The 52,276-nt window shown below is 41.2% G+C and overlaps 1 protein-coding gene across 1 annotated transcript; it reads right to left on the bottom strand.

Moving 5' to 3' along the window:
* Window positions 1-12,131: 12,131 nt before the first annotated feature.
* tcf4 (transcription factor 4) lies at window positions 12,132-51,515 on the bottom strand (the record flags this gene model as incomplete). The annotated part of the gene is made up of 9 exons (XM_008302101.1): window positions 12,132-16,081; window positions 18,141-18,288; window positions 19,428-19,657; window positions 22,709-22,871; window positions 27,207-27,360; window positions 43,347-43,556; window positions 45,862-45,941; window positions 51,243-51,321; window positions 51,445-51,515. Coding segments are annotated over 9 exons (1,184 nt in total), but the record flags the coding sequence as incomplete, so codon positions are not given.
* Window positions 51,516-52,276: the final 761 nt, after the last annotated feature.

Genomic DNA, 52,276 nt, shown 5'->3' with positions numbered 1-52,276 from the left:
TAAATGGAAAAAATAATCACGAAATAGTTCTGACTGATCTACACGACATCATTCCAGCCAACCAGCATAGACTTGATGCACAGGACAGTCCTATGAGTCCCTACACTTTGTCTGCAGGATGGGCAGAATTCAGAGGATGTTCTCATCTCAGGCTCCCCCTTATGTCTTGTTGAAGATGTTTGTTGTGCAACTGGGCTCTGCTTCTTTGCTCACAAACACAGACCGAGACACCGATAACGAATCCCCCACTGAGTAGATGGTGTCTCCAGCTGCCTCTCTGGTTCCCTCGGCTGGTAAAAACAATCTAAACAACCTTTTCTAGCTAGTTTTTACACCACCACCTGTTCTAGATGCTCTGTTTGTGAGCTCACGTGTCATTCGTTTTATAATAAAGCTTGTTTTGCGCTGTAAGGCTTCATAGTTTGTCTCTTGGTCTGCTAACCCAGTTATTAGTGGCGACGCTGTGGCGAGGTGCACCCATGAATTCGGGTGGCGAGGCTTCTGTAGAGAGAAGAGGTGTGCTTGTTTGGCTGCTGTTCAGATATTAAACTTTCTCAGGAATGGCTCCACCTTTAAGACTAAATGTCAAATTAATGTTGGTGCTGGAGGGAAAGTAAGTGAATCAAACACATCACATCCATGAATAGCTGCAGAAAAATATCAAAGAAACCCGTTGAATGACGGTTAACATTCCTTATCAAATAACGTGCAGGTTGTTTGACAATCATCTGATGGATGGCCTGTTTCAGCAATGAGGACATCTCTTATTTCCATTACAACTGGTTCTACTGGTTCAGTTTAATATTCTTGCTGTCCAGAAATAACATTTTGTGACAGATTACTGTCACAAATATTATGACACTGATGTTTAGGCCAAACAAGGCAACCAGGGGAACATACTGTAAGATGATCTATGATGACAACACTTCAGCACACTGGAAAGCGTCCATCTGCCACACCTGCTGATTTGTGACAGAACACCTTGTAACTGTGCCAGGTTTAGGTGGAAAAAAAAACATCTGAGTGAGAGGGAACAGGTCGAAAAATGTTCCAACAGTGATGGAAAAACCTACGAGATGAACAGCTGGACCAACGTGGTCAGGGTTTACGAGGGACACCAGGTTGGATCTTCACCCTGTACTGGGTTACTGGGATCTCTTTTCCATAGTGAAGGAAGATAAATGACGGCTTTACTATAAATTACAACACCCTAAAAGTCAAGTCAAAGCCTTCATAGCACAGAAATGACGAAACTTTAACTAAAGGGTAACTTGTATATTTTAAAAGCTCCAGTGTGTATTAGCAAAAAAAAACAACAAGGTAGCTTTAGTTGTAGTTTACCGTATTTCTTATAATTCGAAGTGCTTTACAACATTAATACATAAATAAAGTTTAAAATTAAACCATTTAAAAAAGCCAAACTGCAGAAATAAGATGCATAAATCAAACAGTTATAAGAAATTGACTTAAAGTTGGCCAGAGTCATCTACTGGGAGGTTATTCCAGGTCTGTGCTGCACAATAACAAATTGTTGCTTCACCACATTTGGTCCAACACTAAAGACAACCAGTAGGTCAGGAGTCCATAGAGTCCTAGAAGGCACGACATTAGACAAAGTACTAATGATTATGTTGCACTGCAGAACGAACAAACCAAACACTGGCTCTACGGAGGAACACAGTAGATCCTTCTTCACTCTTGCAAAGCGAAAGTTGATCTGTGTCTGTGTAGGTTCTCAGTCAGCCATGTCGCGGTAATCCCAGGAGCATCAGTGAAAAGCAACCGGCTGATGAGGAGTTTCAGATGCACATGGTTAACCACAGCTAACATGGCTAATGGCCCATTAGCAACAGGCGTCAAAGTGCGAACCCGTTGACCCAACAACAACAACAATACCGGAGACACAAGTTTACACAACAGCAGTCCACCTGCATCTGAAAGACAATAGACACTCACAAACCAGAGGCCGATGATGAACACGGGAAGAATTCAGGCAGGAAGTCCAGCAGGACCAACTGGTGGAGATCTAACTGGGAGACAAGACTCAGGTGAAATCAATCAAAAAAGGAGGGGAAAAAACAGACAAAGGAAGGAAGTAAAACAGCAAGAGACAGACAAGGACGGGGATCTTTTCAAAATAAAACTAGAAGCAACCTGAACAAAGCCCACGACCGTGACAGTCAGATTTACTACACTTCTGATTTACACCCCTGACTGACTTCTTCTCCTTCGCTATGGCAGCTGAGACTCGCAGTAAAACATGATATTGCAGCCTCAGGTGTTTCTGTAGGTGAGTTTCTCTCCTTCAGGCACTTTGCCTCAGGAAAACGAACAATAGCTGCTTTTTAACTGCAGGAACAGGGACCGAAATGAAGATCTGAGATGTTAGCTTTATGTCTTCTAGGAGTTTGTGAGGGTGGAGCTTAAACCTGGCATTTGCTGAAGCTGTCCTCCCATCAGCAGCAGCTCCAGAGTGCAAGCAGCTTGTTATGACCCAGAGTTACATTTGTGGAAGCGCCATCTAGTGGTTAGTTAGTAAAAAACAAGACAGAGGCAAAAGAAGAAGTCACGTGGCACTGTTACAGAGCCACAACTTCCTTTTAGGGAGGAGGTTGGGGTGGATGGATGGGTCGAGAAAACCCAGTATTTGTTTATCATATCAAACCAAAACTAAACATTGAGCTTAACCGTGACTGTTCCATAATCATCCTTCAATCTAAGTTGTTTCTGAGCATAAATCCAAACGAATGTCCGTTATGTTACATTATTATGGGTTGTATTTAAATGTCAGGAGCAAATTACTTATAGGTTCATTCAGGCTGTAGGATCGGAGGATTGTGCACCCACAAGACTCTTTTAATGATGTTTGCACCAACAACTAAATCCAGACGACATCCATAAAGAATTGAAGAGCTTCATGCCTCTGATATCTGTTTATCTTGAGCTAATTAATATTTCTGACAACCTGATGTCTTCCCTGTGGAAGTGCCAAAAACTGCAGTACCTTGAACTTCCACTTGAGGCACGTCAGCCCCCACAGACCCCCGTGTTAACGTGTCCAACTTTACAACAGGAAAAAAAACAAGTCGACAACCTGGTGCTGAAGCTATTTCAGTCTCTGTAGCTGATTTCCATCAAGACAACTGCACAGGCAGTGATTTTTTTATTTTTTTCAATTCTGCATTAATTCAGGGCGTCGCCGCTTTACATGACAGGTGAATGACATCATCGGACAGGTCACGGTCGAGGCATGTTTGCATGGCCATCCTTAGCTCCACTCACACTCCACCTCTTCATTCATTTTTGGATTAACCAAGAGTCAGGCGATGCCAAGATGACAAACCACCACGCTGAGCTTCAGAACCGCTGGTCGGGCCGACGTCATCGTGGGCTTGTCTGTCTCTACATACAGTCAGCGCTTTGGCACTTCTGTGGAAATGTGCTGAAGGAGCTTTTATTCCTGGAAATGTGTTCCTCTGTACAGAGAGAGTGACTTTTTAGTGGAAACATAGCTTGTGATGGAAATCACTGGAGGGAAATATGGAGAATACCATTGGAATGATTTTACAACCTCACAGAAACAATGAGTGGAGCTTTGTGCCAAACTGCTGCTGGTGAGAAAACATGTTCTGCTGGCAGGCTTTGGACAAAACTCTTCATAAAGTGGCTCTGATCTCTGATAGGCTTTGAGTGACTTATTTGATGACTTCTGTGTTGATTTGTGTTAAAACCACGACTGAAAAAACTACTTTTCATAATAAAAACAAAACTAAAACTCAAAAAAGTAGAATTTGAGGATAAAAGTATTTACATTTTTCACCAAAATGCAAAGATTTAATTTTGCATATTATGTACATTTACATAAAATAAGAACTAAATTAAAATGGAAGAATTAATCAACTGTTATTGAACGTTAAACAAGCTATGGTCACCATGCCTGTCAAAATAAACGTTTTTTCAAAATAAAAAATAAGTCCAACCTGAGACGCACATTATATATGATTTAATTTTGACCAGCCTTCCGCGACCCACCCAGAACAGGTCCGCCACCCACTTTTGGGTCGCAACCCACCAGTTGAGAACCCCTGCTCTAGACCTCGTATGATAAGGATTATGGGAACCGTGAAGAAGAGAGGACAGGTAGGGAGGCGTCCTGTACAGGTGTATGTAGTAAAGGCGTTTGGTTTGTAGTGTTCATGACTAAAACTAACAAAAATCAAAGGATTGAAATTTCACCTGAACCACATCGTCACCAAAAGACGCGATCAGGCCCCAAATCCGTCGCCGGCTGACTAACATCTGAACCACTTTCCCTTCAGCTTCGGCTACACTGACGTCAGCCCCTTGTCGCTTGTAGGCACCAACAGCTGAAACCACCTGAATGAGTCAAAACAAAAGCGTCATCCCGAAGCTGAAAAAGTCAGTTTACTGCCGCGGAGGCACCGTGAGCTCAGGAGCCGATCCCTTCGACTGAACAACCCGCTCCTTCGAAGTCATGACGTGATGTGGAATCCATGCGGGCTTGTTCCGACTGGCTGGCAGCATAAAGCCTGTAAACAGGAGGGATTAGTGTCAGACGGGGACCTCGTATAGTCTGTGAATTAAACAGCAGTCAAAAGGGGAAACGAATAAGTAGAGCAAGGTTGAGTCTGAGGTGTGTTGAGGTTAAAAATACTGACTGGAGATGAAAACGATGGTGTTAGAGGTCACCATCCATCAAAATCTGATTGTTGTCTTTCTCATGTGTTCATCAAGGCCTGTACATCCCAGAGTGCACTGGGTGGATTATACCTACCCATAAGCCCCAAATTATTTAGATTATATGTCATATATATTGGATTTTTATTTAATTGATAGGCTTCTTTTGGATGGAAATGTGGTAAACAAGTGACAAAGGATGGTTCTGAACTATTTCTACATTTTAAAACATTTATTTTTAACTAAAAATACCATCTACAAAATGATTATACCTCTAAACATTGCAGCAGACTTTGAAGAAACTGCAGCTTTTACACTATTTCAAATTTCTACTATAGTCTAGATGCACAGGAGTGTCTTCAGTTTGCATCTTTGGACTGGACCGGGACATCTATAGAGAACATGTGGAGCCCCAGAAGTTCTGACAGATGTTATTTTTAAACTTTATACATTTCTTTGCATGCAGGACTCGAGCTTCGCATAAAAACTGAAAGCAGGTAGAAACCCTGAAGCTCCCTGACTCATGCGCTGTATGTGGTTTATGAGCTATAGAGGTATGTATGTTTAAGTCGTGTTCATCCATCTCTAGGTGGAAGGATTATCTTGATACCAAGCCAAAAATAACCAGACATAAGACATATTACCATCCATCATGCAGTCGTGTTTACGGGAATTCGTCTAATCTGCTGCATTAACTCTGCATCGAGACTTTTGTTCCCTGGTTTCAGCCTTTAAGGCAGCGCCTCCTTCCAGACACCGTACCACCCTGGGCGGGTTTTCAGGATAAACTCAGGGAACAAAAGTCTTCTTGTCTCTTCTCTTGCTGTCATTCCAGTCATGTGTGCTTTGCGGAGAGGGTTATAAAATGGATAAACACAAAAAAAAAAAAAAGCTGCTACGACCTCCGATCTGAGGCTGAGAGCACATGAAAAGGGCAAAAAGGGTCTCATTATGAATATACCAACAAGAGTCAAGAGGCCATCCGGAGGAGGAGGAGAGGACTTAAAGTGGTGTTTTATGGTAAAGTTTATGACCTGAGACTCAAAAGTTCACAGTGAGAAAGAACGCAAACAAGTGACGTAAACAAACCTTTACATACAGTATTGAGTTTCCCATAAAGAACGAGTCTTTGTCACAAATAAAAATCGTGCGTTTTGGTTCTTACATCGATTTATTTCAGGTCGTCTGGAAATATGACAAAAGCTGCCGGGTCAAAAATGTACAAACAGCAACCCAACATGATCAGTTCTGCTGATTTATAAAGTTGTGTTAATCAAATATCCTTAGTTTCATGGCCTCTTAACTTCTTCTTCTGACTCCTCTGATCCAGTTTCAACAGAACCACCTGATCCACTCATTAGACTCAAACTCTACATGGGGAAAGTCTGAGGAGCTCAGCAAAGATCTAAAGAAGCACATAACTGACTTAAACAAGTCACTTGGAGCCATTTCAGAGCAGCTTCAGAACCAGAACCATGTGTGTCAGCATAAAGTTCATGGTCCAGTTGTGTTACTGCCACCATCAGGAAGGAAACACAAACTAGCAGCTGCTGCTGAGAGACGACTGGTCAGGATGGTCAAGAGTCAACCAGGAACCAGCAGGAAGCAGCTCTGGATGGACCAGAAGCTGCTGGAACACAGCTGTCAGTGTCCACAGGGTCTGACATCAACATGAGCTGAGAGGCTGATGGAGAAGGAAGTTCTTCCTCCAGAAGCAGAACCTTAAAGCTCCACTGAAGTCTGCTGCTGGTCACATGGACAAAGAAAAGACCTTCTGGAGGAAAGTTCTGGTCAGCTGGAACCAACACTGAGCAGAACCATGTCTGGAGGAGAGAAGGTGAGGCCTTTAACCCCAAGAACACCAAACCTACCATCAAGCATGGAGGTGGCAGCATCATGCTCTGGTTCTGTTCTGCTGCCAGTGGACCTGGAGCTTTACACAAAGTCAATGGAACAATGAAGAAGGAGGATCACCTCCACGTTCTTCAGTAAAACCTGAAACCATCAGCAGAAGGTTGGTCTTGGACACAGTTGGATGTTCCAACCAGACAATGAGCCCAAACACACATCAAAGTGGTGAAGAAATGGTTCAATTGGCTTTAATCAACTAAACAAAATATCAGAACTGCTGTATGTGTGTTTGTGATGCAACAGATTTTGTCACATGTCCAGAAGACTTGTATTAAATCTATGAAAGAACCAAAATGTTTCAATGATTCCATCTTAGAAACTTAACTGGTAAAGAAATCATTGGAAACTTCTGATGATCTAAATGCTCCTTTTAAGTGTGTAAAGTTTCTTAATGACTGTTTTTTTCTTTCATTCGCCAAATGCACGAGTTTCGCTTTTTGTGCCGCAAAGTGGGAAAAGAAAGAGGCATTCAAAGCGCTGCGTTATAAAAATGGCACATTTATTGCTACAGAACGGTCATGAACATGAACCTCATCGAATCACTACAAGATGAAAACCAACAGGCGGCGAACGGCCGGCTGCTGGGCTGGTACGAGGAAGAATAAAACCCTCAGCACAGAAAACCTGTTCCCCAAAATCTGCACTCATCTGGAATCAGAACAACGTGGAGTCAGAAGAACAGAAACCGCAAACGTAAGAAAAGAACACAGCGGTAACCACACAAGACCGAGGACACAGGAAAGAAAATGCAGTGAAAGAAAGATTGCAGGCACTCAGCCACTCACTGGAAAGAAACTGGAACTGCTGTTGTTTTTTTTAATTTAAATTTTGACTTCTACGGATGTTCTGTGTCACCATCTGCTGCCAGCCAGGATGTGAGGTCCACAAAGAAAACCTCTCAGGGTTGTCTCCAGGAACACACGCTTCAAACAAAACTTTGTCAAATAAAAAAAAAAGGATCATCGCTTCAAAAAAAAATAAAAAATCTGCTAAATATATTTGAAATTCTGATGAACTGAGTTGAAATGTTGCTTCTTGTTGAGGATGCTCAAAAAAATAAGACAAAAAAGCCTCACTGGGCTCATTCATCTTTATAATTTACTTTTACTTTTTTCGCTTCTTCAATGAATTGCACCATAAGGAACAAAAAGAAAGAAAAAAGGCCACAGTTTCATGTATATTCAGCTTCACGCAATGATTATAATACTGAAAAAATCAGGGAATGAGCGACGAGTTCAATTATATCAGTCGATTCCTTATTTGTGCTCATTGTTGGACCCAGTGTACTTTAACTTTAAGACGATTTTCTGATGCACCGCTCCTTTGTGTTTGTAACATGTGCTCTAAAACCAGTAATTTCCTACGAATGCTAGATTACTTCTTGGTCCCACATGTCTAAACAACACATTTCAGTCATTTCAATAGGTCTGTTTATGTGGTCGGACAACCAATCAGAGCTCTACAGGCTGGATTAGGAATGTTGTCATACTGTGGCAAGATTGTTAAAATTAGAACTTTATCTTAGTTAAAATCCAAAGAAAACTGGTTTACCAACATTAATCAGTGCATTAGTTAATAAGCCAGTGGTATAAAGTTGAAATTTAAGTGACCTCGCTAAGTGTAAAGTAGTAGCTAGAGCCAGAACCTGCTTAGATTAAGATCAACTGTGAAACAAGTCTGCACCAAGACGGATACATAAATCCAGAGTTTTTATCAGTTTTTCAGTCTCCACCCCCCCAATGTCCCTCATAAATGCCACCTAAATTCCAAATAAACATTTTTCCAAGCTAGTAGTGAAAGTACCCACTGTACATGCGTAGATATGTTCGTCCAACACCCAATGTTAACGGGAGAATTGCGTCACTGAAAGTCAGGATCAACTGCAGGTCGTATTTTGTATACTGAGCAGAAATAGAAAACTTAAAATAAGTCATTGGGGTTTTAGCAGGAGATAAATGTAGAATTTGACTCGCTGCTGGGTGTAGTGGCTACACGCAGTATCTCAGAAGTCCTGATCTTACAGTGGAGGCACCACATTCGAGTAACTCAACAAACCTCCTCTGACCACAGGATGGATCCAGATTCGCAACTTTAGAATCATTGGAAGGTTTTGTTTTCAGCTTTGATGGAGGCTAAAAGATGCTTCCAGTGTTTGTGCTAAGCTAGGCTAAATGTGTCCCCACGTTCTACAAACCAATTAACTGCTCAAAACTCCACCATTATCACATTTATGAGGACGATTTCGAACAGTTTCTGATAGATATCGAGATCAAGATGTTGATTTGTGTGTTTTTTTTTAAAGTCAATTGTGGAATAGATTTAAATCGTGAGATGGAGCATTGCCACATGAGATAGCATCAAAAAAGCGAGTGTTACACAAGGAGGAATGTGTAAAAACCTTGACCTGTATGCATGACCAGACCTCTCTGGTAAATTGAAGCCTTCAGGATTTGCTAGTTGCATTGTTTCAAACGGTTATTTTGACATTCATTAATTGTTCAGCCCTATTTAGCTCCAAAACTGTGGTTTTAGTGTGTCGGAATCGCAAACATCTGGATTTATAGTGTGTCTGCAGTTCAACAACTGCACGGGTCAGCAGTTATTCAGGCTGCAGGACACACGACGCATCGTGAGTCATCAAATGGTTCTAGGTGAGTATGTTGGTGAAGAGATTGAAGCAATTCCAAACAATACTTGGAACAAACTCTCTTTCACAATGAAAAGAGAAAATGATCACACATTTAGGGGCTTTTAGAGGATCTGATTGTACGCTAACAGCACATATAACCAGCTGAACTTCAGATATTACTTTAAAGATTGTCTCAGAAGTGAAAAAAAAATCTCCTGGTTGGAAGTTTTATACCATTTCTTTATGTGTTAATCTGCTCGTGGGCCCCTTTTTGAGCTGCTGAACAACCTGTAAATAATTTTTTAACCAAACTCTTTCAGCACAACCTTAAAAAAAATACTCTGTTGGTTTAGTGAGCAAAGGAATCCAGGCTAAAGAAGAGGAAATAGAGTTTTAGATGTTTTTTTCTGGCAGTGGACATTTGTGTGAAGAAAAGTGTCCGATGTGTGGCGCTCTAAAACCTTTAAACAGCCTCATCTTATTGTTCACTTGTTATTTTCTTTCACATGAGTTATAGCCAACAAAGAAAACGTTTATAAAATGTTTTTTTAATTGTATTAAGTGGGTGAAAAAAACTATAAATAATATTTTGCGTTATATAAATGCACCAAATCTCAGATTGGTTGTGCTCCTGATGTTGGCTAGCGCTCGTCTCCGGAGTGTGTCTGAATGTTGATTTAAGTTCGTAGAAGTAAGAAAGAGTTGCTGCGAGAAAACTGGAAACGTCTCTAATGTCACTGGGAAAACAAAGGACAGGAGTGGCCATTTTGAATTCAACTCATTATTGCAGTAAAACTGGTACAGAGTAACAGATTACAAAGCTCATGGCACAGTCACTGAAAAAGAGAAATGAGGTGTGTATGTACAACAAGGAGGAAAAAGAAAAAAAAAAAGTTAACATTTTGGCTAATAGAAACACCAGGGGTAACATAAAAATGGAGATACTGTAATTCGGGAGATGACTTGATTATACAACAAAGAGAAAATATGAAATGAAGCATTGCAAAAAAAAAAAAAAAAATAGAATAATAACATTACTTAAAAAATACATTTAGCACTTACACCGACAGATTCAATCCTAGTGTTTGACCTAGGTCCGAGTCAAAGCAGCTTTTTCCTTTTGACAAAAAAAAGCTCAGTTTTTAATGGCAAACACTAAAAAAAAACAAAAAAAAACAACAAACGACTGAAACTGCCTTGCACGCGATCGGATTTCTTTTTGGGGAAATAGCTGAAGAGATTGTTTGCTGACGACCTGCTTCTTTACATTAGCGACTTTCTCCAATCTGTTTTTCAAAATTTTCATATATTATTCTTGAATCAGGTGCTGAGGGTCTTTCATTTAACATTCACATCAACATTTACAACCCGCCTCGAAGAAAAACAAAATGCACAGGAGTCAGAGCCGGCCCATAGCCACCAGGGGGCGCCAAAGTGAGACACTCTTTGGGTAAATCAGTTGCGATTTTGTCATAATTTATGACCCTATAACCCTATTATTATCATTATTATCATCATTATTATTATCACCAGAAATTCTTAATTTTCTATTATTGCAAAAAAAAAAAAAACTTGGAGTCTTTTTTTTTTTTTTTTGAAAATCTAAGTAAATTCTTCACATGGCGCAAAAACAAAAAACTTTTTAAAAACGGCTCCCGTCGGCTCTGATACGAGCGATACTTGGTGCAAGCGAAGACAACAGTTTGACTTACACTCCAGATGGTCGGCAACCAAAACCACAAACAGTACTTGAGCACCACCGATCAAAACTGAAAAAGAAAGTTGGCACCTGGCTACTGTAACCGGACGAGAACAACCTGACCACAAAAAAAACCTCAAAAACAAGTTCATCGTCGTGATCATCGTCTCTCACTGGCAAATCTTCACCCCACAGAAACCCCACAGGAAGAAAACAAAAACAACAAAAAAAGAAATGGCCGATGACTATTTACACACATCTCTGCAAAAAATACAATTAAAAATGGTAATGTCATGAGGCATGGAGAATTTAAACAAATATCATATATCTTTTATGATTTCTGATTCCTCCCTCGAACCCTCAAACACGTCCCCCACAGATATAAACAGAATATTGAAAAATTAAAAAAAACAAAAACAAAAACAAAACAAAAACAAAAACAAAAATGATTTCTGAACTTTTGACCTCACTACATTTTCAATGTGACACATTTTTTCAACACACACTGAATTTTTTACTTTTTCATCTTTTAACAAAAAAACCGATACAACATATTTCTAAAACACAAAATAACAACAGTCTACATGTAAAAATATAACTTTTACATACACAATTTCAAAATAATGGTAAAGTTTGCCATTTTGTTGCATACAATTTACAAACGTCTGTGTTGTTGTTGTTGTTGTTGTTGTTGCCTTGGATAGATAGCAGTGAATGGAGCTGATGGAACTCCGGTCCCATTTTGTCCTGCGCAGGGTGCCGTACTAGTCGGGAAAGGGCGTTGTCGTGGCAACAACAGAGAATACAACGAAGTCAGTTGAAAAATTTCATAACACTGAGGGGCCTCGCCAACATCCTGCCGGTTCAGTCTTTGAGAAAATAACAACTCCTCCTCCTCCTCCTCCTCCTCCTCCTCCCCCCGAGCAACGGAAAATAAAAAAATAACAGAAAACGGCACCCTCGTTATATACTGTATATATTTTTTTGTACATTTATATATAGATTGATTTATTCAAATAAATTCTTTTCCAGTTTCCGTGCCTTTCCTGTTGATTGGGTAGGGTTTCTAAATGACCCCCGGCAGAGAACAATGCTGCCGGATAGCGAATTGTGTCGTTTTTTTTATTTTTCGTTTGTCGTTTTGTTTGTTTTTTGTTTGTTTTTTTTCCCCTTTTCTTGTTTTTTTGTTTTTGTTTTTTTTTTACATTTTCTGTAATAGACATGTAAACCAGAACAGACAAAAAAAAGTAATCAGAGAAAAGATTCTTCTTATAAAAGACAGCGAGAAGGAGAGAGAAAGAGAAAGAGAGAGAGAAGAATAAAAACAAAGAAAAGAAAAAAGAAAGAAAATCGGTTTTACAACATACGACCACACACTTTGTACTGAAGACTACATTGGCTTACGGACAAGCCGATCAAATATTGATAAAAAGCTGATAAGCTATAATACAAGAAGAGACGCGTTGTTCACCATGGAAACAGGGTCGGGGCTTGGAACAGGAAAGTGGGTCTGGGGGTTCTGGAGGACTTTGGGGGGACTGGGAGGACTGGGACGGGGGCTAGTTTTGCTAAATCAAGCGTCTGTCCCATCGGCTCGAAGCCAGAACACGCTGTCTACTTACATATAAGCGTACAGTACATTAAATACAGTTTCGTTTTTTTTATCCAAAAAATACTTTTTTTTCCTTTTTAGCTTTTTTTAAATTCCCAGGTCTGGTAAAAAACCTGACTGCATAGAACCTAACGACTAAGAACAGGTTTCCCTAAGCTTGCATCCTATTAAAAGACCAGGTAAATGTCCTCCTCTGGCAACTCGAATGATATGAACTCTAAAAAGGCACGTTGGTAGAAGTGTTGAATGTTCAAATTGCATCTGTGGGACCGCTTGGGTGGGGCGAGAGACCGGGGACAGGGGCTGGGGCTCCGGTTCAGGGCTCGTAAGGCGAGGGTCGGCAGAGCACTGGGACTGGGGGCTAAACTGGACCGAGAGGGCTTCAAACTGGTGGTGAACGGGGACTTCCAGATTGACACAGAATGTTCTTCCAGATCTTCCAACGAGCTTGGCTGTTCTTGGAAACCCAACAAATACTGAAGTTTTCTTCCTGATTTTATTTTTATCTCTCTGACTCATGCCTCGACTTGATCCTGTTGTTTCCAAATAGGTGCTGATGTTTACAAAACAGCTCCCCAAGAATCCGGGTCATACAGGACTCAACTGGTTATGAAGTACTGATTGAAATCATAGACTGTACATAAAAGACAGAAGTGCCTGCAATCTGTCTAACGACCAGCAGGGGGCGACTCGTCTAGATGCAAAAAGGAATCCAATTGTATAGAAATCTATGAGAAGATAACCCCACTTCTTACTTGATTTGCCACCTCGGTAAACATTTTCCTCATGAGTTTATGGTCTCAGTTGGTAGTTTTGGGCTTTTTGTGCAGATTTTACTAATTATGGTGGTTTATAGACTAAATTCGATAACTTAGGGTGTATTTTAGGGTTGGGTGCACCATGCATCGGGTTTTCAGTTGGAATCAACCCTTGCTTATTACGTCTAGTTTCAAAAGACCTAGGTGGCAATGGTCAAATTACAAATTATGGTCTACAAACCATTGGGTGATTTCATGGTTGCATCGTCCATCTTTTATATACAGTCCTACATTTTTGACAATTATTCCGAATTTGCGTGTACACTGGGCCTAAAACAAAGCAGGTGTGTCTGTTTGCTGGATGCCTCAGTTTGATTCCCGGCCCGGAGCTACTGTTAGTGCATGCTGAGGCCAAAAATGGAACCTCCAAAACCTTCAGGCAGTCTGGGTCTGCTTACGTTTGGTCCTCTGGCACAAAAGCACCAGCTGTGCTTTCATTTAACCGCTAATCCGACTCGTTTAGCTACCGAACGCTAAAACAGCCGTGGCATGTGAAGCGACGACTTTTTTTGCTAACATGCCTCTGCGCTCCTGTTCACTACTGGTGTGTGGTTTTGCTTGGTCCAATATGTCCAGATGGTCCTCTCCGCTAAGAAGAACGCAACTGGGAAGATTCCTGATCAGATTCCTGCACTGCACTAAAAAAAAAAAACAAAAGCTGTTGGAAATGATGCCCCTTCATCGCCGCAACATCCTCGATAAGACGCCGTTCCAGCAAACAGACACCTCAACAAAGACTTAAGAGTTCGTCCAAGAAAGCAAGTAGTGTCAATCGGGAAGCCCCCGACTCCCAGTGATGGTAGAATGAGGAGAGGTCTGAGGTTGGAGTTAGAGGCTTCGGGTGGTCATCAGCCAGACACCAAACCAGGAAATGAGGAAATCTAATGAATCCAACACAGGAATGCTTTGACTACTTCTGCTTGCCCCCCAGAAGAGAATGATACACCCCTCGCCCCGATGATTGTTCCCTTGCTTCCCCCAATAGTGTCGTCTTCATTTAGACCTCTGGATTCTCTCTCTCTCTCTCTCGAGCTCCGGTTCCTTGTGATATTGACCCGGCTTAATCCCACATGGCTCCCCCCCCAGGAGGCGTCCGGGACAACGGGAGCACCCAATTCAACGATTCAGGGAATGTGCTAAACATGGAAAAAGAATTCACTTCAGTGCTCAGTCCGGCTCTAATCCACTCGTCAACCGATTCCTGTCATCTGTCCGTCCTCTCAACCATCTGCCCGGCAAATCCTTCAATTTTCCGTCGCGGTCCAAACTGCTCTCGCTATTGAACATCCAACAAAGGTCTCTGATTCAGGATGTTCGCTAGAGCTCGTTCTGCACCGCAAACCCTACGACAAGATGTTAGAAAAGCCTTCCCTTCCTGCCGCGTTTAGAAGTACACTTTTTCATTACTGCATCATTCTTCCTTCATGTGTTTCTACTGTGATTGGTCGACAACCTAAACACCCCAGTCCCTCTGGAGTCGCTCGCTGATTGAATGATTAAATTGATTCAATGATTGATTCTCAAAGTACTTTCTTCCTCCCAGTAGATACACACGGGTCATTTGGGTACGAATGTCCAGGGTTTTTTTTCTCTCTATTCAAAGATTTGTACAAGAAAGTCAATGTGGTTACCGGCAAGAAGCAACATACAGAAACACTGCTTGACACAGGCAACCTAAATATTTGCACTTTCGGAGGGAATGCATTAGAAAGGAAAGAACAAGTTACCCTTTCGTGTTTAGCCCTGCTTCTTCCTGGACCTCTATGATAGTCAAGCATTTGTTTTTACTCTGCAACCCGAGCACAGATTTTACTTCCTAATCTCGCCTTCGTTTAAACTTTGAAAATGTGTCTAAGGGGACGTCTGGGTGTGCGGCCTTCCCGGAATTTTTCCTGTTTTAGTTTCGTTTTGCGTTGCGTTCTCCGTGTGTATCTATCTGACTGGTTTGCATCCAAGAGGAGATCAGGCACAGCTTCATCCACAGTGTGGCGTTAGATTGCCATTCAGTCAGAGACGCGCTGGAGCTGCGTTCAACAACAGCAGCTGCGCGATGTTGCTTTTTTTTTGTTTTTTTTTTTAGAAAAAAAAAAAAATCTCTTTAAACACTTTGTGATATGTTTTGTTCCATTCTGAACATCCCTCCCCAATCCCTTCCCTTGCTCGCTGCCCGTGTCCAGTTGCACTTTTTAGACAAGTTTTTTTTTGTCATTTTTTTCTCATATATCTATATATATATATACTATATATATTTATATAGAACCCTTTTGTTCTTTAAAACTGGGAATGCTGATAAAACATGTAGTACAAGAAGAATTTCTTGGATGATGTGATTCCAAACACTTGTGTCCATTGCTGTCACTTTGTGCCAAAAGCCGCCACCCCGTAGCAGCGACGTCGCGGCGGCCGTTTTAGCGTCTCCACAAAGAAGCATCCAGTTCACTTCAGCTGCGGACGCAAAGCGACGAAAGCGACTAATGCGACTCTGCAGTTCGTGTTCTCGACGGAAAAAGGAGACGATGGCGAAGAGGAGGATCCGAGACGAACAGACGAGAGGAGAGAGAAAGAGGCTGATCTGATTGGTCAGGCCGAAGTTCCAGAGATACTGATTGGTCGGGCTGAGGCGACGTCGGGTTTGATCGATTGCCAGGTTGTCACGGAAACGCCGTCAGAGGAAGTGGTCGCTCATCATCTTGATGAACTCTGGCACCTTGGACCTGGACAGAAGAGAAGGGGAAACATGAAAGGGGAGTTTTAGGGTGGAAACACTTACAAATGTAGACCTAAATGTAATCCAGTTAAATTTGATATATTTAGCGCCAATTTTCAACATCTCAGGACGACGACCTTAAGAAAACGTGTACAGACAAACCCAACAAACCAGAGTTTCCTTTGGAGTCAGTGTAAGCAGCACTTGGCAACAGCGGGAAGGAAAAAACAAACTTCCCTTTAACGGGAAGAGGAGAAAAGAAAAGAAAAACCTCTGGCAGAACCAGGTTTAGGAGGGGAGACATCTGCCTCAACCAGTTGGGTGGAGGTTGGACGATACCTGTAAAGCTCTACAGCAGGTGAGTACAGTAGTAGGGCTTCAAATAGGAAAGTCTGCCTATTAGTGAACATCAAACATGGAAGAGGTTCGTCATCCGCAAATGTACTCAATAAAATACAACTAAGGCTAAATTTAAGATGGAAGTTTGTTGTTTATTTAGCTCAAGTGAGTAATGAACTGGTGACCTGTCCAGGGTGTCAGCTAGGACAGTACATGTGGATGGATGGATGGATGGATGGATGGATGGATGAATTTCTGCACGAGTGGCCGTTCTGTACAGACGCTAACACCAAAGACAACGATAAGGATCACCAAATAATTAGGAATCATGTACTTCATGACATTTTGTCCAGTAGATCTTCCTCTGACTCATCTGACTGGTGACAAAAAAATAAAAATAAAATCACTTTGAGAGTCGATAACATTCGTTGTCATCAAAATCGTACATCTGAAAACTTAGCGATGGTAGCTAAAATGTCAAAGATGAACGCACCAACAAGGGGCATTGTTGTAACAGATAAAACATTATGTTGGAAGTTCTTGACCCAAGACTGAAGTGAAACTGGAGGCTGCTTGGACAGTGAGGATGAGTAACGTCACACAAGGAGGATCAAAGTGCACAAAGAGCAGAAAAGCATCGTTACTCAATTCCCTTCACTGTTGTGTGTTTTCTTTGCCAGTGAGAAACTCTGTGCGGGTTTGTTCTTGGGTCACGCCTGGTTCTTATCAGAGACCTTTGGTACCTCGAGGCTACGCGACAACAGAAAACACATCTGAGCCGGCGACATGCAAACACAAACACAAGGAAAACACAAGTCCACACAGTCACACGTTAAAAATCACACTTACTGCCAATCTGTTGTTAAAATGTACCCAGACCAGACAGAAACTAACTCAGGCTTCAGCCAGAATGGACGTCACCAGACCTGCCACACTTTAACCGGCAGGGGGACGAAAAAAATGGGAGAAATTTGTTCTAAAATGCCGTCTGTGTACGTTTTAACCTTTTGCTTGGGGTGGAAATGACAAGACAACTGGAAGAATAAAATGTAAGTTCTGCTTGTTTGGTTCACAGGCATTAAGTCCTGGAAGTCTATTCTGCAGGATAATAAGGATATACATCTATCCTGCAGGTTGACAGTTCTGTAGGTTTGTCTGAATTGGTTCCCTGCAGGTGGAAATACGAGCCACGGTGCTTATTTTGCTCATTAAAAACAACATATGTGCATGCTAACAAGATAAAAAATGGATTTTCTTTAAATAAAAAGCAAGAAAATGTAGAAAAAAATAACTGAAATTTGAATGAATGAAATCCGCAATGAACACATTTGTTTAAAACTTCTTTCAAGAAACTTCTTCAACATGTTTTCTCTACGTTACATTGGATGTCTGTAGAGGGAAATAAGACCTATAAACTCTATGGGGGTTCAAATAGTCCAGTTGTTTTGCCATTTCAAATGGTTAAAATGCACAGAGGCGACCGTATCAGACAGCTGGTGGACCAATGAGGAACTGTCCATCCTTTGAGAACTGATTGTTTTTGCCCAATTTGTTCACTTGAAGCCAGAAGAATCGACGGTTTACAGTCGTGACTTCAGCGTGGTTTGAGAAGTTTCTGGACTGGTTTTTGAATCACTGGTTCTTTGAGTTAAAGGTACAACAGCAGATTAGTGTATAAGTGAAATCTTCTGACCATTCAGGGGGGAGGAGATGTTGCTGCGCTTTACATTTGTCCCATGGGGTTGGGCCCGTCGCCCATGGCGGCGGCGGCGTGGTGGGCGGCGGCCAGCGAGAGGGGAGTCCCGTCCGACGTCACGGTGACCTTCTCCTCCTCGCGGCGCTTCAGGCAGGCCGCCTTCGGGTTCAGGTTTCGCTCTGGGGGGGAGGGAAGAAAACGTATTCAGGTGGTTCATTTCTGCTGAATCTGCAGTGACACTGAAAGTCAAAACCTGCCAGAGCACCAATCAACAGGTGCTGCTGCTGCCCTCTACTGGAGCTCCGGGGTCACTACATGCACAGTGAACTTCACTGGCAACGTCCCGACATGTGCAGCCGACAGAGGAATTCAAATGCTGCTTCTCTCAGCCCCAGAGTGCAGGAAACATCAGACTTATATCCTATCCCTGTACAGGCATCATAACCTTCAAGGCCCATTTTTAAAATACAAAAACAGACAAACAAGCCATGTTTAAAGTTACAGTTATTACTAAGGTTACACAACCATATAACAAACCAAATATGCTGTAACCTGTTAGCAAAACAGGCAGTAAGCCCAACTTAAATAGGACAGAAGAGGACGCCAAAGAATACTAAACATAAATACAGTGCAATTAAGGAAGAATTTTTATGTTAAATTTTGCTCAAGAAGCTTTTAGCATCTTGTGAACCTTCCTTAGAATTCAGCCTGACATAACGGGAGCTCTAGACACTTGTGTAACTGTGTAAAAAAAAAAAAAACACTAAAACTATAGATATTGAGGGATATTTACCCTTATTTTTTACTGCACCTGGGTGAAACCTTGACAAGCTTGTAAGTACAAATAGCACACAGTTCTCTCCATGTAAACCATTTTAAATAACAACGCTGTTGTCATTTTGTCGTTTCTTACAACCAACAAATCCATGAAACCCATCAAAAGACCGAAACTAAGTCATTTAGCAACAGCTGGTCATTTGGAGAAAACTTCAGTCAGACAAGAGGAAATAGTGCGTTTTTAGAGGCGGATTAATACACATTTCGTCTTTCACAGTATGTACTTCCTGCTGAAGGATGTGGAGTTTGGTAACTAAAGACGTGACAGTGATGGTTTCTTAATATATTTTGAAATTTCAGGCTTTCATGGAATGAGTTGGAAAAAGATCAGCAGACTTTGTATTCTGGCTTTTTTTTTTAAAATAAAAGATTAAATCAAACCAAATGAACCTAAATGGTCAAGAGCACAGTGGAGCTTTTCCATTTATTATTTGCATGAAGACGTCACTTTAAAGCGCTGTCCATGCTCTACGTCACTGACCTCGGACTTGCTGCTCCAGACTGAGGATGACGGCCACGGCCTGGTGCAGGATCAGCAGCTTGGTCTGAGGTTTGTCGCTCTTCAGGTGCAGCTGCACCATCCTGCCGAGCTCCTTGAACGCCTCGTTGATGTCGCGGACGCGCAGGCGCTCCCGGGCGTTGTTGGCCATCCTCCGCTCCCGCTCGCGCTCCATCTTCTGCTCCGGAGACAAGTCCTCGTCGTCGTTGTTGCTGCAGCGACCGATGATGGAGACGAAGACGAGGAGGAGGAGGAAGGGGAGGATTCGAGAATGAATATGAGAGTTTCTGAGCGTAAAGGATCCGTTTAGTACAAACCTGCTGTAGATGCTGCAGGTTTGTACGAGCAGACCTTTACAAGGTGAAGCGACAGGGTTTGGGAACAGATCTGCCGTGCTGCTGCAGGGACACGTTGAAAAGTATACAGCGAAAACCCAAAGAAGGACGGATTTAAACCATTTATATGAACATTTACCCTTTGCTATGTGCCCCTCTGTGCTGCTACACCTTTAGACCTTTAGACTTTAGATGTTTTGCATATTTATTAAGCTTGTAAATGTTCTAATGTTAACTTTTTGAGAATTTCTTTTACAGATTTTTACTCTTTTGTACATTTCGTATGTCCACAATTACACTTTTTTCAGAGTTTTTTATGTATTTTTTTGAAAAGTCTTCGTTTGCACACTTTTAATTTGGAAGTGCCTTTACAATGTCATTCTATGGCCGTCTTGTGCTGCATTAAAATGACAATAAAGCGTCTAATTCTAAGGATGTTGGGTCACATCTAGCAGCAGATTGAAGACCAACAGGTTGAAAAAGGTCACAGACGTTCATTCGCCAGGATTCTTCTAAGCAAAGCAAAAATGAAACTGCTTGTTTATTTAGAAGGAGCTTAGTCTATTACAGTTTTTTTTTTTTTTTTAATTATTCCCTTAAGATTTTAGTCTAAATCAGCTCAAAAAAATAAACACACAAATCAGTGTGGAGCAGCACTGATGGGAGAGATTTTCTTCTTTTTACTGCTAATGCTTTCTCCACAGCCGAGCTAATTAAATCAGTTTCCCACTCAGCGCCGGGATCAGCTGCTCACCTCCGCTCCAGACGCATCACAATATATTTGTTTGTGTTTTTTATATTCTCCCGGTATATACAGAAAACAACAATGTGGTTTTTTGTAATAAACGTCGCCTGGATGTTGTTTTTCATCCAAAGTGTGGAGCTGATTTAGTTTTCCTCGTATGGATCTGGTGACAAACGTTCGGTTAGCATCAACGCTCGGACGGTTTCAACGGAGCTGCTGCGACACTTTAAATCATTTCATGGTTTCGTACGTGCACTAAAGCCTCGGACCTGTTGACTTTACAGGGGATGCAGCACTTATCGGTTTCAATGTTTAGTCTTTACTTGCTCTTAAGACTGAATTAATCGTAATACGCTATCGTATGCAGACCTGTAACACACATGTTGTTGGTTTAAAACCCAAAAAGGTCGGAGAAGTTGAAGAAAAAACACATTTTAGGGAGGAGACGGGGGTGGATGGATGGGCTAACAAACAGTTTGACTTGTCTTATTGTTTCCATCCACTTCGTACCACTAATTAATGTTAAATTTAAGGCACAGAAATAAAACAAACCTCAAAGTAAATTCCACAAGTTTAGCTTAGCACTCTGAAAACATTCCTGAAGATACGATGGATGGTAATAAAAGGATTAAAATCGATGTGCGAGGACCAGAAATTTACATTTTTTCAATTCTACGTATCCCCGTTCCTCGTTGACACCTAGCCTGGCCTACGTTACCCACAATTCAGCTTGGCTGCTGATGGTTTGGTCGCAGATTTGGGGTGTGTTAGTAAAGTTTCAAACAGAAATGAGACCCAACTTATGTTTTCTGGCCTCAGATTTGTTTCTCTTGAATGCTATAAGAATAACTACATGAATTAATTGGTCACCAGTGGCCAAGACAACGCTCATGGCCAGATTCAGAAACCTTAACGAGTCTATAACCACTTGTTGTTAGGTTTAATAAAGCCGGATAACAAAAAGAAATCCTGGATATGCCTAGCTGACTTAGTAGCATAGGTGTGCTAACTAGTGGCTAATGTAGCCTTGAGCTGCTAGCATTAAATTCAGGTGAGCCACTAAAGGTTTTATAAAACTTTTTTCCCCCAGAAACACTTGGTGGAATCCCCCTTTATTATAGTACGTTGGCATTGTATTGCTGGAGCACACGGCAGTACGTTCCCAAACCCTGAAACACGGCATCGGCAACATCATTCATCAACATCAACATCAACATGACCGCCACCATCATGTACAAGTTCTGGGTTTGGGATTCAAATGTTTTCTGATTTCAGTTGTCCTCCAGGTGAAAAGCAACCCTGATAAACATCTTGTTTATCCTTCAGAGGGGGTGAAGGCTGCCGAGCTGCATCCAGGACGGGAACAACCAACAGCTTCAGATTTAGCTTTCTCAGGTGTCTACCTTCACAGCAGGTGGCTTTCACACCTTCAGGTTCTCGCCAGCAGTTTGTGTTGGTGTTAGCTTCCCGGCCTGGAGGCAGCGAGACGGCGCTTCTTTGTGAATGTTGTCCGTTGGCTCTACTCTGTTGCGTGAGAAACAGCTAAAACCAGGCTCAAGACCGTGGAGAGACCGACGAAACTCAACCGAGGAGCCACGAGTCCACCAGAAAATCCTCCAAACGGAGCCGTCTCGGCTTCAAACACCGTCGTTAGAGAACGAGGAGATGTCTGGTGGACGCGGGGCAGAAGAAGTCTCCGTTTTAATGGATGCATTTAGCTGCTTCTCATCGCACTTGGTCACTTCATCAAAGTCCAGAGGCTGGTTCCCAAAACACTCACAGCTCAAAGTCCTTCCTCTGGGTTCCTTCTCTTTAGAAAGTCTCCAAAACATAACAAATCAGTTTGGGTTTTTTTTGTGGTTGTGGTCCTGTGGTGCAGCTAGTGTTCATATAATTTAACAAAGCGACACTAAAATCTAAAATTACTGCAGTACAAGTGAGTTCTTTGTCTAAATACTGAACCTAGAAAACTCCAAACTCCACCTGTTATAAGTTGTGTTGTGTGCTGTTTAAGTTCTAGACAGACGTCTTGGACCGGTTCTGTCTCTTGGAGAGGTTTTTATTTAAACAACTAGAACCAGGAAGGTCTCCGAGCTCGCAGGTGTTTTGGGAATAAAACGCGAGTCCCAGCACCAGCTGAGGGGTTTGATGGAAGCGAACGTCTGGGAGGTAGGCGGGGTTACCTAGATCTTGACCTCTCAATAGCTTTTAGCTCCTTGCTGTCGGGGTCCTCCTTCTTGGGGTCCAGCGGCTTCGAGTCCAGCAGGTTCTCGTCGCCCTCGTCCTCGGACTTGATCTCCGAGCTGACGGAGGAGGTGCTCTGGCCCTGAAGGCCTCCGGACAGGGCTGTGGGACGAGAGAGGAGAGGCGGGGTTATCATCTACGTGCTGAAGATTCGGTGTAATGTTTGCTGTGCAGGTTGTTGCCCAGAAATCACACTTTTGAAACCCAGAAAGTCCCGAAAGAAAACGTACATTATGCATTGTAGGGAGGAGATTGGGGCGGATGGACGGGACAACAAACAGGTTGACTTCTTCATGTTGTTTACATCCCATCTCTTGTTGTTTTTGAGCTACGGAAGTTAAACCATCGTCCAATAACACGCCCCAAAGTTGGCTTTAGCAATCCTGACGTTGTGCAGGAACGCTGCAAAGCCGACATTAGAATCAACTGCAGGATGCATTTCATTGCAAATAGAAATAAAGAGAATTTAATTACAATTGGAGCATTTTAATGCAACACTGGGGGGCGGAGTTCAGAGCGGATGACGCTGCATGTTGTCAAAAAGTGGTGCAAGAATGTAGCTTCAATGCTAACAGCTCGACATGCAGGTGGGAACATCTGCTGTTAGTTCATCCTTGATTCCTCATAAATATTATCTATGTTGATATCCAGGATTCTCTATAGGCTGTGTGTTCCCTCGCTGCTAGAAAAAAAAAAAAAAGCTTTCCCCCTTCTGCCGACATGTCGCGCCGGGCCTCCTCGAGCGCCGACGAATCCTCCGGCCGACCTCCAAGATGGCGGCCGGGGAGAGTCGAGGAGCCTCTCCCAGCCCTCCGACGAAAAAAAAAAACCCACCACCACCACCACCACCACAGTGCAGCCTTTATTTGACGTCTGTATGGATCCGCGGCTGGGACGCTGCCAGCATCTCAGTCAACACAAAACACTCGAGCGCTCTGTTCCCACACAGACACACACTCGGCCAACTGTTGGCCATTTTGAATCTCCGTCTGCCTGACTGGAGGCATTTTGTGTGCGGCTTTGAGTGACGGCCTGTGTTTGGTTTGTGTGTGTGTGTGTGTGTGTGTGTGTGTGTGTGCGGGCCTTTTTACATACAATCGTCCGTGTGTTTGCGCATAAATAGCTGCAGCGAAACGAGACATTAAACGGTGAACAGTGACTTTGTGCTGCTGCGAGCGACGCCGACACCAGACGGACGCTAACCAGGACGCACCGCCATGTTCATTAAAGAGCTTCTTTTTTCTCCTTTAGGTTTCACATCATAAGAGTAAAGTTATACGTCAGCATGTGTGTCTGAATTAAACAGATTTCTGTTGGATGAAGGTGACTTTATGTTCTCCACCAGGAGCAGGATTCGACTCTGATGGTCGCTGGAGGGTCGATTATGAAACAAATGGACGTCTGGGAGAAAGACACACAACCTCAGAGCCGTGTTGTGTCTCGTTGTCGTTGTTTTATACGTTTTTGTGGTCATGTGACGCGTCTGTGTGGTCATTTTGTGTCTGTTTGGTCTCATTTGCATCACTTTTGTGGGTTGTTTTTGTCGTTTTGTAGTTGTTTTATGCCTCTTTGTGTTTATTTTGTGTCTCTTTCTGGTTGTTTTGTGTCTCTTTATGGTTGTTTTTCACGTCTTTATGATATGTTATGTCTATGTAGCTGTGTTTTGTCTCTTCGTAGTTGTTTTGTGTTTCTTTTTGTTGTGTTTTGTCTCTTTGTGGTTGTGTTTTTGTCAGTTTCTTGTTATTTTGTGTCTTTGTGGTTGTTATAAATGTCTTTGTAGATATTTTGTGCATCTTTGTGGTGATCATGCACCGTTTTTTTCCCCCATATTTGTCATTGTTTTATGCATCTTTGTGGTACGTTTGTGTCTTTTTGTGGTTGTGTTTTGTCTCTTTGTGGTAGTTTTTCATCTCTTTATGATATGTTATGTCTCTTTGGTTGACTTTTGTCTCTTTGTAGTTGTTTTCTGCATTATTGTGGTTGTTTTTTTGTCTGTTTCTTGTTAATTTGGGTCTTTGTGGATGTTTTGTGTATCTTTGTGGTTATCATGCACCTCTTTTTTTTGCATCTTTGTAGTTGTTTTATGTCTATTTGTGGTTGTTTTTTGTCTCCTGGCTGTTTTGTTGTGTCTCTTTATGGTTGTTTTATCTCTTTGTAGTTGTTTTGTGTTTCTTTGTAGTTGTTATATGTCTCATTGTGGTTGTTTTTTTTGTCTGTTTCTTGTTATTTTGGGTCTTTGTGGTTGTTATAAATGTCTTTGTAGATATTTTGTGCATCTTTGTGGTGATCATGAGCCTCTTTTTTTGCATCTTTGTAGTTGTTTTGAGACTATTATGTGTCTTTTGTCGTCTCTTTGTGATCATTTTGTGTCTGTTTGACTCTTTTCTGCATCTATTTCTAGTTATTTTGTGTGTCCTTTACATCCTCTTGCTGCAGCAGTGTGTTTATATTCTGTGTACGAGCTCTGAGCTGCTCCTCCAGCTCCACAAACTAACACAGATTTACATTTACACTGAAAACACGCTGATAAATCATGTCTGTTTTGTGATTTTATTTCATTAAGGTTAAGTGGTTGAACTCTCGTCCACCTCTGATTGTGACACCAGCTGAGTCCTGAGTTCAGCAGCAAAGAGAACGAACCTTTAAATCTGTTTGTTTTAACTATAAATTCACACGAGGAGCAGAAATAAATCCTCCCAGCCTGCAGCGTGGAGCTAAAGCCTGACGGAGACGGAGGACATGAACGTGAATGTCGACGTCCTTTAATTGTTGAAAGTTCCTGATTGTTGTGAAGCGGCTGCAGCAGCTCTGCAGCCGCCGCCGGCTGCCAGAAGCGTTCTAATAGCGTTTATTTACAGCCTCCTCACACTTTGAGCTCCGCCAGTCTGAGCTTCTTCTTGTGCTGCCAGAGTCTGTGTGTTCCTTCCTCTCTCACCTCATTACTCTCTTGGCTGCGGCCGCCGGCGGCTCGCCGTCGCTGCCAGCGGAGTCATTTTCAGCCTTTAAAACCCGGCTCAGGGCTAATTTGCTCCGCGGCGCGCTCATATACACTTTGTGCTGCTTCGCATTCGGATCGTCCGTTCAGCCTCCTCGTTAAGTTTCTGTCTCGCCGCTCCGGTGGCGAAGCGACGCTCAACTTCCTGAAGTTTCCTCGTTTTCACCTTCTTGTGTTTATTTTAGCTCCAGTTTGTGGTTCCTGTTACACACCTTACTGCTCGTTTTGTTTTCTCTTTTTGTCTGTTGTCTTTTATTTCTTGAGCTTCATTTTACCCGTTTTTTGTCACATCATCTCCTCATTTTTCATCTTTTTTCTTCATTTTACTTCTTTTTTTTCCACTTTTGTAAATTTCACTTTTATTTTTTTTCTGTCAGTGTTCTCCCCTTTTTTAAAAACATATTTATTTGTGTAATTTCATGACTTATTCTTCTTTTTAGACCCCATCTAATCGTGTAAATGTCATTTTTTAAACACTTTTTCTCGTGTTTCTCCTTTAAAATCTAATCTTTGACAATCTTTACTTTTACTTCTTTGCATAATTTCATGACTTTTTTCATCCTTTTAAACTTTTGTAAATGTTCTTTTTCTTATTTTTCCTGTCATCGTTCTCCCTTTTTTAAAACATATTTGTGTAATTTCATGCCTTATTCTTCTTGTTAATCGTGTAAATGTCATTTTTTAAACGCTTTTTCTTGTGTTTCTCCATTTAAATCTAATCTTTGACAATCTTTACTTTTACTTCTTTGCATAACTTCATGACTTTTTCGTCCTTTTAAACTTCATACAGTTATGTAAATGTCACTTTTACTGCTTTCTCTCATTTTCCTCCTCATTTATTTAATCTTTTACAGTATTAACATGTATTTTAACTTCCTCTTTTATTGCTGTGTGGCCGGAAATGTGAATTATTCCACGCGTTATTCTTCCTGTTAACTAACTTTTCCTTTTGTCTCTCATTGTTTTCTCTGTTTTTAATCCTCTGACAGTTTTTACTTCTTCGTCTGATTTAATTATTTCTTATTAAACTTCACACACTTGTGCATTTTCTTTCCTGTTTATCAAATCATTTATTTGTCTTTTAACCTTCTTGTGCAGAAAAATGTGAATTTATTTATTATTCTTTCTCTTAAACTTCATCCACTTGTGCCACTTTTCCTTTTTTCTCAACACTAATCTCATCTTTTGCAATCTTTACTTTAACTTCTTAGTGTTATTACTACGTGTGGCCTTAATTAAAGGTGTATTTTTTCGTATTTTTGCTTCATGTGTGACCACAAATGTTCATTTTGTCTGTGTGTGTGCATGACAATAGCAGGACTTTACATGTAAACACACTTAAAACCAACAGATGCAGTTTGTTCATCGCTGCATCCTTTTGTTTGAGCTTCTATCTGCGACAAACTGATGCTGAGATGAAGTTGTGGCTCCTGGTTTCTCACCGCGGTACGGGTCGGGCTGGCTGAGGTCCGGCGAGGTGGCCGACTGGACCGGCAGCTGAGGCACCGACACCTGACCCGCCATCGAGTGTCCTCCGCGCAGGCCGCCCACGCTGCCGCCGCCGCCGCCGCCGCCGTCTTCTCTGTGCGAGCCCACCTGGACGGCAGAGGAGAGGAAAGGAGTGAAGGAAAGGACGCAAACAAACAAACAGCTGCTCCGAGTCCAGATGTGGCTGCTTCTGGTTCATCTGGACTGCTTGTGATTTGTGTGGAGGTCTGATGGTCAGAGCGGTTCAGCTACGACCATCTGGGTTTGAATTCTGACCAAAAACCATCAATGTTTAGGAGAGAAGAGAAGATTTTTATTGTCAGCTTCTCTCTATAGACCTAGAAACCTAAACTCTTAACTTGTATTAGAGCCACACGTTAAGAAAAAAGGATAAAAAACAGCATAAATATAATAATTAAAAATAAAAATCAGCCTCAGTACACTGGTGGTAGAGCAGTACAGTGTTTTCTCTGTTGCACAACTGCTAAAAAACAAACGCACAAACATAGAAATGCACAAAAAGACACACAGATAAACCAAACAGACAGACGCTGCTGCTACCGGGGACTATTTTCAGAGGCGGATGAATATTTGTGTTTTTCAGGCAGCAGGACGACGTTCGTCGGACCGAAGCAGAATAAACGACTCTCGCTCGTATATTCTGGACAATAACGAAGCTTTGTGAATTAATTACGCAGACAAATAGATATTTCTTGGATTATTTTGGCTGTAAAAAAGCAGAATATTTAATTTTCTGATTCTCCTGATGATTATCTTCCAACCTGAGCTGCTCGGTGTTGTTACTGTTCTCTGGTGACGTTTAGATTTATAATTTTCATGTAACGAATCACTTTTGTAAATCACTTTATTAATAATTACAGATGTTAAAATGTGCAAATAATTAGTTTATGCATCTTATTTCTAATATTCTTTGGATTTATTCTCTGCTTGTATTTGGGAAATTCTTATTAAATTATTTCATTTCTTGTTTTGTGGATCTTTTTGCTGCTTATTGAACATTTTGGTCTCATGTTCATAGAAAGTATTTATGATATAATTTAATATATGTTTCAGTGTGAAGCCAGCAGAGGAAGGAAAAGCATCAGAAACATCCCTGGTAGGTAAATATGTGCAACCATCTGACAATGTGAGTTCATTTCTGTCTTTCTGAGAGAATCTCTCAGAGCAGATGTTCATGTTTGTTTTTCCTTATGGAGAAGAAGCAACTGATGGATTTCCTGTTTGTCAAAGTAAAATTGGTAATTTATAGTCATGGAAAAACACAATTGTTGTATTTTTAGGAGTCGAGTCGGAGCACATGAGCAGCTAGAAAATAAATATTGTGTTAAAATGGAAGATTTTGATTTTTTTCTTTTAAAAAAATCAGAATATTTGGGCCTCGAAATCATTTTTGTGGATGAATTAATAGAATTTATTTGTCGTTGCTGTAATTTATTACAAATTAATCATAATTTTATCTGAACAAACTCATTTTTCTTCCTTTTTTTAGTATATTTGACTGAATTTTATTGTTTATTTTTGGTTTTTCTAACAGAAAATAGTCTCGTTATAGCACTAGTTGGTAGAATATTAATTATTAAAAGGGTTTATAAAGGAAACTTCTGTTCCTTAGAGGTTCCAGAAATCACTTTTGCAGATGTAATAATGTGATTAACAGATTTATTTGGCTTCATGTGATGTTTGGTTGTTGTGATTTATCATAAATGTAATTTTACCTCAACTTTTTCTTTCTTTCTTTACGAGAAAATTCGATTTTAAATTCGTTTTTTCCTCACGGTTCTTGAATTTCCAGCAGAAAATCAGAAACACTCTGAGAGGTTTCTGATTTTTTAACAGTCTTGTGCGCTATGAGGGATCATTAGAGCGACTTTTACTCCTTTAAAAGCCTGGAAATCACTTTTTCCTGCTGTTTTCTTCGGTTGTCGTATGTTATCGTGAATGTGGATCAATTTAACCTGGACTCTTTCTTTCTGTCCAGATGTTGCAGTTCCCCGTGCGGCCTGCTGAGGGCGCCCTCTGCCTTCCCAACACCCTCCACATCACCATCTGTCTCTCTCCTTCACACACATCCTTCCTCCCCGTGTGTGTTTTCTCTCTTTTTTCTCTTTTGCAGACCGACCGTCGGAGAGTTTGTGCGTCGCTGCAGGTTCGTATCTGACGCCTTTATTTACACTTTCTGCTCCTTTCTTTTCCTTTTCAAATGTTGTTTTCAGGGAAATACTGTATTCGTGCACGTGTGTGTGTGTGTGTGTGTGTGAGTGTGTGTGTGTCACTGAATCCCATCCATCTGTCTACCACACACACACACACACACACACACACACACACACACACACACATGACAGCACAACAACTGACAATTATCTTAATGCCCATATGTTTAATTGTGGGATTTCTAATTCCCAGAGCACCGAGCAGCTTCCAGCAGGGACTCACTGTTTTGGCACGAGATGGGCTCTCTTTGTGTGTGTGTGTGTGTGTGTGTGTGTGTGTGTTTTTGTGTGTGTTTGCGTGCCAGCTTTCTTCCTCGTGGCGTCCCGCGGCCTCCTGGTTCCCACCCTGAGCTTTGTTTCAGCAGGACGGTCGGCGGACGTTTAAACCTGAACAAACCAAAACTGCACTTTTATTTCACTTCATCACGTTTTGCTTCTTGTTTTTTTTATTTTTTTTATTTCCTGCTTCCTCTCTCCCTCCTCGAGCGTCCAACGCTGACCAATTAGCAGCCGGTGACGTTTCCACTCGGCTGATGTCACCGCTTCAGAAAACAGATCATTCTGGTTCCTGTCTGTGTAAATGCTCGTATTAGAGGCTCAATCCGAGCTCTCATCCCTCCACCAGTTTGTCCTTTAATCTCTCTGCGGTTTGTAAAGCGAGTGTTTAACTCGTCCGGATTACATTTGTTGAGTTTCACTGTTTGTTCTCATCCGTTTAATCCAGTTTTTTGGGGGGAAGTTTAGTTTATTCATCGTCGTGCAGCTTCGTGGTTACAACAACAAAACTCTGTTTACTTGCAAAGGAGGCAATTGACTGTAATTATTATTTCCTTTAATTTGTTTAAATGAGCACCAACGACGTCCTGGTTCAGGTGTTTGGTTTAATGGAACCAGTTCTGCGATGGACAAGAGTTTTCCATTTTTATTTAGATTATTTTTCAGGATTTCAGAAACATTCATCTAAACCTATGCTGAGTTTAGGAACAAATTATAAAATGATATTAATACGCCTCCGAACCTCAAAATATGCCGCCAAGTTTGAAAGATGTGTTAAAAATCGACAAAATTGCACCGTTTATCACGACACAACGACGAGAATCGCCTGGATTTTCAGTTTTCCGATTAAAATTAACCAAATTATCTAAACAATCCTGCAGAAAACTAAAAAATTCAGCGTTCCTCAGCAGATCTGAGAAGCAAAAAATGGCTCAGCTGCAACAAACAGGATATCTGGGGGCTTTTCGCCTTATTTTCAGAGAGAAAACAAACAAAAAAACAAGCATAAGTTAAGAAACTCCAGTAAGATGTGAAGTAGAAGCAGTTGGAAGACACACAGCAAACAAAGAACAGCCCAAATATCAGATAAAAACACTGAATCTGAGAAGAAAATGACTTAAAACTGGTGAACGGTCCATGAAGCAAGTACATTTAACTTGATATAAGAAGAAGAAATAAGACTTTTAATGCTCAACTTAAGATTTTTCTGTCAAATCAGGGACTAGAATAAAAATAAATAAATAACTTTTAAAACAATCCAAATTATCTGTCGTGTCTAAAAATAAGATTTTAAATGTTGGTAAGTCCCAGATTATTTACATTCAGGTGAAATGTGGGAAATTGCTGCATGTAATGACTGACTTTTAACAGTTTTTGTAAAATAAATACGTATATATTTTGGGTTTTCTCTACTTCTAGAGGTTCAGGAGTTCATACAGGAGCAAAAACCAGTGAAGATGGCGGCATGGTGAGGGGGTTTTAGGGCAGCAAGGACCAACACACGATGCCGGTCTTCAAACATCGTGGTATGACTCTAATAAAATCGTCTCCGTCCTGGATGAAAACTTCCCTCATGGTTTTAAGACGACGTGTTTTCTTATATTTTAAACGCCACATACGGACAGTTAACCGTTAATCCGACGGCGAGGTCTCGGCCGTCGCTCCACGCAAAGACCACAAAATGTCGACCGGCTGCGTCTTCAACCCTCCGTTTACCCATCCGTCCGTCCGTCCGTCCGTCTGCTCCCTTATTTACTATTTGCCTCTCCGTCTTTCGTTCCTTTCTTTCTCGTCTTTCCCTTTTTCCGTTCGCTGCCTTTCATCACCGCCCGGATCCCCAAATGCAAAATGGCAGCAGAGAGGGAGCCGCGTACATTTTTAATGGAGGGCTTTTATATTTCAACGAGCCTTCCCGTCGCTCTTCCTTCGTTTAGCTCGACGGGGACGAGGAGAGACAGACGGAGGAGGAAAAAAAATATAAATAAATCACACAGAAACCGACGTCGCTGTAAATCCTGCAGCCGCCGCGAGGTGCGGCCTCGCAGGTTCCAGGCTTCCGATTGGACGACGGACGAACTTAATCATGCAGCCGTGAAATATTTACGCCTCCTTTCAGCTGACGTCGCCACGAAAGAAGTTTGGATTGATTGTTTTGTTGAATACTTCTGATATTTGTTGATGAAAATGTTGATTTTTTTAGCTGCTAGAAAGCGTCACATTTCTAGAAATCAAAACCAGACGACAGATTCTTGGTTTGCTGTAAAAAGTATGACGTGAGAATCGCTGCAGGTGTTGAAAACCCAACGCTCAGGTGTCAGACTGTCCTTGAATGCATCGTCTTCTACCCGCTTTACCGTCAAGTCACAACAACGCTTTTGGAAATGTTCAAGGTTCCAGCAAAATCTGACAGATACCGAACACCTCAACGACCAGATTCACCAATCTGTGCAAAACATGGAGCGTTCCTAAGTTCCTGATCTCAGAAGATCTCAATATTTAACAGAAATTCAATCCCAAAGGCTGCCTCGAAGAAAAGGAATCAAAGCGAACCTCAAGTTAAACAAATAAAACTCACAAAATGTACAACTAGAGCTGGTTGTTGTTGGAAAACCTTCCCTGCTGGTGCATCATAACTCAGGCAGGTTCTGAACAAACTCAAGAGATGCAAACGGTTCAGAAGACAGAAGAAATGAAGACGTGGACACCAGCGCTGGACCAATGAATGTTTGTAGAAGTTTGCTTAAAACACTGAATTAAAAACTCCATCTGAATGAAACCGACTTTAACTCGTTCAGCAACTTCCTGGGGATGAAAAAAGAATCTTAGAAGTCTTGTTCATCGGACGCTGCAGTGATTCAACAGAAAAGCTGGTAAGTAAGTAAGGAGCCACTTCTAGAACCACAACGGTGCATTGGGAGGAGGTCGGGGCGGATGGACGGGTCAGCATTTTGGTGGTTTATAAACTGAATGTTGACTGGGCCGTTACACTCAGTCGTATTTATTGTCAGCCCAGTATTTGCTCTTATCGTGTTACCATTTAATCCAGTTCAGCAGTTGTAATGTTTCTCTGCGTGTCTGTTTTTCGTTGGACATTTTTGTTCTGGGGATGTTGTGTTGTGTGTAGTGTCCTTGGAACGTTGTGTTAACTCCACCTGAAACAAAACCTACTTTAATTTTATGATTTCACCCACTGGTTGTGGCAAAAAACAAGGAAAGACTCAAAGCGTGGAAGTCTTGTTCAATGGACTTGAGGAGGTCGGGGCGGATGGACGGGTCAGTTTTCCTCTATTTTAGCCTAAAGCCTGAACCCTAAACACTACTTGACTATCAGCTGCTGATGCTGATAACCATATAAAGTAAGTAACTATTGCTGCTGATAGAGCCACCACGTCTGCACAGGGAGGAGGTTGGGGCGGACGGGCGGGTCAGCATCATCATGTTTTCTTTGTTTTAATCCAAAGTCTGATTACTGCACACTACATGACCAACGGTCGCTGGTTTATGATAGCAATACAAAGCTATGGCTGCTAGTAGAGCCACAACAGGGAGGAGGTCGGGGCGGATGGACGGGTCAGCATCATCGTGTTTTCTTTATTTTAATCCAGATGCTGATTCCCAGACACGACGTAATTAACAACTACTGATTGACGATGTCACCAAGCAAGGACATGTTGCTGCTGTGGTACTGGGGTAATAAAATGATTTATTACAATAGATCTGTGAGGTTTCTTGCTCTCAAAACAAAGCTTGAGTAGATGTTTGAGCAGATTTTTTTTGCGTTTGGGATGGTAGGGATAGAGGAATTTCTTGATCTAAATTAGACAAACTACTTTCAAACAACAGGCACGTGTTTAAAAATAGACATATTTTGGCTAGATTAGAGGTTAGATTGCGAGTTCTACGCACATTATTACAAATGAAAGCAACACAACACTACTGGTGATGTGAATTGTGTTTAAATTTAGCTTTAATGGTCACTTTGTGCTTTAATTAGCAGCTTTGATCAACACTGTGCACAATTTCTATCCTACAAACAGCATTTTTATACCTAATTAGGGGCCAAATACGTATATAAATATGATCTGCATGTCATTTGTAATCCAGTAAAGCAAGCTGGATGAAAAACGAGTCAGAAAAAGCCACTGAGACGGTGTGACTGTCGTCGGCGATGCTGCTGCTGCTGCTGGTGCTCGCTGGGATGTGAGTTCTTTTAAAACGCGAGCGCAAATGATTACAAAGGAAAATGAAGGAGACGAGACAGACGGGAGATTCTGGGTCAAAGACGACACACAAACACGCTCGGATTTGTCGTGCAGTTGTAAACAGTCGGGACGAGTCGGCCTCTGTGGCGCCGAGAAAAACAAACCATCAGCTCGCTAACTGTAAATTGTAATATTTCAGCCCGTGTTAGTCGGATTCCTGCAATTCCAGTCTGTCGTTTTCAATTATTGCTGCAGACAACGACACCAAAAAATGGAAAAACACATTCAGAGCATCAGGGAGAGAACATGAAGCAGGAAGTCGAGTTTAAAATCTAAACCTGCAAAATGAAACTCCAAGAATCAGGATTTTAAGACTCTGGAGCTAAAAGTTTAGAGCTGATGCTGGAAAAAAAAAACAGCAACTTTTATGTTTAAATGAAGAAAAATCACAATAAATATCAAAAACACTGGGTCTCAGCACCCTCTAGTGGACGCACTGGCTTTAATGAAAGCAATGAGCCAGAAAGTCTACTGAAGGAGGAGGTCGGGGCGGATGGACGGCTCGACAAAACATCAGACTCCAACATGGGAGGCTGCTCCTGTTTCAAACCGCGAAAATATATGAAAAAAGAATTAAAATAAAGGCAAACATCTGTAAAATAACGATATTGTTTGCGTGTAAAACTACTCTTACTGTTTGTTTTTTTAGCATTAACATGTAAATTAATGACTTCTTCTGCATTTTTACTGGATATGATCTGCAATTTAATAAAACAAATGTGAATTAATCACAATAAAAAACTATTTTACATTGTGTGTACATCAGATGATTAATAACCGTCACTGTAAAATAAGAAGTCAAGGGATATAGGATGGGATTCCTTAATTCTTGTGTCTTCAAATATCCTCTACGCAACAAACTTCCTGAAATTCAGTCATTTGTTTTGGTTTTTTGTGCTTCAACCTAAAACTTTCTGCAGCCAAATCTTACCAAACACTGTGAGAAATTCCATAAATCTGAATAAAAAGCCGAGATGTGACCGTGTTGGTTTTAGATTTGGACATTTCTTGAGCATGACCGATCAGAGACACCAAAGAAAAGCTCTTTATGGGTTTTTGTTTTGTACTTATGGATCCTGTACTGACCCTTGTCACCATGGAGGTCCTTCTGAGGAGAAACCACACCACTGAGACCTCCAGCGTTACAGGAGAACCACCACCAGCTCGGCGCTAATCTTCAGCGGTGATGCACGTTTTCTAATTAAAGCTGTACATGAACTGGACCGGTCGACACAGTCGCACACAGCGGAGGTTTCTCCAAACGGCACAAAGTGGGCTCTGTGCGAACCGACAGCAAACACCTGCTGCCAGCGCGCCGGCACACAGCCGCCACTGTTGAGGTTGGACGCCACGGAGGGGGAAAAGTGCGGCAACATTTTCCGTCTAATTTTTATTTCCACGTGACGAAGGCAGCGAAGGACGACAGACTGATTAGCAAATAAGAAATGAAACAGACGAGCAGAAGGAGCAGGACGGCGAATGTGTCGTGTGGAAAAACGGTGTCAAGAGTCTGAAGCAGATCTGGTTCGTCAGTACGACAACGGGAAGCAAAATATATGGAAAGGATGGAATTTTAGCCACATATTACCAGAAAAAATCGATATTTACACACTTGTTTGACAACATAACATAAAATAATGATTATTTATGTGTCTCGTGTTCATGTTTTAATGTTTAAATCTTAAGATTGCAGTAAAGTACGGATGTTTTCTTTATATCAAAGTTCTTTTTGTTTTCTTTTTTTAACTGCCCACTTTTAGGAGTTTTCTTTTTTAGCACACTGAAATCTGATTCTGTTTGAACGACAACATCTGAGGAATTGTTAAAGATAGAACCCTGAAATGTTCTCTGTTATTTCTCATCATGTCATCGATTCAGAATCTGTCATATCGAACAAGTAGATCAAATAATCTGTGATTAGGGTGAAGCTGAAATAACAAAAAAAAATTAAAAATTAAACCGCCATGAAAAGTCCCATCTTTGAGCTCATATTAGCAAAAAATGTTTTAAAATCAAGTCAACTAGTGATAGTTACTGAACCATGTGTAGCTGCAGGTCACAATAATACAAAAATAAACACGTAGAATAGTTTTAATGTGAAATACTTGATCGCAGAAATGAAGAAAAACTGATTTGGTTGAACTTTCACAAGTGGTTGAGCACAAAAACTAAAATATTTTATGTAGTTTTTGAGTTTCAAAATGGTTCCTGAATGATAAATAAGAAAATGTAGATGTGTTTTAGTAGTTCCTGAGATATTGTTGTTAAAAACATCGCATAAAATTTAAACGTATGAAAAAACTAAATGGTAAAAGTAGGTTGACGCGCAATTTTCTTTAAAAAAAAATCTCTCGGAAAGTACCTAATTAACAGAGCTAGCACTTTAAAAGTATCTACATTTTATTATTTCTTTTGTAGAACATTCCTCCTATCTGCTGGTAGCTGACGTGTATTTATCTGAATAAAACAAACTAACCAGCTAGTTTTCTGGCACCGTTGGTCTTCCGTACCTGAGCTCGAGCGTTTTCGCCGCTTCGACCTGAGACTCGTGTCGCGTTAACCAATTATCCCGTTTATTTATCTCATTATCTTGGCGAACAAGAGGCCGAACACGAACGTCCAGCGATCACGACCTCCTCCTTCCCCGTCATGAATATTCACGGCGGCGCTTTGGCGAGCGGCGAGAGAAACAACAGCATTAACATATTTAAACGCTTTAATTTATTCCTTTAGGAGCGCATACGTCGAACACAAACGTTTTCCTGCCTTTTTCTTTTCCTTGATACTCGTTGAGTTTAGAAGGTCTGAGTTCGTGTGTTTATAAGCAGATAGATGTCAGCGATGAAACGCCTGCTTCCACTCGTCTCTACGATCCAGAGCTGCACATCGAGGACGTTAATCTGCAGCTTTGATGCTTCACGGAGGCCCTATTGTCTAAAAACATCCAGATCTTCCCTCCGCTCGCTGAACGGAGGTAAACGGGGGCAGCAGCTTTCCATCAGCTTACTGCAGTATTAAAAGGCATTAGTGTGTTTTACAGCAACGCCACGCAGATTACCATCCATCTCACTGGAGCTCCGCTTAATGGACGGACTTTTTTAAACCGACTCCAACAGAAAACACGTCTTTAAAACCTGCACGCTCTCCGTCCTCTAAACTCTGCTTCGGCCCTCTGCTGTTTCATTGTACGCCGCTGCTTACGTCTCCTCGCCGACATACGTCCACCACCTGTTCTCTGGGAGCGATGACCTCAGCCTGCAGGCGTCTCTGCTCACTAAACTACATGCAGCTGCGAGAAGCAGAGGATTAAAAACATCTCGTCGGCAAGAGCGAAGCAGAAGTGACGGAGGATGAAGTAAATACGTGTGCAGGAGAAGGTGGAGGATCTGGAAACACAGAGGAGGTGGAAGACTGTGAGAAGAAGAGGAAGTAAAACACACAAGAGGCGACGTCATCCTTCCTCTGCCTCCATCGCTCCTATTTTCCACTTTTCTTTTCTTTTCTTTTTTTTTTTTTGAGGCTCTTCCTCTAAAAACTTCCTGTTTATGCCTGAAACACACAAAGAGTCTCTGATCTCATTCACTTGTGATGCCGATTAAAACACGTCCACAAAACTGAGAAAAATAAAATTACAGTAAAAATCCTAATATACACTATAAATTTAACAGACGACGCTTTGTTCTAATTTTTATCTCATTTTTCAGGTGCATGTGTTACTTTATTTATCTTTAGCATTAATACCAGCATTATTTTTATTTCATATTTGTTATATTTATACCTATATATTTTTATTTATATTTTATTATATATGTTATATATTATTTTATTTTATATTTATATATTTTTATTTAGATTTTATTATATATGTTATATATATTATTTTATTTTCTATTTATTATATTTCAGCATTGCATCGTACTTCCATCGTTTTGCTTTTTTACTTTTTAGCGACTTCTGTTACGTCATTTATTTTCTCCTGAGCTACATCTAACACATGAATATCCTTCGGGATTAATACAGTTTTTTTTAATTATCTTATTTTGTATTTTATTTATGTTTATTTGAAGATATTTGAGGTTTCGTCCTTTGAGCTGTAACGACGCTACGGCTTAAAAATTCACAATTAAACTGAAATAATGCAAAATAGCAAACGGCTGCAAGTTAGGAAGTGCAGCTTTTAATTAATGATAAAAATGCACAATAGGTCGGTTTTATCCGATTAAAGCTGATTTAAACGTCCACTGGTTGCTGCTTAGTGATGTTGTGTCGATAGTTTTATTAATTTCAGGTTTTAAATCAGTTTTAAATCCATCACAGAGTAAATCCTGAACTGAAAGTCTGACTTTAAAGAACCAAACTGTAAAATCTGTCAGAGAACTCACATTAAGATGTTTTTTTTCCCAAATCATTCGGCCTCGTTACAACTTGAACAAATGTTTTCATTTTACATCCCTAAACCCACAAACTACCGACTGTAGATTATTTTCCACAATAAAAGTCCATCTGTTATATTAACAACACAGTAGATGAACCCGACTCACGAGTTCTGGACGAATAAAGTCAGGGAGCAGATGTGGAAACAAACTTTTTATGTATATGTTAATCATCTAATCAGAATTAATTATTATATATAATCAGACAAACACAAATCTTGTTTATTTTTGGGGTTAAAGCTGCTTCCTGATCAGGGAATGTGTCTGTTGAGTTGTGAAAGCACAAAAAAACCCAAAACTTTTTTTTCGTTTTTGTGACCAAATATTTCAAAATAAAAGCATCCTACATGTTTAGTTTTGTCTTATTGTGACCTGCAGCTACACGTGGTTCACAAAACATCACTAGTTGATTAATTCATCAATATGAGCTCAAAGATGGAACTCTTCATGACATTTTTAGCATTTTTCAAATCCCCATAAATCACACATTATTTGATCTACGTGTCCAAAATTACAGATTCTGAATCAGTGACATGATGAGAAATATGAGTGGAAATTTCAGGTTTTTATCTTTAACAGTTCCTCAGATATTCTTGTCCAAACAGCCTCGAAGTTTAATGCAAAAAAACCTGCTGAAAATGTGTCGACGGTCGATTTTTAAAGTCAGAAAGTATTTGATATATGAAGCTAAAAGCATGACAGATGACATTTTAAATACTCACAGTTCAAGATAAAGAAGTTTGAAGCTGGTTTAGTGGATTTTTCATCAATAAATGTGATGATTTTAGGTGAACTGATCGAACCGCAAAAGATTAAAATTGACCAACAAGCAGCAAAGTCTTGTATTTTTTAAAGGTCACAACACGACACATTCGTCTAAATTCTAAAAAAAATTGCGTTTTTCTCCAAATGACAGTCTGGTTCTGGTTAATTCCTCAAAATATGAACAAATACGGGCTAAAAAAACGAAGCCAAAGTCGCATCAGACGGTGCAATTCATGACATTTAGCCCAAAATTCACTTTTTAAAATCACATTCCTGCTCATGTTGAACAGAAACGACCTCCGGAGGACGGCTAGATGTGAGGTAGCCATGATTGCTAACTGCCGTAACCTTTCCCCGTAATTACGAGATCTGCAATTACGAGGTAGTCGCTCATAATTAGGAGAATTTCTCCTCTGCTGCAGGAAAGTCCAGCGCTGAGCGTTAAATATTTAAACTTGTGGCTTCGTTTCCTCCCAGTCTGGAGGTTTGAGACGAGGAGCGTCCGATAAAGCCGCCGTGTTCTCGGCAGAAACACTCAAACAGACACCGGTTTATAAATGAGTTTCTAAGGAGCTGAACGGCGTCTCATCGCTCCTCCGTCGCTTCATTCTGTACGAAAACAAACCCGGGACGTGTTTGGACTCATTTTAAACCAGAAGAAGTTTGTAAAGACATTAACGAGAAGCAAACTCTGACAGCTTTCTTTGGCCGAACCCGTCCAGCGTTCGTCAATGGAGCGGATCGGCCCGACGTTGTGTCAGGAGTGGTTTTAATTAAGTACTTATCCTCAATTTTAGGCGTTCGGTGCAAATTTGAGATCTTATCACGAATCCGGACGCACTGTTGGGCTCAAACTTTCAAAATACGGGTCAAGAAAACCTTCAAAAATTCATTTTATGCTTCATCAAGCTTAGAAAAAGTAGAAAATTACTACAAATATTAGGTGTTTAATTCATGAATAGTCTATAAATCTATTCTAATGTTTAATATCCTTCGTAGATCAGAGCAGCACTTGGCTCTTTTTAAAAAGCAGATTTATTTTATGGAAGTTATTCTTGTTGTGCATGTCCCTTCTTACATAAATCTTCTAAAAATGCTAATTCTCCGTTCCCCTCTCGCGTCGTTCCAACCTGAAACCACCTCCTTTATTTATTTCTTATCTTAAAGCTGCATTCATAAGCATCTTTCTGCACCAAACAACCAGCTGTAGACGCGTTTGTGGCTCTAAATGGTTCATTCTGGTGCAGCGTAGGGAGTCTGTCGCCGCTTTATTCTGGAAAATCAGAGCTGGAGGAAGTGAGCCGGCCTTCAAAATAAGAGCTGAAAGACGCTAAAGCGCTCCAGAGGTCTGCTGGTTCTCAGAGACGCAGCTAAAATGTGATGAATTGATTTAAACGCAGCACTTTACAGCAAACCCTGGGGTTGAATGTTTAAATACTCGTTGAATGAAACAGAAGATTTATTTAGTCGACTGAAGCCTCTGATCGATCCATCACCACAGCATCAGTAACTATAAATGGATTTATACATATTATAGTGCTTTTAACATTTACTACATTACAGTATGTAATAATCATGATTAAAACAATGTTTATGAGGAAATAAATCAGTCTGAGTCCTGCTTCTTTTTAAAATAAATATCAAAAAGTCCCGTCACAGTGGTGCTACCAGGACCAGAGCAGGTCCTGGTTCTTCAGCGGTGGTGGCAGAAGCTTTGTTATTTTCAGGTCAGACCACAATTTAACTTCATTTAGTTGCACTTGTTGCCTTTTTAGGACAAACTCAACGTGTTTCTGTGGATTTATCTGCTCCACATGAACCAGGTGTCTCCAATAAAACACAACAGGTGAGAACACGGAGCTGCAGGACGGACACACACACACACACACACACACACACAGGTGCTCTCCATTTAGAAAACAACACTTCAAAGTAAATGGTTTAACGAAGACCAGAGACTGAAACAGACAACAGCTCCTGGAGCTCTGCAGTCAGGACACAGTACCACGGTAACATGGTAACATGGTAACATGGTAACATGGTAACATTGTAACATTGTAACATTGTAACATTGTAACACGGCAACAAGGTACAGGACTAGAAACTAGACTACAGTATACTACAGTACATCACACTGCCTTACACTACAGTAAAGTACACTACACTATAGTACATCAGAGTACAGTACTGGAGACTGGGAGACTGCAACACAGTATACTACAGTACATCACACTAAACACTAAAGGACAGTACAGTATAGTAGACTACAGTACACTACAGTACATCACAGTACAGTACAGGACTGGAGCCTGGACTACAGTACAGTATACTACACTACAGCACACTACAGTAAAGTACACTGCAGTACGGTCCACTACAACACACTACAGCACAGTAGACTGCAGTACACTATAGTACAGTACACTGAAGTAAACTACACTACAATACTGTAAGGTACACTAGACTACAGTAAAGTACAGTACATTACACTATAGTACAGTGCAGTACTGGAGACTGTACTACATCACATCATAGTAGATTAAAGTACATCACACCGAACTACACTACAGTAAACTACAGTACACTAAGCTACACTACAGGACAGTACACAACAGCTCACTGCACTATAGCACAGTACAGTAAAAGACACTACAATACAATACACTATGCTACAGCACAGTAAAGTACACTGTAACAGAGTACACAACAATACAGTACACCATAGTACACTAAGCTACAGTACAATACGCCACACTACAGTAACGATCGTACACTACAGTACACTAGGCTACAATATACTACACTGCAGTATGCTACACTACACTAGACCACAGTACACTATAGTACAGTACACTACAGTACACTACAGTACAGTAGAGCAGAGTCAGCGCCCCCTACAGGCTGCTACGCTCATTAAAGCCACAACAAAACACTGCTGGATCAAACACACAACACGGCGTCCAACTAGAAATATGTAGTAACACTGAGTTAGTCGCTGAGATCAGTAATCTGTCACCTGTAACGTGGAGCGAAAAGACCTTCAGTCTCACAGTTAGTTTCTCTTTCTGTTACTTTTATTCTCTTTCTGGTTTGGATTAGACAAAAAAAAACAGAAACGCTGTGGCTCGGTTTAGGAAAATATCTCACTTTGTTCAACATGTTGGTTAAGTTTAGGCCCCAAAATGTCACGTTTTACTATAAAAACAAAGTAAAACTGGCAAATATAATCTAAAGTACGTCCCGAAATTTAGTTTTAGCGAAGCCATGAAGGTCATTTTCCCTCTGACTCTGCATCCTTAGTTGTTGTTCTGTTTGTGGGCAGTTGATGAATCTGGAACCTGATCGTGGCCACCATGAAAAAAATAAATAGCCAAGTTAACAAGTGACATTTGAGCAATAAACCCAAACTGATCGCTAACTCTCTCAGTGCGAACGTGTCTGTTTCTAATGCGAGTTTGGTTGTTGGTGTCAGAAACCTGCAGGATGGAAACGCTCCACATGTCATTAGCGCTGATGGACCAGTCAGAGAGCAGCTCGTCTAAGTCACAGTTTCAGGCTGCAGGTCTGCCTGAACATGTGGAGGCATCTGGATGTGTTTACTCTGCACGCTGTATTTCATAATGTCGCCCTCCTACATCTCCTTATGTCACACAGCTGTTTGCTTCTTTATGTTTATTGTTTGAAGTTGACTAAAAAAGCCTCGAATGTGGAAAACATTACCGCCGTCTCTTAATTTAAAACTCTCCTCTCCGGCTTGTTTTTTTTTTTTTTTGAGTTCACAATTCACTTTTTGTTTCAAGATGCTCTCGTTTTCCAGGTGGTAATTAGTCAGAAATGAACAATATAGACTAATTTTAGGGTTAATTTCAATCCACAAGACAAACGACCCGGTAAAGCACCGTTTGCCTCTGATTACAAACGTGGTTTTAAAGCAACGTGCCACGAAGCGCTTTGAAGCTCCAAGAATCATTGCTGTACTCCCTCCGTTGCGCTGGATCCGGATCAAAAACCTTTATCTTGTCTTATTTAACCAGTATTTTACGATCGTTTCTGGACTCGCCGGTGCATGTTTTCTTTTAAAAACCCACCCGGACCATCTGCGCAGCGTTAAAACATCGACCTACCATGAGGGAGTGTCTGTTGGCCGATAGCAGGCCCGTCCCGTAGCCGCTGCTCAGAGCTCCCATGGCGCCGTTGTGCGTATGTGCCGCCCCGATGAGGCTGTGCATGTCGCCGTGGCCGCTGGTCATACCCGTCGACGGTCCCACCGCGTGGCTCCGCAGTACGTGGATGGCATCGTCCAAACGCTCCAGGCGGTCCTCGATACGACTTTGCTGCAGAGAAGACGACGAGAAATCTGAGAAATGTTGCCGATACCATCTGGCCTCGTCTCCGCAAAATTACACATCTATACAACTAAACCGTGAATGTGATTTGTGAGCGGTGACGTGGTGGGAAAGGCGGTTGGTTTAAAGGTTTGCGTTAAAGTCGGGTTGCTGGTTGGTGATTGTTACCCAGCAGACCAAAGTTTGCTGGACAAGAAGCCGTCAAAACTGAGTTTCTGTTGTTGGTTATTTCTGATTTTACTCCCTTTCTGGTTAGATTTAGGTACACCAACTACGGTAGGTTTAGGAAAATATCACGCTTTGTTGGACACTTGTTGGATGCTTGGTTAAGGTTCGGCTCCGAAATTACTTCGAAAACACATCCTGGTTCAAATGTGCCTCAAAGTTACAAATGCAAAGACTCGTTTTTCAGGATCCCTCTGAGACAAGATGTTCTTATTTTTTGTTTTTCACTCGCTTTCTGGTTTGGTTGCAGAAAATATCACGCTTTGTTAGACATTTTTACACGTCAGAAGCTTGGTGAAGGTTTGGCTCCGAAATTACTTGGTTAGAGTTCGAAAAAATGTCCTGGTTTGGGTTCAAATGTGCCTTGAAGTTACAAACGCAGATACTAGTTTTTCAGCTGTTCCCAGTTTTGACTGGTGAGGGAAGGTCGTCCTAAAGACTTGTTCAATATGTGGGTTAAAAGACAAATCCAGTTTGAAAACAACTCGAAGGTGCTGGACGCCAGAGTCAATGTATGCTTAGATTGTGTGTTTTTGCAACCTGGTCTCCACAAACGTATGTTCTACTGCAACCAACCAAGTCTCAGAATCAGGTTTTGTTTCCTCTTGTTGTACATCTTCGTTTTTTACTCCTTACTGGTTTGGTTTCTGATAATGTCGTGTTTTGTTAGACATTTTTACACGTTAGAAGCTTGGTTAAGGTTCGGCACCAATATTGCTTGGTAAGAGTTTGAAAATGTCCTGTTTTGGGTTCAAATGCGACTCGAAGTTACAAATGCGGGACTAGTTTTTCAGCGTCACTCTGAGACAAGAAGTTCCCAGTTTTGACCGGTGAGGGACGGTCGTCCTAAAGACTTTGGTTGCGGAAAATATCGTGCTTTGTTCGACATTTTTACACGTTAGAAGTTCAGTTAAGGTTCGGCACCAACATTACTTGGTTGGAGTTTGGAAAAAGGTCACGGTTTGGGTTAAAATACGACTCTTTCGCTACATATTTCAAGCTTTTTCTGGATTACCAAGGTGACAATGCCAACTTATACCTGATTGGTTGGCTAAAAATGTCAAACAAGTGGCAAAATACAAAAATACATGGATTACATTACAGGCAAACATAATCCGTCAAAACATGCAGTTTAGTCGCACAGGAATTTGTGGAGGCGGAGTCGTGGCTGCAATTAATTAGAAGTTTCAGAAGGATCCCACAGAACATAAGTGAGTTACCAACACAGGGTGAGCAATGTTCTACATTTGCCTAATCGTCGCCATAATTGTTGCGTATCGTCTCCAAAGCCTGATATATCTGATTCCTCTGAGCCACGGCGCTCCACTGTTGTCCAAAACCTATTAAAAACACATCAGCGAGCCTCACCGGTGCACCGGGTGACATGTTGCTTCATTACCACCAACACACACGTTTGTCTGGACTCAACAAAAACCGTCTACCGGCTCAAAGGAAACAGTTTGAGAGATATTCGCTAGAAACTCCAGCGTCCGTCTGTTTCAGAAAATTGCCTTTGTTGAAAATGAAACCATTAATTTGTGAGTTATTTATAAGGACTTACATGTTCACCACAGGGAAATCATAAAAGCACTGGTTAACCTACACAATTACTCCATCTTGTATACGTACGTATATTTTAAACACACTCATGGGTATCTGTGGATATTACCATTATCTAATTTCTATCCGTGTGAAAGCTTCTCCACAAAATAATATGAAATCTATTTAAAGCTGATTTTGGTGTTCGAGTACATCAACGTTATCTTTACCGACTGCATCAACAAGGATCAAATATTAACTTTTTCATGTCAGTTCACCCAAATGAAAGAAAAACCCCCATTGACTCGCTGCAAAGAAATTTTTTGGGTTTTTCGGTTTCTGCCTGCACAATGGGATGTACAGTAGTTTGTACTGAAGACAACAGTGAAAAAGTATAGGGAGCATAAACGAGAATGTTCATCTCTGCAGGGCTGTGATGAGCTTGTAGGAGATATAAAACTTTAGCAAACAAAAATACCTGAAAATGGTTTTGGGTGAATGTACCCTTTAAAAATGCCACGTATCTTACCAGAGAGTGCAGCGGGGCCTCGTAGTTCGGCGACGACGCTCCCTGTCCGCCGTTCCTCGACCAGACGGCTGAACTTGCAGCTAGGAGAGAGGACACAAGGAGGCATCGTTAGGAGAGGAGACGTGGAACAACCAAAGGTCAAAGGGAGATTCAACTTTTGTTTCCCTCAAACCGACATCCTTTCATTTGGGATGGCACCAACATGTGCGACTAGTGCGACCTGAAGCGTCCTCCAGCCCCCTGCAGAAAACAACTGGATGTCTGCGTGTAGATTAGAGCCCAAAAAAAACAAATGACAACCTCCTCTTGCTTTTACAAAGAACGAAACCACTCGACGTGAAGCGCCGAACGCCAGACAAAACGTCTTCACACACAAGGAGACTCTCATCGTATCCACTCGTGGTGCTCAGACATAATAGACGCAGAGACGAGGAAAAGGGAAGACAAAAACAAACCGACTCATATCTCGTAGCAAAAAATGCTAATATCGGCCCTTTGTTTTGAGAAGGTACAAGTGGTTGATTAGCATTGGGCCCTCTGCAGAATAAACAAGCTTTGTGTCTGTGTTTGTCTCTGCTTTTGTGCCGGTCGTCACTCTGAAGGGTCGCACCTGAATCGACAGGTTTCATTAGCTGGTAGCGCGACGAGACGGCGACCGGAGTGGATTTACATTAATATAAGGCTCGGTGAGATGCTGCGTGGAGGTCTTTTAGACAGATTTCAGAGGGGACACGGTGACTAATCAAAGGAAAGAGCAGTTGTTGAGCATCTGTAGCTTACAAGCTAACTGCTGACATGCTAGCATGCTGGTCAGCCAGTCAGAACTATGCTGGGGTTTTCTTTTTCTTTTTACAGTCCCTGACAGAGTTTCAAATATGTACTATACAACATTATTCAATAAAGATTCACTGAAGAGAGATAAAAGATCCTCATGCTTGTGAGCTTTCTACCTGCTAGCTACTCCCATTAGCCCTGTTTGCTAATAGGACAGTAAGTTCACCAAGTTGGGTCAAAAGTTGTGTTTGCACCGCAGACTCCTGACTACGTATACCCTTGGTTTCCATTATTATTCCTGAAGAGTAGCGAGGACAGCGGATGGACTTAACACAGGATTTCTGGAGAATTTAGAACTTCCCACTGTGCTCTGGGCGTGTACAAATCGATGTACCTCCAAAGTCCAGAAGCAACGACTGCGATTACGTCTCTTCTCATGATGAATTAGAAATACGAGCAGCTCATGTGCTTGCAGCGCGGACTGTCTGTGCAATCGGAAATTTTAGGCTTTGTGGACTTGGGAGGATGACAAAAACTGTGTTACCCTTGAGGGTGGAGGATGCGGACATGGACTGCAGATGCGGAGCCAATTGGGTAGACGTAGCACAGGACTTCTGGAGAATTTAGAACTTCCAAATAAGTTTGGCCATGTACAAATCAAAAGTGCCTCCGAAGTTCGAAAACAACTACTTCGATTCTGTCTCGTCAAATGATGAATTATAAATATGTGGATGACAGAGAAGCTCCTGGCAGAATGTCTCCTAGAAGCAAATATTTGTTTTCGGCACCATTTGTTTTCCTGGCCTCCTGGTAGGCGCTCTGTCAATGCAAACAGTCTGTTTTTGGGCTCAGACGCTTATGGACTGGGGTGGATGACGAAATTTCCGTTGCGGTCTACGGATTCAGATCTGGACTGCAGGTGCCGGGCCAATGGGGTGGACGCAGCACAGGATTTCTGGAGAAGAATTTAGAACTTCCGAATGAGTTTGGGCAGGTACAAATCGAAGAGCCTCCAAAGGCCAATTACAATTTCATTTAGCAGACACTTTCATCCAAAGTGACATACATTTGATACACCAATGGTGACAGAGCTGCCATGCAAGGTGCTGCCTGCCATTGGGAGCAACTTTTGGGTTCAGGGCCCAAAAGGGTTCTTGCCCAAGGACACTTCGACTGTGGAGCGGCGGGGGATGGAACCACCAACCTTGTAGTTAGTGGACAACCCACTCTACCACCTGAACCACAGCCACCCTAGAAGCAACTACTGCGATTACGTGTCTTCCAATTATGAATTATAAATGTGGGTACTACAGATAATAGCACAGGATTTCTGGAGAACTTCCTACTGTGTTTAGGGCATGGACTGATCAAAGCACTTCAGATTCAGGAGGCGATTACGTCTCTTCTAATGATAAATTAAAACTCTTACAAACATGTGGAAAGCATGAATTAGCCTTGAACGAATGGGAAGTCATAACTGCAGGGACATATAACCTGCATGTATAGAATGATCAGCAAATCCAATAAAAATTTAGTTTTTCAATAAATAAGCACCAGTTTGAAAACCCCAAGCCACATCTAAACCAGCTGATTGGTTATGATCCTGTCTGAACCTGCCCAGACAGGTGAATCTGCCCTCCTCTATTTACCCTCCATCCCCTCCCTCCTCATCTCCGCCCTCGACGCTGATCTCTTCCTTGTAACTCTGATCTCATCTCATTAGCACATGTTTCTCTTTTTCATTGTCTTCCCATTTTGTCTCGCAGTCTTTTCTCTCCCCTCTCCTTTTTATTCATATTACATGCTCATTTCCATATGCTAATTAATGAATAATCACCTGGGTACATTCATGTGCAAATACAAATATATGTATTAAACGGCGGGGTAAATTAATCCGAGTCCGACGCTGTAAAACACCCTCGCAGAATTAGCCTTGGATATCAATTTGCATGTAGTTTGCTCTAATAGGCTTCATTTCTAATTTGTAAAAAGTGGAGTAACTCTGACACAATGATAAACACCAATTATGGTTTCGCAGGCAATATCCCAGGCAGCCATAATGACGAGGAGGAGGGGGCCGGTGTTTGCGGAGCCGCTAGGTTTTGTGAACGATTTGTCGAAGTGGTGCTCGTAATTAAAGCTATCAGTCACGAGGCGCGGCGGAGAAAATATCAAACGGTGTGTGTAGCGGCGACAATTAGAGACAAATTCGACACAACTATTATTAGGAAAAGTCATTTTTCACTTTAAGGGGCGGCCGGAGTTTACAGCATCCGCCGAGAGGAGGAGTAATTGGTGGGAACAAGAGGAGGAGAAGGGGGAGCGGAGGGGAGATGCAGCGGTTATTAATGCGGCTTTATGGTTTTGGTTTTTACACCGAGCGATGGAACGTCTGATAAGAAACCGAATTTAAATAGAAATTAAATAAAATGTTTTAGTTAAAGTCCTTGTTTGTTTTAGTTCGTTTAAGTAAAAAGGTCGAGGTCAAAAGAAATGGTTCAAATAAAGTCAAAAGTCATTTGTAATTAGTCTCATTCAAGTCTCTAGTCTGGACAAGTTCAAGTCGAGTCTTCAAATTTGATAAATTTAAGCTCAGCTCATTTACAACTAGTCCAAGTCAGAAGTCGTTGCAGCGTTTTCATAAAGAATAAATTCAAGTCTAATGTGATTTAAGAAAGATGCAAATAAAGTTAGATTATTTAAAAAAGGGTCAAGTCATGTTTCAAGTCATTTGAAACAACGTCAAGTCGAGTCTTAAGTCATCTCCAAAGTCAAGTCGTTGAAGTTCAAGTCGAAAAAAGTTGAACTCGATGCTCGAAAATGATTTTAAACGGTGTGAAACTTGGTCAAGTCTTTCAAAAGTCATTCTGAAGAAGCTCAAGTAAAGTTTCAGGTAATTTTACACAAGTTCAAGTCAAGTCTTGGATCATTTTAGACAAATCAAGTCTTAAATCACTTCAGGCAAGTTAATGTCAAGTCTCAGGTCATTTGAAACAAGTTTTAGTCAAGTAAGTTCATTTTAGATGAGTTCAAGTCGACTCTAAGGTCAGTTGGGTCAAGTCAAGTCTCAAGTCATTCAAAACAACGTCGTGTAGAGTCACAGGTCATTTCAAACAAGTTCAAGTTGAGTCTCAAATTTGAAAAAAAAAATCGTAAAATTTAAGCTCAGCTCATTTAAAACGAGTCCAAGTCAGAAGTCGTTGTAGCGTTTTCATAAAGAACAAGTCAAATCCTGTGAAAAATGATCAAATTCAAGTATAATGTGATTTTAAAAAGATCCAAATAAAGTTACAACTCATTTAAAAAAATGGTCTCAAGTCATCTCCAAAGTCAAGTCGTTGAAGTTCAAGTCGAAAAAAGTTGAACTCGAATCATCAAGTCGAAAGTCATTTTAAACCGTCTGAGTCGTGGAAAGAAGTTTAAAACTTCACGACAATTAGAAAATCGTTTGATTACGGTAGAGCTCCAAAGATCAAGTCACGAGTCATTTGAAACTGGGTCTGTCCAAAGTCTGGGCTGAGTCACGAGTCATTCTAGTTCAAGTTAGGACTCAACTGATTTGAAGAAAGTTCAACTTAATTCTCGAGTCAACGAGTTAAAAGTTGTTGTAGATTAAATGAGCTCAAGGTAAGCTGCGAGTCATTAGAAACAAGTTCGAGTCAAATCTCAAGTGAGTTAGAAGAAGTTAGTTCTTAGGTCATCTGAACTAATCCAAGTCCAGTCAAGAGTAATTTTGGATTATGACTTGTTAAGCCACGTAACAGAAGTTCAAATCAGAAGTTCTGTCTTTTTAGAAGAGGGTCAAGTCAGTTTGCAAGTTATTTGTAATGGGTTCCAGTCGAGTCATTTCTGATCACTTTGAGGCTCAAGTCATTGAAGAAAAGGATTCAGTTCTTCTTATTAAGCACTTCTGTCTCCAGTCCGAGTCTCAAGTCATTCAACCTAAGGTCATGTAGAGTTTCATTTCATTTAAAACAAGTTCAAGTCAAGTCTTATTTCATTTCAGATGAATTCAAGTCAATTCTAAGGTCAGTTAGGTCAAGTCTAGTCTCAAGTCATTCAAAATAAGTTGATGCGACGTCTCAAGTCATTCAAACCAACGTCATGTAGTCACAGGTCATTTAAAGCACGTTCAAGTCAAGTCTCAAGTGCTTTAAAACAAGCCCACATCAAGTCTTAAGCCCTTTCAGTCAAGTTCAAGTCTTAAGTCATTTGAAACAAGACCATGTCAGATCTCGAGTCCTCATTTCTGCGATTTACGCACCTCTGTCTCCAGTCCAAGTCTCAAGTCGTTCAAACCAATGTCATGTAGAGTCTTGTGTCATTTAAAACAAGTTCTAGTCGAGTCTTAAGCCCTTTAAGTCAAGTTCAAGTCTCAAGTAATGTGAAACAAGACCAAGTCAAATCTCAAGTCGTCATTTCTGTCACTCCAGTCCAAGTCATAGGTCATTCAAACCAATGTCATCTAGAGTCACAGGTCCAAGTTCAAGTCAGGTCTCAGATCGTTCAAGTCAAGATCAGTTTCTGTAGTCCCGAGTCTAGAGTCAGCTCTGCTCCTTCTGTCCACCACTGTTGTCCGGCGTGTTCTGGCCGGATGCCGTCGTTACCTGTGAGGGAAGGCGGCGAGCCGACTGGGGTGGACGGATTGGACGAGAAGCTGTTGTTCGTGTGGTCCGGAGAGTAGATCTGCAAACGAAAGAGACGCAGAGTCAGAGCGACGAAGGCAAAGCTGCAGAAACATACATTCCAACAGCCTCAGAAAGCCTTGAACAGAGCGTGGGGAAGATAAGAAAGGAGCGCTGTAGTTACCGATGCGAGTGCTTTCCCTAAGGCGTCTCCTGTCTGGGAGCTGCTGGCTGCTCCGCTCTGCGCTCGGTTAGCTGTAGCACACACACAAACACACAGGAAAAGGACGGATTCTGGTAAATAAGGATGTTGTTAACTACATATTTAATTATTCAGCGCATCCGTTCCACACTTAAACCGGCAAAACATGTTCATTAGAAGTGGAAATTACACCTCCGGTATGGAGAGCGAGAGAAATGAGACTCTCCCGCTTTCGTGGATTAATTTGTCTCCGTCGTCGTTTGGTTTTCAGTCTTTTATTTGTTCTCTCTTGGGTAATTCTGATACCGTTAATACATGTCATGAAGCAATGCAATGTTTTACCTTTATGTTACGAATACTTTCCAAGTTACAGGTACAGAAAAATGGACACATGAATTTTTAAAGGTTGAAGAACACATTTGAGTTTTGTTTAAAAACTGCAACCACATCAGTTTTCAGTCTGCTCCAGGTGTTGAAATCTGAAGACCAAATCCTGTTTTCGTTCAGCTTATGACCACCTTTGAGCATCAACATTATGGGATATGTCATAGTCTTAAAAGTTAAACAATAGGAAAACTTTATAAGGTGCATTTTGGGTCAACTTCTAGCACATGAAAAGCCTCTTTTTTTACCTTCATCTCCATACCAGCGCCAATGTTGAGGTTCCCAAAAGGTTCCCTTAAAGTTCTTGTTTAGGGTTTTTTTTCTTCTTATGTTTGGGAAGAACAATGAGTTCAATGGAACCTTAAACCCAGCAAACGCTTCTTTATAAACCTTGTATGGGGGTTCCTCTGCTGTATTGGTTCTTCAAGGA

The sequence above is a fragment of the Stegastes partitus genome, unplaced genomic scaffold (genome assembly GCF_000690725.1).
Source record: "Stegastes partitus isolate 25-593 unplaced genomic scaffold, Stegastes_partitus-1.0.2 Scaffold1757, whole genome shotgun sequence".
In the NCBI taxonomy this organism is placed as follows: domain Eukaryota; kingdom Metazoa; phylum Chordata; class Actinopteri; family Pomacentridae; genus Stegastes; species Stegastes partitus.
The sequence above is the reverse complement of the archived record's forward strand: the minus strand, read 5'-3'. Positions and strand labels throughout refer to the sequence as shown.